This window comes from Rhipicephalus microplus, chromosome 2 (assembly GCF_043290135.1).
Source record: "Rhipicephalus microplus isolate Deutch F79 chromosome 2, USDA_Rmic, whole genome shotgun sequence".
In the NCBI taxonomy this organism is placed as follows: domain Eukaryota; kingdom Metazoa; phylum Arthropoda; class Arachnida; order Ixodida; family Ixodidae; genus Rhipicephalus; species Rhipicephalus microplus.
Genome location: NC_134701.1, coordinates 87,962,002 through 88,034,090, shown reverse-complemented (window position 1 = coordinate 88,034,090; position 72,089 = coordinate 87,962,002). Strand labels below are relative to the sequence as shown.

At 46.7% G+C, this 72,089-nt stretch overlaps 1 protein-coding gene across 1 annotated transcript; it reads left to right on the top strand.

Moving 5' to 3' along the window:
- Positions 1-27,376: 27,376 nt before the first annotated feature.
- LOC119169450 (uncharacterized) lies at positions 27,377-69,514 on the top strand. The gene is made up of 4 exons (XM_075883646.1): positions 27,377-27,915; positions 46,973-47,110; positions 54,177-54,398; positions 68,895-69,514. Exons 1-4 carry the CDS (start codon positions 27,532-27,534, stop codon positions 69,033-69,035), a joined length of 885 nt encoding a protein of 294 aa, XP_075739761.1. The 5' UTR covers positions 27,377-27,531; the 3' UTR covers positions 69,036-69,514.
- The last annotated feature ends 2,575 nt before the right edge of the window (positions 69,515-72,089 follow it).

Here is a 72,089-nt window from a genome sequence, read left to right as displayed (position 1 = left end):
GTGTAGACTAAGCCATGAAACTTGCATTCGAACTCTAATATGCACAGATGCTTGTAAACGTAAATGTGAATGGTGGTAAATATGAAGTGGGGAAGCTAGAGCTTTTTATTAGAGGATACATCACAATGAGGTTCTGATTGTTCCCAGTATTTTTAATGCTTAGTTGAATGTTGTGCATGTCTTACATGCAGAATGTTGAAAGGACAGCACACTACGTCTTCTATGATGGACTGGGCGCTCATCATCACATCCTGAAAGCAGCAGTTCTGGCCTCACGACCTCACTCGAAGGATTGCAGCAGTGGTGGACGCTACTCATAGGGTGCACCAAATATCTTGTACATTTTACGAACATTCCTCTAATGAGAGAGCCTTCATCTTGAGCTATGTGACCTATATACCTATTTATTTTTCCAATATGAGTATACGTTTTCCATAACATTAACAGTAGTGCGTGCAGAAAACTGTGTACAGGTGCAAAATGTTTACAGAATTGTATGATAAAGTGGAGATGGCCTTGATGTATCTTACATAAAAGGTTGATTCACCGATGGGTCATTTCACACCAAACATCCCAACTATTTTAGTGACCATCTCAATTGTATTTGAAAAATTTTTGCTGATTTACTGCATTGAAAACCGTGAAATGGTACAATTTTTCTGAGAGAAAACATTTTTTGGTCACGGAGTTATTTTCTGTACTTACCGGAGTGTCGTTTCAGTGTTGTTTCTGGAAAATTATTTTAATAGTACTGCTCCTTCTTTCTACACCAAATTTTGTGTACTTGTTATGTAAAGGTTCTTGTGTAAAGTGTATGAAGCTCAGTACTATTAGTGCGATTTCCCTGGCACATATGCCTCAAAGACTTTAACAGAGTGCTTGATTGGGCCGGTTGGTGTTTCATTGTAGACGAACAAAGTGCTTCACGGTGCAAACGACAAGAGGAGATAGAAGAGACAAGAACAGAGCGCTGAACTAACAACCAAAGTTTATTGCAAACCAACTGCAATATATACGAAACAGAATCTGCACATAACAACCCAACATAAGCAGAACTGCACATACATGCACATCACGGCACACCTTATCAAGAACCGCTCATATCAGTGGACCCCAAATAACTAATTTCACAGCCGTGAAGAAGAATTGAGGGTGCGCTAACACAGGAAGCTTCGAGTTGTTGAATGTGGAAGGCTTCACTAATCTCTTGCTCACGCCAATTTTTATATTGCCCCAAGATCAAACACTTGTCAAGAATTAAGTGACAACCACACTTTTTACAATGGTTCGCCAAGTGGTTGGGAAGGGAGCCTTTTAGAGAGTTGACGGGCTCCCTCAACAGATCATTCATGCATCGCCCTGTTTGGCCAATGTAACCGAGCCCACACGTAAACAATATCTTGCAGAGAATTTCTAAAACACACTCAACATGGCACGTAGTGTGTTTCTTAGTGCATGCTTTTTTCTTAGGCCATTCGCTGTTGACTCTGCGACATAGCTCAGCGAGCTTGTCGCGTGCGCAGAACACAACACTTACACCTATTTTATCGGTGACCTTCTTCAGGCTATGGCAAACCCTGTGTACGTAGGAAATAACAACCGAGTTAGAATGAGGATTCTTTTGTTTGCTGTTGCTTTGTCTCTTATGAGGCACTCTTAATGACTTTAGGAGAGTCTTGGTAATAGAAGTTAGCATGTGATTAAGAAAGCCTGCTTGTTAAGGCGGTGAACTTAGAGCGAAAAACTGCATTCTATCTGGTGGTGACAAGAGCGAGTTAGAGCTGCCTTTAGGCAGGAAAAGGTCATGATTCACTTGATTAGCTTAGAATGGGCAGACGTAAAAAGAAAGAAGGGGCTTTCTTGAACGTGGCTCGTACCGCCAACATACATGGTCAACAAAAAAAACATTTCTAAATCTAGACCTTGTAGCGTGTCTTGAAAAATGAACTTCGACGTTAATTCTAGTTGCTTCATTTCACACCGAAAAACATAAATATCTCACCGTTGAAGGAGTGAGCATTAGCTAATGTTTAGCTCCAGGTCCGATTCTTAGTGACCACCTGGGGTTCTTGTGCACCCAAATCTGAGCAAACAGACTTACAGCATTTTCGCATCCATCAAAAATGCAGACGAGTACCTTATCCACTAGGCCAGCGCAGCGGGGTCAGCATCATCAATCCAACACAGATGCGTCAATCGTAATTCTAACTTTCAATTGACTATACCCTAACTTCACGGCGAAAGAAAAGAAAAAATAGAGTGGTGTAAAAAAAATCCGCACCCCTTTCTAAGACGTGCATAGCACTTAAGTCACTTTTGCTCTGCAGAAAAATGCTTAATGATTTCAAAGTGGCTACTAATACTCGCTGTCAAAGGACACAAATTATTTTTTTCTATATTATTCATGCATGCAGATGTCATACACTAACGAGTACTAGTATGAGTGCTGGCCGTCTTTCGGAGTGATTTATGAGGTTTTTGCGGCCTTAAGAAACGATAAAGAAAATCGTGTGCCACTTTTTTTTTTCTTTTCGTCACCCTCTTATACTTCTCTTTTACGAATCTCTCGAATTTATGGGTCTCCTGTCAAACAGCTCAACTACCTCGGCAAATGGTTTTGTGAGTTTTAGCATTGTTTGCACTGTGGGACAGTTCAAGAGATTGCTGTTATTGAAATTGCGCTCTCATGTATTTGGAATGAAGTAGCAGATTTTGAATAATTTCTACACATATTTTTTTCTTTTGTGTTTCTCAGTTTATTTTGTTGTATTACTGTAAATTTAGAGCCCCGCCATGGTGGTCTAGTGGGTATGGTACTCGGCTGCTTACCCGCAGGTCGCGGATTGAATCCCGGCTGCTGCAGCTGCATTCCCGATGGAGGCGGAATTGCTCTAGGCACGTGTGCTCAGATTTGGGTGCACGTTAAAGAACCCCAGGAGGTCGGAATTTTCGAAGCCCTTGACCACGGCGTCTCTCATTATTATATGGTGATTTTGGGACGGTAAACCCCACACATCAATCAATCTCCGAAGTCATCTTCAACCCAGGTGATGAAGTGCGGGTGTGGACCCCCATTTAACAACGTGGCCAGTCAGAAAAGTTGCTGAGTCACTATTTCGGCCCTTACAATGTTGTAAGGCAACTCAGAGAAGTAACCATTGAGGTTCTCCCAGAGGGCACCTTGAGAAGCTTCCATCAAAAGTAACTGTATGTGGTCCCGTAGGGACCATATACAGTTACTTTACTCTCATCGGCTTCTATAATATGAAGTCGTTCATATTTCTAGGCTGAAACCGTACTTTGCTCACTGATATTCGACTGATGAGTTACTTTTAACTACACTGACAACTTGTATACCTTGTTTTCTTTTCTTTTATTCTTTCTATAACTAGTTTTATAGTGACCGAATGATTGATTTTGTGCCACGATACATGTGTTTCTATTGTATAGTGTCTTCTTCCTTTTTTTCTTTCATAGTAATGTGCGGCATGGAGGCGATGCTTCTTTGGGAGAGGGGGTCATGACACATATAAATTATGTGTCATAAATTACTCGCTCTGGCACACATACGCTTGTAATAAGAAGACGAAGAAGAACGTTTTTGCTGTTCTAATTGCAGAGCGGACGTCTACTCCTGGCTTACTCTCTCGTTTCGCCCGCTGCAATATACTTATATCGCAATAAATTAAATTGCGATCCAGACAATGAGAGGCTGCAACACTGATTGTTGAGAGGCCAGTTGGTACATAGTGGTTGTGGAACAGCGCTAAGACGAGACAGAAAGTGGAAAGAAGAACACGCACACGGCGTTCACTATTACTGAGATTGTTATCACTATACAGGCAATAAATAGAAAAAGTTACATGTGGGAAATCACTACACCTGAAAGCGAAACGCCCTCTCTACAGCAGCGTACAGAACTGGGTGAGTTGGTTAAAGGAGCGCTGCAATCAAATTTACTAATGTCAAGAGTTTTGCGTCGAGTAGCTATCGACACCCCTAGTAGTGATTCGCGACCTAAAATGCATCTGAGAGACGAGTAATATCAATTAATATATTCGCTATCAGTTTTTGTTCAAAGAGGGTGGAAAGCCCACCAAATTTTAGTGCTGGCAGCGCTACTTCGCGGTCACGTCGAGGCCGCTTCACAGTTGATGCCGCTTTCCCAAAAAATGATGACGTCACACTGGCATTTCGTCTGCTAGGAGCGCACGTACAGTCAGTCCAGCTATGTCTATGAAGGCGTACACATGCCTCTGTCGCCAACATCGTCGTCCACGCTGTCCCGGTCAACATCGGCAAGTGATGATGACAGCGACCTTGAATGCGGTATCGCCGTGATTCGCGATGATTCTTGCTTAACAAGCTCCGCTTTAAATGCAAAGTATTTATAAGTCCCGGCCGTACTGTCGGAGCTTAGGAATACCAACTACGTACCTCATGTCGCAGGCGTTTGGCGAGTGAATCGATGCGTTCAGCTGCAGAAGAAACATGCTAGGAATAACCCCGGCCTCGAGAAGAGACCTCATACTACCAGTGAAACGCAACTGGTTCACCAACACAGGATTTACCCTGTAGCAGCTAGCCGCAAAGTGAAAGGAGCAAATGCAGCTGTTCTTCACAGGCGTCCAGTTCCTCTGTCCAACAGCGGGCACGAAGTCAACCCACTGGCTGCGTTAAGGTTCGTGGCTTGGAAAGGCATGAAACACCATGCACTTTCCACTTTTTCCGCGCCTCTACGTGCAGGTTCTCACTACGCAGTGGTTCCCCGACATTCTGGCACGTATTGTCGCTCTGAATGATCGTACTGACACGCAGTGGAGCACAATGCAAGTCAGTCGATGTGACACGATGAATCGCACGCACACTTCAACACAGCAAGGAGAGCCACTAGTGAGAGCATTGTGGAGAGTCGGCTCCAAACACACTCAGAGGTCGTCGATGTCATCGTTACTAGCGTATTGTCACTCAGGATGGTATTTGTGGATTGTATCCCACCGAACACATAGCACTAGTGTTGATGTCGCAGGGCAGTCTATTTTTTTCTCCTTAGCTTTTCTACGCTGTTTGATGTCGAAATAAAGTAACTTCGAGAGCAACGGACGCCATTAAAATTTTGCCATGACGGCCTATGCATACCAAGTGATCGAATGACGGGCACATCTCTGTCTTGAAATTTGATAACAGTGCTCTTTTAAACTTCATGATGCAAAAATCCAGCGCCAACAGACAACACACAAAAGAAGAAACACACAGGACAAGCTCTTAACTATAGCAGCAGGCGTCTTTATTACAAAAGAGGAAAATAAATAAAATCAGTACCATTGCCTGCGCATCCTCCAAACCACACGTAACTGTAACGCATTTTGAAGTAAACTGACTTCAGTCATGTAGAAAGATGGATGAGTTCAAGATGCAATTATAATAATAAGAATATTATTAAGTTTATTTGCTATCTTTGTGTGATGCAGATGGGGGGATTGTAGAAAAAAGGCCGTCGCCGGACAGCATGACTAGCCTACGACCTTATGTATTTGGCAGTGCGGCTATAGTACATACAAACATATTACATAATAATCAAAATACATAGGTACTCCTGAACGTTTACAAAATTATACAAACACAAAGCCTCACACACACGTATATATACATACATACAGGGGCATGCTAGTGCTTTAACATATTTCAACACACACTTTCCTCTTAAAAGGCAACAAAATCAAAAATGTGTTAGTATTGCATATGAATCTATGCAGAAACCACATGCATCCTTTTAAGATCTTTGAAAGAGGCCGTAAGAAGACCAAACTGCATGATTGTTTTTTTATGTGGAATACTTCGATGATTTCAGGTTATGTTTGATCCATGTGTGTGAAGACGACATGCGTGTTACGTAACAAAGGTTTACAACCACAAGTGCGACAATGTGTAGACAAATGTAAAGTACATGGGCGTGCCCTTCAATGTATTGCAGTGTTGCCTGAGCCTCTCGTTAAGGCACGCGCCAGTGTGACCTATATACAATTTCTCACATGACAAGGGTACAATGTATACCACATCAATTACGTATGCAACAAGCTGAGTACGATGCTACACGAAACGCACTTTTTTACGCCATAGACCTATCAACTTTCTATATACAGCAGTGCATGCTCTTACGACCATGCTGCGGTCAGAGGACACTACATCAACGTCGAAGCCTTTTGCGAGTATTTTTAAGCCTGTGTGATAATACATGAACATAAGGAATGACTGTGAGATTCTTTGGCATATTACTGGGGTTTATGCACTACCCAGGTTGTACAGCAGATAAATATAAAGATTTCAGCACCCTGAGGGAAATGTATGACAAGGTTGAACCTGGGAAGCCCGCTTTTCTTGAGCAACCTGTCTCTGAAAACACTTCGATCCTGTAGTGGCAAAAGTTGTTAGCAGCATTGAACGAATTGAAGGCAATGCCGTTGTTCACAATCTTAGAATGTCCTCACGAATAGCTCAAAAGTGATTGTTTTTTTTTGCTGGTGGTGAAAAACAGGCGCAAAAATAGTTAGGTTCAGTACAAAAACACAGATCTCAACATATATTGCCACCATTCACCGGCTCTTCAGTCATGAACAGCAACCCACAGGCATTGTCTTTGAAAACGTTCAGTACATTATGAAATGGGGAGGTACAAGCGTCGCTTGGTGGGATCATTAAAAAGAAATATAACTAGACCATGCGCCTCCTTTTGTATTGCACAGTGAACTACGGGCAAAAAGATATTACCAAGTACAGAAGCAAATTTAGAACCAACCCAAGTAAACGTTTTTCGATCATATGGTACACCTTCCCATATCACAACAGTCGCGTTTAAATAGAAACTGAGCAGTTCCAAGGAGGCCTCTGTCAATATATCACATCTATTTTGAATTGAATTGAATTGAATTGAATTGAATCTTTATTTTCATGTCTGGTACAACATGAAGGATGGCGGGAGTAAAAGCTGCACAAAAACAGCTTGACTAGCTCCCGCTACCTAAAAATAAATGGGTCACAAGCAGTGGCATACAAATGAGAACAAAAGCATAATGTACAGAAATTCCCATGCTATTGGGAATAAAATAATTACATAATCTGAACGTAAACAGGATACAACAGTTCCTACGAATAGAAGAACAAAACATCAGTAGCTTGAAGAGGCTGTGTATACATGTGTTGAAAAATACATAAGAGGTCAAACGGATACAAAAGGGTAGATTTCATCATAATACAATTTATAAGAACAGAGATCATCGCTGTCATAAGCAGAGATCATAAGCAGAGATCATCGCTAAAAGAAAGTTCATCGCTGTCATCAGCCATGCATTCTATTACTGAAGCCATAAGCTTGGCGTAAGGCGTAATATACGAGAGGTCTTCCACATCAAAACAAGCAACTGTGCAGGAGCTAGGATTATGGGCAGACAGATACACAGTAAGATGGCTAGAACTTGGGATGACGAAGGGATCTTCTAAACGTAAGGATGAAAGATGCTTTTGAAGATAACCAGAAACAACTTCTTGGCAGGTGTGGCACTCAGCGGCACTTGATCAGAATGGACTGGCACCTGCCTTAACGAGAGGCTCCGGAAACACTGCAATACATAGAAGGGCGCAACCATTTCAAATTTGTCTTGCCATTGTCGCACCTGTGGTTGTGAAGCATTGTTGCTTAACACGCATGTCATCTTCAAACATATGGATCAAAGATAGCGTGAAATCATCGAAAGATTCTACATCAAGGACATAAAGAAAAACGCCAAGCCTGCACGGAAGGCGCAGCACAGCCACAGCAAAAGGTAAAAGAGCGGCTTTTTAGAGCCTTTGAAAACACTTATTGGGTAACTACTGCAAGCGCACGTGCTTGATACCCACTAGTGCAATAATGAATGAACAAACTTTATTTAAAGTACGAAGGTTTTCTATGGGCGAGGCGGGGGAAGAGGGAATTAACCTGTGTCCTTTCCCACACTTCGTCGATAATGATAGCGGTGCCTCAAGTTAGCGCTTGAAGTCCTTGGCCCTGGGCGGCATCTTCAGCTTGCCGGACGGCCCGAAGTTGGTCGGCCAGCTTGTCTAATAACTCAGAAAAAAATGCGCTACGATTGCAGCGGAAAATGACGTTGGGGAGGAGGCAAAAAAAGTAGACAGTACAAGCGCAAACTATCAACTAAAGCTTATTGAAAGAACTTGGAACAATGAAGTCTTCCCGGAAAGATAGTAGTTGATTTACGAAAAGAGTGGGGCTCGGCAATTCTGCTCCACACTCTTTAGATGCAAACACGTGGGGTGATTACGATTACCAGAGGTGATGTTGCTTCAAAGTGGTTATCTGGGTATGCTGAATAAAGTTCTATTTCTGGTTTTTGATGAATTCAATTTCCGTAGGGGTCGGTGCGATGAAGCAGGAGCTGACGCATGCGCTTTCTTTGTCTGATATGTGAAACGCTTCCCGAATTTCGCGTGAGTTCTTATTTCTTGATTTGGCCAATTTTTTTTCAAACACTGGGCGGCACCCACATTCTCTACAGTGCGCAGAGACGCTACCTGTGATGGCTGTCCGCTGACATGCATTGCGATGTTCTTTGAGCCACTCGTTGGTGCACCCTACCTATCGCCCAATGTATTCCTTGCCACATGTCAGTGGAGCAGAGTGTACGATGCCTACTTCACATTCAACATATTTTTTAGCATGACGTGTTGGGCATTCTTCTTTATTCGCCTCGGGGTTGTTCACTTTTTAGCACATTCCTCTCAATTTGACTGGAGCTGAGAACACGTCATTCAGCTCATGCCTGGTTCCTATCTTTTTCAATTTATGTGATGCCTTGGGAACTCATGGTATCACTACAGGCGTTTTGTCATGCTTGTTGGGTTCTTTACTTTCTTTTCGTTTCATCTCCTTTAGAATGTTTTCCCCAAGTGATACCAGCGCACCACCTGGGTAGCCGCTTTCTCTTAAACGCTGTATCTGCAGGTTGAAACTATCATCGCATCTTTGTACGCAGGACCTTCTTACTGATTGTGCCATGCTAACGTGAGCAATCGCCATCTTTACTAGTTTTGTGTGTGCAGAATTGAAGCAAAGTATGCCCTTTTCTCCTCTCGTTCGGTACATGTAGCACATGTGGCTGCTTTCCTGTTTTATGTTGAGGTCTAAATATTGCAGAGCCTTTGCGGCGGGGACTTCATACGCGAACTGCAACCCTTCGGGTGCGTCCTCAAGCATCTTGACTATTGTTGTCGCGCTGATTTTCTTTTGTGGCTGGTCTAGGCATACGAGATAGTCGTCTACGTATCTGAAGTACTTGACCTCGTTGGATCCTTGAAACTGCTCGTGTAGTGTCCTGCTTCCCACCGCCACGAACAATTCTGAAAGTATGGGGGCCAAACGTGATCTTATGCTTATGCCGTCAATTTGCTTGTATACCTGTGTAAAGATATGTCTGTTCCACTACTTGAGTATCGCCTCATGACTCCATCTGAACCATTCCCCCATGGTTGTGAAACATTCTCGACTGCGACACGTGATTTAGGGAAATCACTAAGCAAGCTCCAGACGCCCATATTCACACGCATTTCCTTGAGCGGCAGTCGAAATACTTCTGTCCTGAGTATTACACAGATGCGTCCAAATCTAACACCGGCATGTCTTTCGCAGCCGTCAGACCATCCTTCTCTGAATCAGATGTTCTACATTCCAATACAAGTATATTTACAGCAGAGGCATAAGCCATACTTTCTGCTGTCTAACACATTAAACAACAGGCCAAGGCAGTTATATACACAGACTCACTGAGCGTGTTTCAAGCCATAATGTCATGCCGAAAACTCGGAAACCCAGTATTCGCGGACTTGTATTCACTACTGTGCTCTGTCTACACTTCTGGCCTACATATAACAGTGTGCTGGGTGCCTGGGCACACAGGTATCGAAGGAAACGTACTGGTGAACGGAATCGCATGTTCACTCCACGCAAATGCAAATATAACATCTATCGCTGTCCCTGCACAAGATCTAAAGCCGTATCTCCGAAAAAAACTATGAACTCACTGCGACATGACTGGGACTCTCAATCTTTAAACAAACTCCGCATAGTTAAGCCACAGTTAGGACATTGGCCATCATTAACCAAGTCAAAACGAAGTGATGTCCTATTCTGTAGCCTCAGAATTGGACACAAGTACGGTACGCACAGTTTTTTATTGACTGGTGAAGAGCATCCTCTTTGTGGTAGATGTGGCGAAAGGCTTACTGTTCAGCATGTTCTGTTGAAATGTCATGAAGCAGAAATTGAAAAGAGGAGACACTTCCCTTTAGCATATGAACAATGCATACTGCTTCACTTCTCTCTCTTCCTAGGCAGAGAACCACTATTTAGCGCGAAATTCAGTTTAGCTTTCCTAGCAATACGTATGCAAACCACACCGCCATATGTTACCTTATTAAAATCCCCAATAAAAAAGTAACTATAATCAACATGGTCGAGCACAACCGGTCCATTCGCTGAGAATCGCTGACATGCAGGATTCACGTGGCTAATATGTAATTGTTATCGCAATGCAATCGGCAAAGTAATGCTGTCAACAGTAGCAGAAGCAAGAATGAGTAGCCGCGATGCAGCTTTGAAGCTCGAGTACAAGGCTGGTTTGTCTGTGCTTGCATTCACACGGTGCAAAAAGTGCTTCAATCTGGCATGGCATGAAAGAGCGTCTTGTGATGAATGCCTATGCTGTCCCACGTTTGCATAGAACGGCAAACATAAACAAGCATTTAATTTTAAGCAGCAAATTGAGCAACACATCTGGCCCTTTGCGTCAGCCACGAGGAAGTAAAATAACACAGAGGTTAATTTCCTGCAAATATTTTTTTAGCATCCCAGTTTTCTCAGTTTGAGCAACATGGCACACGAAAATTTGTTGGCACTGCCACCGCTATCTGCCACGACACCTTAATATGGACACTCCGTGCCTGCACAGATGGAGCGCGCCCAGCCTTTAACATGACATAAATGCGCTCGGCGTCTGCTAGATGGCAGCAGACTCTACACAAGGTCCGTGCAGCGCTGTTGCGTGTTTCGCAAGCACATCAGTTTTCCAACTGTTTTTTCAAGCCTAGCAAGTGTTGTTGTCCTGCCATGACAACAAGGACTTCCTTTTTCCTCGTGAAGTTGATCGGTGGTTTGCATTCCAACGCTTGTTTTGGGCAGTGTGTCGCCTATCGCTTGGACACCAGTGCTAGTATAGAGTGACTGGCTTCAAAATGTCTCTTTAGTGCTCTCTATTCATAGAAACCAGAAAAACTGAAGTCTTGAAGTGACGCTTCCCTTAAAGGCTGCACTCCTGGTCGTCACTTGCTCTTTGAAGCAGACCATTTTTTAGCGAACTAAAAGCACGTTAACCATAACTGTCTGTCAGTCGGTCAGTGTACGTACATGAAACGAACAAGTACACAATAAATTACATTTAGTCAAGCCTTACCTTGATGACTGGCCACCAACATCACAAACACGCCGTACCGAAGTAGCACTCTGTCAGTTACGTATCGGACACACGTATAGTACACACTCACACCTTCTGACCGGTAGTGATCCGCCAATGTGTGTCCTACATATTTTGATACAGCGCAGTGAATTGGATTTTGTTCGAAAAAATCATTCTGCAACATCCTAGAGGGAACAAATGCCTCTTCATCCAGCGATGTTCATCGGTAGGGATCCACTTTTCAAGCATCATTCATTATTTGCATTTTTAAAGATGTTCACCACTTCCACGTGATCTACCCTGGCAATCTTTAGAACAAGCTATCACAAGAGGTTGCCGCTTCTGTACGTAGATTACAAAGCACATGTTTCGTGGCCCTTGGAGACAAGGACGCCGGAGCGACATTCGTGCTCTGTAATCTCTTCATAAATTTATCATCAGAACCATTGAACACTAGTTTTCACTCTAAACATTTCATGTCACACTCATAATTTTATTCCCTATATGCTTACCCGCCTATAGAGTGGGGAATATAAGGCCCTTTTACAGCCACTCATCATACCCATAGCCCAAACCCTTTGTCGCATGTACTGGCACTCTTTGGCCATAATGGGGCCCTTGCACCAGGAAACACTATATATCATCATCATCGGTCGGTGTAGTATCTATTCTCATCGATCGATTTATTCTAGCCTCTTATGTTTGGGAGCTCTGCGATTGTCTCCTTAACTTGACACCTCAGGTCAGCAACTCACTTATGAGTCGACTTAGTCGAGACTCGCTCATACTAAAATTAAGCCATGTGCTTGAGTGAGTAAGGTTGAGTAAGGTTTTAGCGAGCTTGAGGCCGAGCATGTATGGTTTAAGAAAATTTTGGTGGGCCAGAATGAGCCGCAGGCGCGAAGTATGTATGAATGAGTTTGAGTGAGCTCTAATTTTTGCCAACTAATGTTTGACACGAACCAAAACTTGCATGACAGGACAGAGTAAGATATAAAAGGGTTTGATTCTGCTGTTCACTTTTGGTTTCTATATAATACAAAATGTTTATTTACACTACTTACAACTGCGTTAGAGAGCCAAGAATATATGATTGACTGTTTACAAAAGTATCTTGTCACTATCTTTTCGACCACTGATTCACCCCGCACCAACCACTCTTGTCTTTCTGTATTGCTTGCTGCACCGGCTAGTATACCAAGGGTCAGTCATCCAGTTTCACTAACATATTGGGCACGAGGCCCACCACTGGAGGTGCGAGTGCTGCAAACGCTGTGGTGTGCAGGGTTGGATCACGTGATCTCGCCTCACCCTGCCAAAAGAAAGCTGGCAGTTGCGTGTGTGCTTTTACCCTGACTTCTCGGTGTCTTCATTTTCGAACAGCATTGTTTTGCTCTGGCTTCATGTGCGTGGACTTCTGCAGACTACACAGTCCGAAAAGACAGCGAAAGTTACCGGCGGCATGCCCAGCGTGCTGTGTACGTGAGGGCACTCTCACAGCTGCTTGCAGTGCCGCTGTCACCTCTCTCTTTTTGTGATGTGGTTGTTATTCAACCGTGGGGTTAACATAAGCACCGACCATGAATGCCTCGCATAAAAGCAGAACGTTTAAGTTTCGCACGGGAGCCACGCTCACAACTAAAAATGAATCTGTGAACAGTCCAACAATGTATATTTCAAAATAGGATGTAGGTGTGTATATCTGGGGGAAGTTACTGTCAATGTCATTACACTCAAGAATCTGCCCCGTTGTTATCTGAATTGTCAGAGAGTCTAGATATAGCCCGGGAGTCCAATTATTTTCCCTTTATTTTGGTAGTTTCACTTAATTCCAGTCTATTTTGTTGTCAGTTGCTTCTGATGATGATGATGTGTGGTGCTTTGTGGCGCGAGGGCCAATTTATGGCCAAAGAGCGCCATTTCGATGAGTAGAGATGCGGACAATGATATGTTGCGTGGCTGTATAGGGGCCTTAAAATTCCTCGCGATAATGCGGGTAAAAACATAAGTATTAAGATCATGGCAGTGGCGTGATATGCATAGTAAAAAGGATGACAAAGGTTTTGATAATAAAAGCATGTAAAAATATTTGGCGCTAGCACAAGTGCCTCATCAGCGCCCTTGTGTCCAAGAGCTGCGAGGCAAGTGCTTTTAAATATAGTCGCTGCAGCAGACACCTCTCTTGAGAGGTCACGCTACACAATTCCTGGGTATATTACATGATAAAAACCGACATCTCTTAAAAAAGCTAGCAATGATTTATGGGTGAAAAGTGGTTCCCTACCGACAAACATTGCGGGGTGTAATGGTATATGTTGTCGGTAGGGTAATGGAAAGTGTTGTCTTCTTAGAGTGTCTAATTGTTTACATTAGATTAAAACGTGAAGAACTGTTAATGCCTCACCACATTTATCACACAATGGTGGATCGCCACCGGACAAAAGATGTGTGTGTGTCGTGTATGTGTTTCCTATCCTGAGTCTTGTTAGTGTTACCTCTGTTAGACGCGATTTTGATACTGGTGGCCAATGGCCGAGGTGTGGCTTGATAACGCGTAGCTTGTTTTGTGTGTGTGTATCCCACTTGCTCTGCCAGTAGTCCCTGAGGTTTCGTTTGAGAGACGGCTTAAGATCAAGGGCCGGGATTAATATAGGTGTAGGGGCAGTGCTTTCGTGGACGGATGCAGCGAGCTGATCCGCCCTCACGTTGCCTTGAATCTCACGGTGCCCTGGCACCCAGCACACTACAACTTGTTGGTTCAGTGTGTAGAGTGTGCATAAAATGGAGTAAAGTGAAACGAGGACAGGGTTTTTTTGTTTTTTAAGACTGTGCAGAGCCGTTACCACACTGAGGGAGTCTGTAAAAATTACTGCTTTTTGTATTTGTAATTTTTTATGTGTTTAGCTGCCACAAGTATCGCGTAAGCTTCCGCTGTGAAAATACTTGTGCCTGGATGTAGAGGGCCAGCATCCGAAAAGGAAGGGCCAACGACAGCGTAGGACACAGAGGAGTTGGACTTAGAGGCATCTGTGAAGAACTCAGGACGTGTGTATTTGTGTTGAAGTGTCAGGAAGTAAGTTCGAATATGGGAAATAGGCGCATGTTTAGTAACTTCTAGGAAAGACACATCGAAATCAATAGTCTGCCACTGCCACGGTGACGGGTATGCTACAGGAGCCATTACATTGTGTTCAAGTGACACTCCAGTGTCCTCAGCTAGACCCTTCAGGCGAAGTGAGAAGGGCCACCTCATTGAAGGCCTGTCTTGAAACAGAATGGAGCTCGACAAATCAATAATGGTAGAGTATGAGGGGTGATTCTTGTCTGCTTTCACCTTAAGAAAATAAACAAAGGACATGTAAGTTCTCTGCATATGAAGCGACCACTCATTTGACTCAACGTAAAGGCTTTCTACGGGGCTGGTACGAAAAGCACCCGTAGAAAGGCGGATGCCCAAATGGTGCACGGGGTCCAGCATCTTCAACGCACTTTGAGTCGCAGAGTGATAAACAATGGCCCCATAATCTAAGCGGGTGCGAATGGGGCTTCTATACAGGTTCATGAGACATTGCCTGTCACTACCCCACGTAGTACGTGACAACACTTTTATAACATTCATGGCTTTTAAACATTTTGTTTTTAAATACTTGATGTGCGGTACGAAGGTCCACTTGTTGTCCAAGATTAAGCCTAAGAATTTATGCTCCGCATTGACAGACAGACGTTGACCGTTCAGTTCAATGTCAGGTTCTGAGTGCACGCCTCTCTTTCGGGAGAACAAGACACAGGTGCTTTTTTCTGGGTTCAGCCGGAATCCGTTTTCCTCTGCCCATTTGGACACCTTGTTTAAACCTAACTGAACCTGCCGCTCACACATTGCTAGGTTGCATGACTTCAAGCCAATCTGGACGTCATCTACATATGTGGAATAAAACATGTTGCGGGGGATGGACAGGTGCAAGGAATTCATTTTATAATAAAAAGTGTACAACTAAGTGCACCACCTTGCGGTGCTCCCGTTTCTTGCACAAATGTTTGGGAAAGAATACTGCCCACACGGACACGGAATTTCCGATTGGACAAGTAACTCTCGATTATAGAAAGCATTCTACCGCATACACCCAGGTGAGACAAGTCTCTTAATATGCCGAAACGCCATGTTGTGTCGTAGGCCTTCTCGATATCGAGAAACACAGAGAGGAAGTATTGTTTGTGGGCGAAAGCGTCTCGGATCTGTGCCTCGATACGCACCAGATGGTTGGTGGTGGATCTACCCTCTCGAAACCCACATTGGTATGGGTCAAGCAATTTGTTTGTTTCTAAGTAGTGGAGTAAGCGGCAATTAATCATTTTTTCAAATAGCTTGCAGAGGCAGCTTGTTAACGCTATAGGTCTGTAACTTGATACAATAGAGGGATCTTTTCCCTGCTTCAAAATCGGAATTATAACAGCCTCCTTCCAGGAGGAGGGGATCGCACCCGAAAACCATATGCGATTATAAAGAGAGAGGAGGGTTTCTTTAGTTTCTTCAGCATCGAAGGTAGTTCCTTCAGCATCGCGTACATTACGTTGTCAGAACCTGGGGTAGATGTATTACAGCAGCTGAGTGCTGTTCGCAGTTCTGCTAAGCAGAATGGTGCATTATATGCCTCATTTCTTGGGGATTTTCTTTCTAACTTTTGTTTTTCTATTCGTGCCTTGTAATTCTGGAAGGATTCGGAGTAGCGTGAGGAGCTCGATATGTGTTCGAAATGTGTGCCAAGAAAGTTGGCTTGATCCTCCAAGCTTTCCCCAAGGCTATTAACTAGTGGAAGAGAATACGTTTGTTGGCCCTTAATTTTCTTTATCTTATTCCACACTTTTCCCTCGTCTGTGTACGAGTTGATACTCAATATAAACTTTGTCCAGCTCTCTCGTCTAGCTTGTCGGCGCGTTCTCCGTGCCTGCGATTTGACCCGCTTGATAATTTCCAGGTTTTCTGCTGTAGGGGAATCGCGAAGCAACGCCCATGCTTTGTTCTGAGTGGTCCGTGCTTTCCTGCATGCGTCGTTCCACCATGGGACTCGCCGTTTACAACACATGCCACTCGTTTTGGCAATACATTTAGATGCGGCATCAAGTATAAAAGCTGTAAAATACGTGACAGCGTCATCTATGGTCAGGGCAGACAGCTCAGTCCATGTCATGTGTGTAAGAGTTCTATACCCTTCCCAATCAGCCGAGTCAATCTTCCATCGAGGAACCTGCGGGGGTAGTTGATCTTTGTTCGGCGCACTCAAGATGATTGGGAAGTGATCACTTCCATAAGGGTTTTTAAAAACGTTCCACCTAAAAACAAGTAAAAGGGACGGTGATGAAATGCTAAGATCTATGGAGGAGTATGTGTTGTTTGCAAGGCTAAAATACGTAGGCTCCTTCATATCTAAAAGACATAAACTAGAAGAGAAAAGGAGCTGCTCAATGAGACGTCCTCGCGCATCACAGTGAGCATCGCCCCACAGGACATTGTGTGCATTAAAATCACCTAGAACCAGAAATGGCTCTGGGAGTTCATCTATTAATGATTCCAGATCACGTCTGTGTAGCTGTTGATGCGGTGGTATGTAAACAGAATATATGGTAATGAGTTTGTTAAAAAGTACAGCTCGAATGGCCACTGCCTCCAGGGCCGTTTGGAGCTTCAAATGCTGGCATGCTATACTACGATCGACTATAATGGCTACACCGCCAGATGGTACGACAGGATCCTCCTGGTCTTTTCGGAAAATAATATATTGTCGTAGGAAGTCCTTGTGCTTAGGAGTTAAGTGCGTTTCTTGCACACATAGCACTTTCGCGTTAAACTTACACAGAAGTTCTTGGACGTCATCTAAATTTCTAAGTATTCCCCTTACGTTCCACTGTATGATTTTGTCCATAGTGGGAAAAAAATGGAAAAAAGTGCTGTGTGCAAAGAAGACGGGGATTAACTCATTTTACAGGGCCTTTGTCAGGCCCTGTAATCGGGGTCCTGTCCTTTTTGGGGTGGTCGAGCGAAGCTCGCCCCTCCTTCGGCGCTTCCTGCGCCGTTTGGCTTGAACTGGTGTCTATAACCTCTGGCGAGGCACTGGGCACCCGCTCTAAAGAGCGATCTCTGCGTCGCTTAGACTTCGCCTCGATCGACGAAGTCTTTGTTCCCACCGAGCTGAGGGTTGATGGAGCCCCCTTGGCCTCGTGATTGCCCTGGCTGCTGCCAGAGCTTGTAGAGGTCACTGGTGTGGACAGGCTGTATGTGGGCAGGGCAGCGCTGGCTGCTCCCGCCGCAGGGGCTTGTGGCATTGGCCTCGGCACGCTAGGCGCGGTCCGGGCAACTGCCAAGGGCCTTTGTGGTGCCGCCCCTCGTTGCACCACTTCGGCAAAAGGTGTTTTTAGTGCTAATGATAACGAGACTCGTTGTCTTGCTTCCCTGACTGTGATATTTTCCTTAACTTTTATAGTTATTATTTCTTTTTCTCTTTTCCAGGCTGGGCACGCTCTGGAGTATGCGGGGTGGCTACCTTCACAGTTTGCACAGAGGATCTCGTCATGACTACATTCATCAGCACTGTGGCCGGTTGTGCCACACTTAGCACAGATCAGCTGTCCTCGGCAGCTCTGGGATGCATGACCAAATCACTGGCATTTGAAACAACGCTTCGGGTTTGGAATGAAAGGTCGGACATGGAGTTTTACATAGCCAGTTTCGAGAGTCTCAGGTAAAATGGTTGAATTGAAGGTGAGTGTCAAATGCTTTGTTGCTATTTCATTGTTGTTACGTCTGATTTTGATGCGCTGGACATGTATCACACCTTGGTCCTTCCATCCATCAAGAAGCTCTTCTTCACTCAGTGTCATCAAATCTTCGTCCGATACCACGCCCTTCACTGTATTCATGGTACGATGTGCGCTCACAGAGACGGGGATGTTACCAAAGGCTACAAGGTGCGAGAGTTTATTGTACTGTTCTTTGTCTTTTAATTCGAGAAGCAGATCACCACTTGCCATCTTCGTGGCCTTATAACCGGTTCCAATGGTCTCTCTCAAGCACTTGGCTACAAGGAAGGGTGAGATTGCTCTAGCTTTGGTAGATGATTGTTCGCAGTGGAGGACATGGTATTTTGGGAAAGTTTCTCTGTTTTTGGGCCAAAGTAGGAAAGTTGCGTCGGTGCGTACCCTTTTCGAAGCACGATCAGTTATAGAGGGGGTCGGGGATCCCATGAGAAAATGTGTATTTTTCGGTAACGGCGCCTACCGCCCACCACGGAGTCCTACGAGGGGACGTGGCAGAGCATGTGGGCATGTCTGCGCAACGCCAGCAGTACGCAGTTACTATAACCCAATATGGTTTACCCTAGTTTGGATAGCCACACAAGGTTAACCCTTGCCGCCAGGAAAAATTGGAAGTAAAATGAAGTGAGGAGAAGACAGGAAAGATGTAAAGTGAGAACAAAAGACGAAGATATAGGGAAAGAGAGATAGGAAAAGGCGACTGCCAATTTCCCCTGGGTGGGTCAGCCCAGAGGTGCCGTCTGCGTGAAGCCGGGGCCAAAGGGGTGTGTTGCCTCTGCCGGGGGGCCTTAAAGGTCCAATCACCCAGCGTCGGCTCAACCCCCAGGATCCCCTTTTCCCCGGACACGGCAAAGCCACGTACGGCTAGGCGTGGGAAGGAGTAGAAACTCCCCCGTTAGCTCGGGTCCGTGGTGTCGCTACACACCAAACGCCTACTTGCGTAGGCGCCCCTGCGGGGGTCAGTTGCTTCTGTGTGTTTGGCCAGCACGTTGGACGAAATTTTCTTTCTTACATTATACATGTTCCGCTCCAGTTAGAGCTACTTCTCTCACCAAAGTAACCTAACAGCAGCCTGTGCCACTCCACTCTTCTCCCTGTCTCTCCTTCCTTATGTGCGTACTCGTCCACACTGGTTTTCATCCACCAGTAGCGTAGCCAGGGGGTGGCACACCAGGCCCGTGCCCCCCTCTTTCAATTTTTTCTATGGTACATAGCAGCGCAGAAAATAAAGGTCTATTACATCTACTTGCTTAGCTGGGACCCATTTTAATGAAGGTGGCCTCCCCTTCGAAAAAAATTCCTGCAACGCCACTGCCATCTGTGACCTCAGCTCACAGGGTTCTTTCATTATAGATTATGTCTGTGGAATGAGCCCATAGCCACTGTCACTTCCTCTGAATGTTGTTTTGATCTACAGGTGAAAACTTGGTAAGCTTTGAAAAATGATTCATCTTCAAAGAGCTGCCGTAAATTATTACACTACTTATGAATAAAGCAGAGAAAAAAAACTGGACACTCCTTATTTCATTGAAAGCTCTGAGCCCCCACTTTTTTTTGTCTTGAAGTTGCATCGTTCCGGCCACGGTCCTGGCGATAGGCATCTGCGGTACTGTCACCAGGTCAATGGGTGCACGCTGTTGTTACTTTACCTGGTCGAACGGGCCTTCAAGAGAGAGCCGAAGCGATACCAAACACCCCGGTGGAAAAAAAACAACGTGGAAGGTTGGAGAAGGGGAGGTGTAGTGATTGGAAAATTTCTTTGATAAGGATTCTAACCCGTGCAGAGAATCCTGAATAGGCCACACTTGCCATTTCACATCGGTGTTTTGTGGAAAAGCGTATTGAGATTTGGAAGCGGCTGTTATTCCTAGTCACGGGACACTGCACATAATGTTCACTTACTGATGTGTTTGTACACTGCCTAATTCTAGTTATAAGTGTAATCACTCATGTCTAATTATGCTACTGGAAATATTTTGGAGCTAGGTATGACATTTATGCTTCCCTGAAAGAACAAACTAAATTTTGCACCAGTTTTTTTTTGCTTTTTTTCACCACCTGTGCTCTTCGGTTTCAAGAATCCCCCAAATTTTATGGTCGCGAGCTTGGCAGATCCATATTTAAATTCGCAGAATCTGTCAATTGCTTTCACAGGCACAGCGAATGCTAATATGAACTTTATCATTGTTGGCTCAGTGGGGTGGTTCAAAATACCACTTTCATTGAAATAGCAGTGCTCATGTTTACACTGCACTATTTACATGATTTCGAATGGTTTATACATATTTTGTTTCCAAATGTAAAACTTCTTTTTTATACTGCTCAAAATTTGGTATCTAGTGATGAAAATTGCATATTTTTTTCCCTGTGACCTGCTCGAAATTTACATTTTAGTGCTCCAAAAGTAATACTTTGCTGCTCCAAAAATTGCCCCAAGTTGTATTTAGGCTGTTGCACCCCTGATCTTGTTAAACAGTAGCATTCAGTAACGCTGTGTCCAATAAACAAAGAAGTTTGATATTCGGACATTATTTTCAGATTTCTTCTGGTGCCCACGTAATCTAACATGCACCCATCATTCTGACCAATATAACTGTTGGCGCATGACAGAGGAATATTGTACACTACTCCTGTAACACAAGAATTGGAGGAGCTTCAGTGTTTCTTACCATATTCTCTTTTATTTTTGGTTTTGCCTTTGGCCCCTAGTTTAACAAATGTGCAAATGCTGCCCGGCTTCTTGAGAGCCGTACATACCACTGCCGCATCATATCTGGATGCGACACTTTTAATTGTGTGCCATCTTGTTAACAAGTTTAACAAGTGTTGTGTATTTTCATGTACTAATAAGAACTGGTACCAATAAAGAACTTGAACTTCAACCTAGGGCAGCACGCTAAAGCGGCTTTCATGATCTTTCTCTCGGACTTCGCATCAGCTGAAATGTTTGATCCATCTCGCCACCTTTAAGCAGGATCTGGTGACCGCATAATATTGAAACCCTGCTGTTGGGAACCTCTGGATCTGAGCAGGAACACTGCTCAATACCTTGTGCAAACATGACTTGCACACAGCCTCCTGTATCAAAATGCAGCCAATCCATCTTTGATCACTTTGGAATAAGATGATGTGTAAGGCAAAAGAGGCTTTTGCGACCTGGGCCTGTACTGCCAACACACATGCATTGGACAAGGGTGAGACAGCTGCGCACAATGCGCATTTTTGTTACATTTCCGTTTTCTTGCGCCAAGCTGCTCTAAAAGCATAAAAATCATAAAAATTGCAGTGGACTGCTCTAAAATAGCGTCGATAGCTAACATTTTGATGCCAACTCAGCTCCAGTGGGGAAAACCGGGCGAGTTTGATTAATAAGACACACCCCATTGTATTTTTTTTTACTTTGCACCTTTCTCATGACAAAGGCTTCCATGGTGCCACCATAATCTTTAAACTTTGGCAAGTATGCTTGACCCCACAAAAATGTGCTGCCGTGAATTGAGCGTGCATCGATGCAAGTCCCCAAAAGCACGTGAAATTTTGGAGGTTTATTTAATGCAAAAAGAACAACATAGGGAACTACATCAGCACACCTTTCATAGCATTTGGCCATACCATTTTAAAATAATAAAGGAGCCTTGCAATAATCCGCAAGTATCAGAGCTGAAAGTGGCTTTGCATAGGTTCTGTCATCTTGTGTTGTCTATCTGGTGGTCATCCATCATCTTGTGTAGAATTCGTTGACGTGTGCCCAAGAATAATGCAGAATTGAAACTTCGTGGGGTCGTTTGTCTTTTTGTCCTGTTATAAAGCCATACGCCACAGCTGCAGACTAGTTCACCTGGCTTGCGATCCTGTAAATCATGTTTGAAAATGATGCAAGACCTTGTGTTTATTTGAAATTAGTCAAACAAGCTTGTTTTAATCAACTTTCATTGCAACTTATTCATAAACATTTTGGTCTGTGGCAGATTGTTTTTGCACAATGACTGTTGAAGTATTTGTTTATTTCTTTTTAAAATGGCCACAAGACATTTGATCTGGATAGTATAACATAACGTCTGCTGTCATTGTTTTTCATTGTTTTAGCTTGGATATATGTTATACTACAGTGCTTAAAACTTATTTTCAGGTGTTTGTTTCTATTCACGTATGCAGGTGTCTGCAAAAGCTCAGCGTTTCAACAAGACGCGGCTGTCTAAGTTTGTTGTCCTCAATGGAGGTTAGAAAGGCACTTCACAGATGTGTTCATATTATTGCAGCCAGATCCCTTCTGCCCCTCAGAACAGGGATCTGCGACAGCCTGTGATGGTTGGTTTCCTGCCCAATCGCTGCTTTCAGGACCCTGGGTAGCCCACCATCATTGCCTCATCATCTGCTGCAGCCTCTCAATCATCACCCCACCTCTGCTGCCCTGGCCAGCCCTACGCCCATAGAGACTTGCTGAGCTCGCCTCCAAGTTAGGGTTGTATTACTGAACAGCAGTAATTAAAAAAAACTGAACTGATAAGTAAATGGTTTGACTTGATATATTTAGAAATAATGTTATAAAAATTGTGTCGTAGTATTCTTCTTTATAGATTGCTTGTGTGTGGGTTATTTGCACGAATCAGCTATTTTAGTTAATGTTTCTTCAGCTAATAATTGAAAGAACAGCCTAGGTTACAATTTCTCGCAAGACTGAGAAGGAATTTGGGGAGAAAACTAGACAATAACTAGACTTGTGCAGTCTTACTTCCGACAAATGTGGTGAAAATAATAGGCAACGCAAGAAAAAAAGAGGCAAAAATGGACGATTTAGTGGAATCGTGTAGTATTTCTACACTAAGTCATCCATTGGTCTGTCTCCTTGAAGTATACTACCCCGCGAAGCTCGTATGAACTGGTATGAGCTGCTAGGGGAAGTTCTGGGGGCGTAATGTAAAATCTACCGGCTAAGGAATGCTGGTAGTAAAAAGCCCATATTATTAACGGTGAAATCTTTTCCAAGCCAGTGCTATTAAATATTCGGCGTAACGCAAATGTTGGCGAAATACGACATTTCATTGGCAACAACGTTGTCCGAGTATGGTTATATGCTGATTGTATGTCAGAAACTATGTCGGTGAAAGGACGGACCTTCATTGACATGTGTAGAGTGCGCTGACGTCGGCTGATTATTGGTAAATGCAATGGCAGAACTTCAGTCCCTGGCTGGCTTGAACATCGGTCCGACATCGGAAGAAGTTGCACTTGACCGAGCAGCCAACCATGGGCCAATATCGTGGTCGACGTTTGCCGGCACGGATCCAAGATTGGTCCAACGTCGGTGTGCTGCCTGGGAATTCTTCATAGAGTGGCTGACGACGATGAAGAATTGTGGCTTCAGTGTGTATGCGCCATAGTTAACAGGGGAATAAGGACAAGCTTTTGTAATTGGTTGGGGCAGTGGACGACACAGTCATTACGCTGTCTGCACTGTGCGACGACAGGTTGTTCTGCCGTTGTTTTAAAACTCTTTAAAAGTCGTGTTAACGCGATTGCTTTTCTGGCATCAAGCCTGCCTAAGGCAAGTTTGCCAACAAGCACCGATGTGGCTCACTGGTAGAATACTGGGCTGAGACCCGGCGGACACGGTTTTGAGCCCCAGTGTGTCATTCGTGCTAGCTTTTTTTTTTCTAATTTCACGCGATGTGGTTACGGATGGCGGCAGTGGCAGCGGACAACTGCGCGTGACCCTAGTTCTGGTCTCATAACAGCTCTCGCCATAGAAACCATGATAATTGCATCTGCGCCCTGTCCATCTTTCTACATAACTGAAACCACTCTACTTGAAAAAGTGTGACAAGTACGTGCAGTTTGGAGGATGCGCACGCAACGGTACTGATTGTATTTTTTCTCCTTTTTTGTAATAAACATGTCAGTCGCTAGTTCAGCGCTTGTTCTGTGTCGTCCTTCTTTTCCGTGTCGTAAATGCGCTGTTTTTTTACATCATGACGCCCTTACTACCACGCTGTTCATCACCACTGCACTCAGCCCTGCCCTCGAGGAAACATATTTCAGTTTGTTAAAGGGCAACAGAAGCAGCGCTGGCACATTCTAGAAATTTTTTTTATGAATCTTGAAGGCTTCCCGAAGCTACCGTTTCCACCTATTCACATACCGACTTATCCCTGCAATCTTTGAAAGATAGTCGACATGGGCAGTCTAGAATGTGCGCGGCTGATAAAATTTTGGACGTCGCAGGCGTCCTCACGTAGGCGATCATAGAGATATCGCCCCGCGTGTCCGATACGTACGAGAGTGCGGATTTGGGTAAGCCCTTCTAGAACAGGTGCTAGCGTTAAACAAAAACCCTGGTCGGCGTAGGGGAGCACGTGTATCTACGGAGATTTAAGTTAGAGAGAAAAAGAAAGCGATATGTATATGTGGCGAAAGAGAAAATTGAAGCGTTAAAAAGGCAAAGAAAGATGCAGAAAGCGAAAGAAGGAGAACAAAAAAGTGATTAAAAAACGAAAATATGCATAAAGAGAAATATACAGAACTAAAGGACAGGAAAAGACGCAGAGCGAGAGAAAGAGATGAAAACAGCAAAAAAGTAAAATAAATAGGGAAAGATAGAAAGAAAGAAAATATCACAGCATATACACGGAGGGAATGATGATGAGTGGGGTGAAGCGTTAGTCCGCCTGTCTGTAGATATGCTGAGCTGGCTACGACGCCAGAAAGAGGCGGGATCGCCCTAGACCATAAGTAGCTTCGACCTTCATCCTCACTATATTTTGGATACACAGGTGTACGAACAGAATGCAAATAGGAGACGAGAGCAAGCTGCCAACTCCCACCTTGAGAGGCACAACAAAGAAAGAAAGGAAAAAAAAGAAGCAGGGAAGGTCGACCAGCTCGACTCTTCCTTGAGGCTTGGCACCGCTAGCATCCGCTAGTGCAAAGCTGCTACAATATTTTTTTAAGTGTGAATACACTTTATAAGTGACCCCAAACCATCCACCGCCGTCGGCGGCGTCCGCAGTCTTCTCTCTATATTTAAAGGAAAGAGGACTTGGCGGGCCGCAGCGCGACGCTCTACCGAATAGGCCACGGACGCGACGCTGATGTCGGTGTCAGTAACGCGCCTTATACCCCCTTCCCCTTCGCTCGCTCCTCCGCTGTCCTCGCTCGCTGCAGCTGCGCGCGCACCCCTCTCTCTCGCGTGCCCGCCTTCTCTCTCAGTCTCCCGTCGAGAGCGGGTCCTGAGGATGAGTAAAGTTAAAATTCGTTGGCATTCGCCAGTGAGTTAACGTAAAATTCCCTGTGTGATCAAATTGCGATTCCCAGGAACCATTACACCATAAAGGCATCATAGTGTGATTAATAAATACAAGAGTGTGAATTAATAAATACCCCTCATAGCATCACCCCGTGTATTCGCACTTAACCATGTTCACCCTCGGGGAAATGCTTGAGAGTTTTTTTTTTCTGTTAACGCACGCAAATAAAAACTAACTGTAGCGGAATGACGCACGTCTTCTGAGAACATTTGACGCTGGTTGCGCCCTTGCTCTTCACCTTGACGATGGCTCGGCTTTAGGAAGCTATTGGCCGCGAGATCGAGTAGAGTCGCCGCCTGGCGGCAATTGACCGAAGAGGCGAAGTGTGGATTGCTCCGTGCGCCGTCTGCTAGCCACGTCATGTTTCTATGTGCGCGTACGTCATTCACGTACTCAAACTGTGGTTTGTCCCGTCATGTCAGCGCGAGTATAGTTGTTGCTACCTATGCCTGAAACGATGTACGAAAGCATTTAAGCATTTGGTCTTCCTCAGCTGCTAATGTATTGTAATAGGATCAGCGAGGGCAACTTTCCAGAGTGCTGTTTATTGTTATCTTAGCCTCCATTCACCGGAGTAATTTCAGAGCGGTTGACACATTCTGTTTCAAGCATATCGCAAAATGCTCTTGGCATCCTCCCAAACATCCAGACTATAAATAGTGTGTGAATGCAGCGTTTTATAGTGACTCGGTCATAAAAAAAAATGTCTCTAGGCCATGCACTTGGGCGCTTTTGGTAGGTGTACAACTACCGCACCCGCACTGTAGTTTATCGATCACGCGAGGAGCCTTAGATGACTTTATCTGGCCGTCGCAGCACAACATAGATATATTACTATTATATAAACTTTGACTCCTCGGTACATAAACTGCACTTAAAACAAAGTTACTATGCGCAGCCATGTGCTTAGATTTAAGAACGATTTGAACAGCGCAGACGTTGAAAATAATTCAGATGACACGCCTTATATATAATGCCGTATATTTCCTCTGAAAATTTCAACAGTTTTGCATTGTCTTCAGCGTTTGTGTGGAATTAATAGTGACCAACAGGAGGCAGTGGTCATATTTTTTTCATTCAGCAGGCCCTTGTTGTAGAGCCTTCATGCGCGTAGTACATCGATGAAACCTTTCTGATGAACTCAATTATTTTTTATATTCTCATTGGTGCGGAAAAGATGTGCGTACACGCGGTAAACGCAGTATATCGCAAAGTGCCGTAGCCACTAAGCTCTCTTGTCTGGACTTATCGACTGTCCCACATTTCATGGTGAGCAGAAGTAGAGAAAACCATCATATGTATATAAGGTGCGAACGGTGGTACTGAATTTCTGTCGTTTTTTTTTTTAGTATGCAGATGACACAGATGCGATTAAGTAGTTCAGTTATGCTACAGCAGTGCATAGCAGACGAAACACTTGATAACCACGTGCAAACAACTCAGCAAAAGTGTGATTTAGTGCGAAAGCGTGAAGAGAGTCACCAAAAGTGAGCATCTCTATGAAAGGCAGAATGCGCTTTAGTCGCGGGTAATGCTAACTTTGCATAGGCGTCGTGCACTGATTCCGTAGAGAAAAGCGTGGATATTAACGGCAAGTTGCAGTCAACGCGTTTTATCTGCCAACAATCGGCTGAGACCACATGCAACGAAGCGCCGCTGCGTGTATTTGTATCCACATATCCCCACGTCGCGGGAAAGGTGCTGCCACCTATAGCCCAATCCTGCCGCGAATAAATAGCGTGAACGCGCATGCGAGAACACTTCGAATTATATCCTGCTTATCGCGTATAATAGCAATCACCACAGCGTCCAAGAAGTATGAATGCGCGTTAGTTACGGCAGGTAGGGCAGATTGTAGCCAAGTCTACAGCGAGAGTAGCTTGAGAGCGCTCTGAAATAACGCCTCAAGCACTGTCATGGAAGAGGCCACCCTTTCAAGCAGTGTCACAGCCGTGTACCCTGAACGGCAATTCGATTTCATGGGGCGGCTCTTCGCTGTGCCCTTGGTGGCTAGCCTTCTCATTCGAGCCTCTCGGTTATACGAGAAGGCCAAGAATCATTCGGTGTTTATTTCCCTACCTATGACAGCCGTCGAAACGACCGTTAGGAAGACCGTGTTGGTTTGCAGAGCTCTGCTCATGCCGTTGCTGTCGCGGCAGCTATTGTACGTAGAAGCACTGGCGTCTCGCGTCTTTCATCAAGTGCAGGAACGCTTGACCGAAGCCTTTTTCCAACCTGACGAGATCGTCGCCTACGTCATCCTGATGGTCGCCCAACTGATGCTCTGTACCATAACAAAGGTTAGTGCAATGTTTTCGCTAACATACGTATTATATTGCGACGTAATGACCCAAATATAGGTAACGCCAACGCTACTGGGATAAATTTAGACGACTTGCGGTTGTCCGCACACCACTTTAGCTACAGTGATTCCTTCTGAAAGGGTACTTGTAGTGAAGTAATTTTATAGGTGCCAGCCTCTGTTTACTGTGTCGCTTAGTTCGGTGCCTCCCACTGTTCATGAGCGTGGTTCTTCGAAACAATGAGCCATGCAACGATGGTAACTTGATTGCATTTGCAATGTGCTAACATCCAATTCTGTGGGTAGAGGCTTTGTCGACTGGCCACAATATCGTAGGGCCCATAAGACATAATCATTTCTTTTAGATTTTGGATGACGATGAAAACTTCTGACCATCTTTAATACGGTGGTGGGTTGATAACGAGTAAGGGAGTGGCCGTCATTCAGACCTTTAAAGCTGCATACGGTGGCGCCTTCAGAACAGTGGATGTACGCGCCACAAAGCTACATGCGTATACTTCATACCTAGTGACAACTTTCTGGGCCACTGCATGTCCGCCGCAGCAGGGCGGGGCATCTGTCGTGGTGCTCGGCTGCTAAATGGAAGGTCGCGGGTTCAATCCTACCTACAGTGGTCACATTTTGACGGAGGCGAAATGGTAGAGGCCCGAGTAATTTGCGATGTCAGTGCACGTTAAAGAACGCCAGATGGTCGAAATTTTAGGCGCCCTTAAGGTGAGTCATATACATATTGTAGTTTCAGGATGTGAAACTCCGGGTAACTTCATACTGCTCTGACTTAAAGCTACCACGTGGCTAGATGTACAGGCTGTTTCACAAGGTCTCTTCGATTTATTTGCACCGGCAGCGCCAGTTCAATGGTTCAACACCTTTGTCCCCGATTCACTGCTGCCAGGCACGCGCTCTGCACTCCGTGGCTTCCTCGTTTTGTCGCGGTACAAACGCAGTGCTGCACGAGTTCCCTGCCGGCCTGCACTTGCTCAAAAAGAGGTGCAGCATGGCATGCTCCCCTTCCTCCTCCCAACCTTGGAGCAGACGACGCTGTGTTGTTCAGGGCGTGCGTGCAAACAAACGAGTCAAGCTCTTGCCACCGATGGTTAATCTGAGCTCTCTTATCGGCAGCTATTATAACTGATTCTTTTACACGTGTGTCTCATGAGCAGACAAATCCACCGTTGTTGTGCAGTAATTAAGAATCACAGGGAAAAAAGGTTAACGTATTAAAGATGCTGCTTGAGACGCAAGCTCACTTCGTCTTTACGAAAGCGTAAAACCGATGTCGTAGGAAGCCTTCAAAAAGACTGCTTTAAAACATGTATTCAAGGAAGCTTACCTACGTGCCTTATGTTGATATAGTGGTAAGAAAATTGGCTCTGTTGGTTAAAGCATTCCCGGAATTTTTTTTTCTTGCTCTACGGCCTCGCACGCACTTGAAGACTAACAATGCAGGGCCAAACGCTAAATTGTCTTTCTAGACAGTATGAACAGTCACTTGAAATCATGCTGATGAAACCGTCTGACAGCGTTCCTGCACCAGAGAGCATGACTGACATTGTCACGTACATCGAGCAAAGGAAGAGCACAAACCCCATCAACACCTCCTCTGTTACTGTACAGATGATCGCCTTTGTCAGAATCATGAACGCTGTCAAGCAGTTTTTTTAATACGGAATGAATACAGCCATCGCGATAGTGTTTTAGTAAACAACACCATCGATACACGCCGCGTTGTCTATTCGACGAACTCCTCCTGCACTTTCATATTCGTTTTGGCAGTAGCTGCCGCACTGTACTGTCGCTGGAGCACCTGCACTTGCTGAAACGGTGCTGCGCGCCCACAGCACCGCTGCGACACTTTTCAGAACAAGCGCAGACAGTGCAAGCCAAATCGAAGAGACCAACATTTAGGGAAAATCTCGAAGCGCGCGGCATCGTCATGCGGTCAGCTCTGCTACCACGCGCCGCCAGCCGCTTGTGCGTGCGCGCATAATTCAGGAGCGTAGTTTCAACCGCGTCGTCTGCTACGGCTGCTCTTGCATGCCGCGTTGCTGGGCAGCACACGGCATGCTATAGTGCAGGAACTGAGCCAATAATCTGCATCAAACGTTGTGAGACGCCAAACTCTCGGCCTTTGTGATAATGAGGTGCTACAAGCGGAATTTCACAGCTTGCATTGTTTGCTCTCTCGAAACGCCATAATTCTGCGTGCGTTCATGAAGTTTTCTTCACTCTGTGTACAGTGTCATTCTTTATGAAAAGGAATGCGAGGCCTGCGTTCTGTGGCGGCTGCCTACAGCCCCATCAAACAACAAGGGGAGCAAGCACGTTCGCTTTCAGCGTCATCTATGGCCAAGCGAAATAACGAGTCATGGCCGGTAGACAAGCATTGCTAGATTTTTGTTCCCGCGGCGTGCGATATCGGGCGATTACTGCAGCTTGCGCCGTTGTCGCGCACAACGTTTGAAATGTTGGTTGCGGACTATGCACTGCAGGCGTGAGTAGAGATGGAGTGCAATTTAGCAGGGCTTGTCTGCCGGCCATAGCTTGTTATTTATTTTTGGCAACAGATGACGCTGAAAGCAAACGTGTTTTCTTTCGGTGTCGGTTGATGGTGCGCTAGGCAGCTGCCGCCCAAAGCGTAGGCCACACGTTAGCATGCTCCCTTTCATAAAGCACGATAGTGTACACCGCAGTACAATTGGACGAGGAAAGACACGACATTCAGCACGCAATGTGCGCGACGGCTGCGCTGGCTCAACACGATAAAGCAAATTGGAAAGTTCAACAATGTTTAAGGTGAGGCCAATGCCTGAACGTGTCTCTTCGTGACGACGTTTCATTTTTCTAATACTCGCTAGCCGACGCCGAAACGTAGTGAAGTCTTTACAACAGCGTTCATTACTTTTAAGGCGCACTTTTTCAGGTATACAAAACGCGGCAAACAAGGGCGAACAATACAGTACTGCTTTTTTTCAGACAAGAAAAAAAAATAGGATAAAACGTACGGCAGACGAGCTCTTGTTTTTTTCAGCTCAATCTGCATCTTGTGATGACACGTCCCTATCGTCAACGAATGGGACATTTTGCGGAGGAACACGTCACTGACAACATGCATTCACTGCAGTCAAGAATTAGCGCCGTCATTGCCACCGCTGGGGACATGAACTTGGAAGCGTCACGAGTGCATTTAGGCGCAGGGAGCAAGTCCTTCCTGCTTTGATCCAATATTGTCAGGTGGTTGTTCTGGCCTAAATCTTTGCTGAATTTATTGCCACTTGTTTTGTTGTGACCGACACAGCTGCTTAGCGTTGACCACTGAGTGCTTTGATTTAGTTAGTCAAATAGGGATTACGCACGGTGCATGCTCATTATCGTGTCTTCCGTATCTAAGCTTATCGTGGCAGCCACACAATGAAGAAACATTCGGGAATGCGCATAGTGCCACGATGTTTCGATAGAGCGAGCAAGGTATGCTGTCAAATACTGGTTCTTGTGCCCCCTTATGACAAACAAAGGCTGAGCGGGTGGTATTGCGCAACGTTTAGTGGAGAGAAGCATTGAAAGTTTGGAAACTTGGTACGAGAACATTTGAAAAAAAAACTGCGCATCAAGACGGGATACGAAGAAAGAAAGCATACGCTAGTTTGTTGTTCCTTGTTACTTCGTATCCAATATTGCGGCGCCGATCTTTCTGCAAATGATTAGTGCAGAGTATCGGCTCAGTTCTCACATTAACAATGATATCCATGCGCTGGCCCGCAATGCAGCCCGCGCCCTGTCGTAGCAGACGACGTAGTTCAACCCTTGAAGCGTTTGCGCACACGTGAGCTGCTGCCGGCACTCGATTGGAGCGCAAGTCACAGCGCTATGCCAGCGCTAAATATGAAGACATTACTGCACATAACGGCATTATGAAATAACCGTCCATTTGCTATGATGCTTACTCGTAAACTTGTTTATTTAGTTTTGGTTTGCGAAAATGACATCTCGTGTTCGAAATAGTGAATAGCCATAGAGTAAACCGTTTCTTACTCAACAAATATAAATACGCTCCTTGTAGTTTTCTGGCTTTTTAGGGGCGAAGCTCCTTAAGGCGTGGCTCTGTCCATCCTCGGCGTGTGTAAGTAGCCACCCCTAGTTTAGTTCTTGCATTGTTTACTAGATGGCGGGCGTGGCTACCTCTAGTTTAGGTCTTCGATTGTTTACTAGATGACGGAGAACGTTGTAATAGAATTCGTTCGCTGTTGGCGCGCACTCGGAGTTGCCCGATGGATAAGGCCGCAGAGCGGCGGCAGCGCGTGCTGGCAGATATAATCCCGATGTGCGAGACCGCGAGGCAAAAGCGCTCCGTGAAGCTGCGCGACGCCGCCGCCAAGATCCTGCCCTACGAGAGCGGGAGGCCGAAGCGTGTCGTCTGGCTGCGCGTCGCCGCCGCCATGATCACAGCGTTCGAAAACGAGAGGCCCAAGCGTCACAGCAACGGCGCGAGGGCCCTGCCGTACGTACACAGTGTTTCTCACGTCTTTCTTGATGATGTAGTGAGCGAACGTTCACTGAATAGTCACGTTTTTACCGATGATTTTCCCTCAGGAGCTTCGACCACTCATCATCATTCACCCCGTGGATATGCTGTGAATTTTTTTACGCATTTGAATCCCCTTCTACGCCAGATGTCCTTGCCTCACGCACTCAGACATTGTTTCAATGTGAGATTCTGAGCACTCACCATATATTTGTGTAACACATAGCGTTTAAGGCTATGAGTCTAAACATAACATAGCCTATTGACCCTTCACGCTTCAAAAGAGACTTCAATCGTGTTACGTGCCACGATACCATTATTTGAGTGGCCATTCTCCCCGTTGGCCTTTTACTCGCTCAGCTGTTTTGATACATTTGTCAGATATTTCGCAATGCAGAATATGCCATATGAATAACATATCGGCCTACTTGATCGGGCAGAGCACGCGTACGTTTATGCTGTCATCGTACGTATGTTGACATTTGGCATCGTTTGCTCATATGTGGGAGGGATCTCGAAGTGGGGACCGTTTATATGCTAGAAAATACTACCCCGAGGCGATTCTGCAGCCGATTACTGGGTATTTCAAAGGGCAACTGCTTGCTGCGCTCAAAGCACACCCTTCACCGTTGCTCGTGTTTGCCCATTTCTTCTCGCTTAGTTATCCGAAATGCGCAAAATATCGCACACTCATTCGCAAATTACTTCAAGAACGCAATCACTAGGGCTGGACAAGAGAATTATCTGGGTGTTCCTTATAGAAACCCCGCACGCGTGAGCAGTCCAGCCACGGCAATTACAAACAGGTTAAACGTGCACCTTTGCTTCCGTGGTCAACAACGCAATTTTTACACTGTGAAACGGATGGTGAGCATATGTCTTACTCCGACGAAGCAGTGACGATCATTTTGTCGTGATAAATCACTCTTGTCGGGAAGTGCCGAAAAATCCTCCCGCCGTAGGCGCCTGTTTTTACAGTGAGTTTCAGCACAATCGTATCGGCGATAGTAGGCAACGAAAGCACCGACAATTAACGCAAAAAAATTATAAAATAGGTCATTCCCTTTATATGCTCTTTCCCGGTCAGTTTCGCTTTTAAGCAAGTTAACTTGCTGAAGACTCCCGAGTCGCCGGCATCAAGGCGGCTATCGCAATGAGAGCCCAATAGCGCTTGTAGCATCGCTTCACCGCGACTTATTCTTTCTTTGCTGTACGCGGACAACAAAATTTCACAATGAGGCGCTGTCTCCTGGGTTTTCTTTTCTTTTCTAGGAACATTGATCACATCACGAGCACGCACTGACGCTTGCTCACACTTTTTGATGTGCGCATTCCGAATCGCGTCATCGTTCTTCACAAGGGCAGAAACCCGCGAAACCGACACCAAAAGACTAGACTGTGAAAAACACGCGACAAGCTTCCTTACATATAGTCAATTAAAATACAAATCTGCTTATCCGCCACACTATTCTAGTGGCTCAGACACTCGGCTGCTGATGCGTAAGTTTGGGGATTGAATTCCGGCCGCGGTGGTCGCGGTTTCATCGGAGGCAAAAATGCTTCAGGTTAGTGTGCCTATACATAAGGGTGCACGTTCAAGAACCCCTTGTAGTAAAAAATTTTTTGCTGATAATAGTATCGTGATTTTTGGTGATAAGTTCAAAGAAATATTAATCCTAATTGAAACAACCTTGAGTGCCATACCTCTTTCTCTTTGTTTTCTTTTATACCATCTAGACTACAAGCGATGGGGTTCGTGAGCTATACGCAGCAGCATAAGTGCATTCTGCGCGGCACCGTATATAGTTTTGGCTGTGCGGCCAGAGAAAGTTCTCGCCAGGAAGAACTCGCGTTTTTGCACATGCCTACAAAAAGTTTCATCTGTGTCGCATGATACGCGGGCGGACGATAGGTGTCAAAAGCTGTAAGTGCGCGACCCTAGCCTTAAAGGAAGATGACGAAATGATATGGTATTGTCAAAATTCCAACGCTTGAAGATTCTCTCATCAGCAGCACACTGGCGACAGGCATTCGGGTCAGGGGCTGATAACGCTGACCTTCCGAGGTGCGGTCCTCGGGCCGAAAAACTCACTTGGGCTGCTCGGTGACAGTGGCATAGCCAGGGTTTGGCACACCGGTCACGTACTCTTGCCGAATTGTTGTGCCGTGGGATACAGGGCTGAAAACGACGCTCGACCACAATTGCCTATCTAGCCCCTATATCAGAAACGGGGTGGGCTTCCATCGAAATAAATTGCTAAGTACGCCACTGCTTGGCGATGCTGCAACGTGAGGTCGCCCATTGGAAGCAAGCCGATAACAGCCCGCAAGACAGTACCAGGGTCACCTTGTGAGCATTTGAATGTCACCGGGGCTTAGATGTTGAGTAATAGGATAGGTCTGATGTGCCTACACGCCAGCATGCGATCTCGGCGCTCGACTGCGTACACCCCTCGCCCATTCATGGCAAGGGTTTGTTCTTCAAGCTACAGCGAGGACAAGACCTTCTAGGTCGTTGTGAGCTGCAGCTTCGGAAGCGAATCATTGGCATCGAATCAACACGACGGAAGTGCTTGTGACCAATTCTACCTCTCGGCGGCTGCAAGACCAGGGTTACAAAACGAGGCATAGACGTGAGCTTCTACAGTTTTGCAGACACGTGGCACCACCTGTCGACACAGTTTTGGGTAGTGCAAAGCCCGACTCTCTTGTGCAGTTCGCTGCGCAACCAGGTGCAACTAGCGCATTCGAAATAACGATTAGCTAAACATTACGTTTTTGTGCTTTGAACAATTATAAAAACAGCAACGAATTCCTGTCCGCTAGTCGACAGCGTCGCCGAACTGCCATGAAGTGGTTGCTACTTCACTCGCCAGAACGGCGGTCAAAACAAGAGCAGACGCAGCAGCTTCATGCTCTCCGAAGAAAGACCTTATTCCCTTAGCCGCGCTAATGTTTGGCTGTGCATTGCGGCACACGCAAAGAACTTCAGTTTTACCAATTTCAATTGCTGCCGCTAAGCAGAAGGCGAGAGCGCCAGACACGAGCCGTTGCGAACGTGTTGGGTAAGCGAATTACTCAAGTTTTTCGCGGTAAGTCGCATTACAAAGTGTGATAATGTAGATATCCTGTTGTTGCTTTTAGCAGACCTGGCGGTAACTTTGAATATAAAGCTCAACAAAGCCTTTGACCGTGGTGCGCGCCGTGTTCAATGCAGACTGGGGACGCGTGCGGTAACCATTGTACAAGCCGCGACTGCCGATTATCTGAAATGGTCGCCACCACACACCACTGACCACGTGGGCTGTGAAGACTCCAAGTTTCGGCATTAACTAGCAAATGCTAATATGTACTTGCCTAATACAGGTAAATTGCTAAATGGTGCTCATGACCAAGTAACGTTTTTGTGGCCGTTTTGTCTCCGCCGGCATTATATCGGAGGCCTAGCTTTTGCCTTTCGTTTTACACCAAGAAAACAGACATGCATGTATTTCTATTTGCAGTGTATAAAAATGGAAGGCAACCGTCAATAAAACTTTCCAATGTGCGTAGTTAAACGATTCAACGCACAATGACCGAAAGGTGGATGGAGAATGCAACTGCGCAGGCGAAAAATGGCCGGGATCCGTCGTGCCAGATAGAGAGATTTGTACCACTGATTGTAAGATACATTGCTGGCGTACTTCATCGCGTTGGCATTGTACGCACGCCCAAATTTAACACATTTAGGCATTACAGAACGCATGTCGGAGCTTGCTTCGAACTCGCAGTCTTGTGACTATTGCTCGCATTTAAATTGCGAGTTGCAGCATGCAGAAATAAACTCTGGCGTTGTGCCTGTAGTTCGCTTTGATGAGCTTTTTTTTTTACTTTTCTGAGGTGACGTTGTATCGACAATACAAGCTTGGAAGGAGCTCAATTTTCAGGAAATGTCGCCTCAACAGCAACGAAGGAGGAAGGCCGGTGAACGCGCGCTTAAGGACGACTGTCTTTGCACTACCGAGTTATGGCCAGCGGGGCGATGGGGGTGCTGGGGGCGGCATTTTTCGCTGTGCCGCCTGGACAGAGTCTGACGTCTTTAGGGCTTACAATTAAAGGACGACTGAATGAGAGCGTTTAGTTGAAATGAAGGTTTTGTAGCCGACTGCCTTAAGATTGGATTTAAATTTTTTTCCAGGCTGCATGCGCTTTCTGTGTACATGTATTTATGTTCACGGCTGTGGCTTTGGTTTAGGTGGTTGGCGCTGTAACATCTGGCATTTTTCATGTCCATTCTGTCTTTTCTATTTAGAGAAAATGACACAGCATGCATATAAGCTCTTGTTTTTGAAGAAAAAGTCCACCGATACTTTTCACATTATTTCCGGATCCCCCGGTGGAGGTGAATATATTTCAGACCCGTGTACTTAGATTTAGCTTTACCTTAAAGCATCGCAGCTGGTCGAAATTTACGGAGCCCTTCGCTATGGAGCCCCTCAAAATTATGTTGTGCTTTTGGGACGTTAAACTCCAACTATCATTTTATAATAATTTCCACACCAATTTTTAACAAAAGTCGACAGCCTTTTTTTTTCTGTTGGTTTTAAGGAGGTGGGAGTGGAAGCGTTCCTGCGGTCCACGTGTGCAGTCTGTCTTCTTTTACATCGACCACCAAAAACATACGTAGTTTGCTGGGTTCACAGGAGAGCGATTGCTTTTATGTGGCAAAAAGTAAATGGGAGTGTTTGGTGGCGGTGACATCACGCACGAGCACGTGTCGTTTTTTGTTACTTCCGAATACGTTGGGGCTGACGTGGCGAGCAATGAATAATCGCCACTCCCCATCATCACGTAATGTGAGCGCATGCGGAAGCACCTTTTGTTCAGGGCTATGCCTCATGCTAGTGGTGTACCTATACTATCTTTATTTGTGGGTGTTAATTCAAAGCCATATTTTGTTTGAACCGCTATTACAGTAGTGAAGTCACAAGAAAAGAACTTTTGCTAGATGTCGACACGTCGATGGCAGGCTGTCTTCGGTATGAGCGGCGCAGTGGGCGAGGTGAGTCTCGTTGATTGTTATGCCCACTACTGCAGCCAGTCCCAACAAACTGGTGAGACCTTCACTAGCTACATCGAGAACATCCTCGACGTCTGCTCGCATGTCAACCCGGCGATGGCAGAAACTGACAAGGTACGACGACACATAAGAGGCATTTACGATGACGTCTTTCAAATTCTGCTCTCGAACAACCCCGCCACTGTCTATGAACTCATCGATCTTTGTCAGTTTCGACGAGCACCGACGACAGGTTCTTCTCACGCCACACCCAGACGTTTCGGACGACACCCTTTTGAGCCCGACCTCAACTCACTGTTATCGCATATCAAAGAGTTTGTTTGAGCTCAGATCACTCGTCAACAGTCGCCGCTATAAACAGCCGACCAACCACCGCCACCTATGCCGGCAAACATTCGGCAGGTCATCCAGGAGTATATTGCCTGGCCACATAGCTCGATACTGACATCGGCGCGTCTTTGTCTAACACCAGAGCTTCAAACCTGCCCCTTATGTGCCACCGCGCCTTTCGTTCGCTGGCTCTCAGCACACCACCAGATATATTCGTACGCTGGCGACCGCCCTTCTGTTAACCGCCACTCGCCAACGCTGATGCATCGTCGTCCTTTATTGCCGGAGTGGAAAAAGTAATTGCCGCAGTTCCAGAAACAGTAACGGCGTCACCCGCGACAAGACCAAGGCCTGTCCACCAATTATTGTTCTTTGCGTATATGTGGACGGCGTCGCTGCACTCGCTCTTGTCGATACTGGTTCCGCAGTTTCAGTGATCAGTGCCAGACTCTGCCGCTTGCTCAAGAAGCAAGAAGTTACGATGCCACAAGTATATTGCTTCGTACAGGCAGCGCAGAGCACGTCGAGTCGGCCGCCGCCTGTACTGCTTACGTTTCGGTTGATGGCATCATCTACGTCGTCTAATTGCTAGTGTAGGATCCCTGCTCCCATGACCTCGTTTCGGGTTGGGACTTTCACTCCGCTAATAATGCCGTCATCGACTGCTCTCGCGCTGAGGTGGCATTTGAAGTGTTTCGTGACGCTCTGTAATTTGACGCTCTTGAAACCACGGACAAATTATTTGTGGCTGAAGACGTTACCATTCCGCCGCACTCTTTTGCCCTTGACAAGGTGCCGCAACACGCTCGCCGAGTCGAGTGCGCTTGTCACGCTATCTGCCGTTTTTGTACGTCGCAAGCGTTCGCCGCTACCTTATGCCCTTGTAGAACTTAATGACGCCATCAGCAGACTGCTCATCTCAAACCTGTTGTCATGTCCTGTAAGGGCCGGTTCACTCTAGCGGCAAGCATGCCTCGCGGTTTGACGTTCTCAAGCGGCCGTTCAAAGCTTTTTCCTTCGCGCACGTCTGCCGCTCGTTGACGTTTGAGGGAGAGTGATGTAGCCAATCAGCGACGAAGGAACAACATGGTTGAGCCGCGTCGTCTGCTTTCGGCTCTGCGCACAATCTGCGTCTGCCGCGGGACACTTAGAGCATCTTGCTTCTTGCTCCGCGGTTTTCACGCTGTAAATAATGAATGCTTGGTTCTCGCAAAGGGGAAAAATGGCACCTAATTTCTATCTGCCTATAGGTGACACGGCGCAGGACCTTGTAGGTGATAGGAGAGGGGGAACAAGATAAAAAAGAGAGAGTACTCGCTGCACAGAAGCGATAGAAATAGAGACCAAAGGGGAGATATGGGGCACCCAGCAAACATTGTTGAAGGAATCCGAGGATGGGGCACGACTCGGGGATAGTTAGAGGGCGTCAGGAGATGGAGTACGGTGGGCCGATTGGCGAGGGGTACTCTGGCGTCGGAGATTGAGGGTGACACAACCGTTCAGCTCAGAATCCAGCTGGCAAGTCCCCTTCAAGCAATAAAGGTGGACGTCGTACGTGTTGTTCAGAGGCTAGGTTCGTAAATAGTGTTTTAGCATCTCCGGTATTCACAATAGCACGACGTAATACGAAACGTACGTGCCCCAAAACTGGCACCCGGACAAGTGGCGCCAGCTGTCCAAAGTTAGAAACAACTGAGAAACGTGTAACATATGCCCTCAAATATTTAGGAAGGTTCATAGGCCTAGAACATCGACCATTTGAGTACGGCTCTCAAAAGTGGCGCCGAATTTTCTCGAGTACTGTGTTGTTAAAGCTTGAGGACGTGAGTACAAAGCGAATGAAAGGGTCCGCTTGGAGCTTAGAAGCTACAGGGCGCACGGCGGCTGCTTGATGTGTTCAAGGTGATCGACAACTGCATTCGGAAGAACGGCCATGTTTGTCGGAGGCAGAAAGCCTCGCCGCGTTAGTCTAGTGGCTAAGGTACTCGGCTGCTGATCCAGCAGGTCACAGGATCGAAACCCGGCTGCGGCAGCTGCACTTTCGATGGAGGCGAAAATGCTCTAGGTCCGTGTGCTCCGATTTGTGTGCACGTACAGAACCCGGTTGTCAAAATTTCCGGAGCCCTCCACTACGGGTGTCTCTCATAATAATTTGGTGGTTTTGGGACGTTACACCTCACATATCAATCAATCAGTCGGAAGGCAGAAACACCTCGCCAGCGAAGCTTGCCGTGCACTTTGAACAGCTCTCCCATGGACGGTGCCGGCAGATGGTCGACGGCAACGCACCGTCAGGGCATACTTGACGCTATCGTGAACCAGCCCTAGCATTTCTTCGGGGCTAGTGTGTCGGGCATGTTTAGTCTCGATCCCTCTGTACCTATAGACATGCCGGCTGGTCCTTCCGCCGAACACGAAGTCGCTGGAGTGACCTGTGCCTCTTCGACGCAGGCTATCTTTGCCTGACGAACTGAGCAGCTCCATCGCCGACACGTTAATCATTTCGCAACGTGCTCAGCTTCTACGACTCCTGGACAACTTCTGTTCTTCTTTTGACTGCCTGCATACTTTTCTCGGCTGCACGTCAGCATTGTGTCCCCGAATCGACACAGGTACTAATGCGCCACTGCGTCAAAGACCCTATCGCGTGTCCGTGACGGAGCGCCAGGTTAACGATACCCAAAAAAGCTGACATGCCCAAGCGTGGCGTCATCCAGCCTTTTAAGAGCGCCTGGACATCTCGAGTCGTTCTTGCTAAGAAGGACGGATCAATTTGCTTCTGTGTAGATGACCGTCGTCTTAACAAAATAAATCGAAAGGACGTTTACTCTTTACCGAGTATCGATGTCATTGACTGACTTTAATTGATTGATTGATTTGTGGGGTTTAACGTCCCAAAACTACCATGAGATTATGAGAGACGCCGTAGTGGAGGGCTCCGGAAATTTCGACCACCTGGGGTTCTTTAACGTGCACTCAAATCTGAGTACACGGGCCTACAACATTTCCGCCTCCATCGGAAATGCAGCCGCCACAGCCGGGATTCGATCCCACGACGACCTGCGGGTCAGCAGTCGAGTACCTTAGCCACCACCGTGACGGGGCTTGACCTACTCCAAGGTGCGGAGCTCATCTCTTCTGTAGACTTACGGAGCGGCTACTGGCAAGTCCCTATGGCACGTTAAATTCAACTTAGGACGGTCTCTGTCACACTTGAAGGCCTTTACAAATGCCTTGCCATGCTTTTTGGTCTTTGCAACGCGCTCTCAACAATCAAGCGGAGGATGAACAATCTTTTGCACGGCATGAAGTGGATAACACGCCTGTGCTACTTCGATGACGTGCTTTCATTTTCACCAGATTTTCCTACGCATCTCCGCGAGCTTGACGAAGTACCACAGTGTTTAACTGACGCCGGCCTTCAGCTCAATTTGAAGAAATCGCGCTTCGGCGCAAGTCAGCTCATTATCCTAGGCCATGTTGTCTCTAATGACAGTATTCTTCCTGACACGACCAAGCTTCGGGCAATTTTAGAGTTTTGTGAACCTTCATTTCCGAAGGCACTACAGCTTCTTTGGCCTCTGCTCGGGTTTCTGCCGCTTTATTTGGAAGTTTGTGATGATCGATGCCCCCTTGACTGAACTTCTGCGGAGTGAATTGAAAAAGTTATGCTTAGTCACCCGCCTGTGACGATGCCTTCGAAAAGTTGCACTGCCTGCTCACCTCACATCCACTCTTGCGTCTTATCGACCCGACTGCTCCGACTGAGGTACACACCGATGCCAGCGGTGTTGGTGTGTATTCAAGGCGCCAAAGATGCTCGTCGAAACTTGAGGAAAAGACGACGTCGTCCCAGTAAACGAGACAAGTCTACCACATCAATCCTGCCAGCACTATGTCCATAACGCATTGAAAAGTCGCAGGAGCCGAGCAAAGACCTCGAAGGGCATGGTCTTGAACACGAAAAGGTCGTCTCGTGTTATAAACGCATTTTTTTCTCGGTCTCTCTCGTCTACATCAATCTGCCAATAGCCTGTCTTGAGGTCCATCGATGAAAAGTAATTGGCACTGTGGAGTCAATCAAGGGTGCCGTCTATTGCCCCTTCAGTGGTTCCTGCCCTTAGTTTCCCGAATAAGGGCTAGGAGACCGGCCCCAGGTGGGGCCAGTGTACAGCTGGCGCTGAGGCGGCATGTAGCGGCCAGGTGACGGCGAACGAGAACAGCCTCGGGGTGTCCTCTGCGCTGCTGCAATGTAGTCGGCGATGCCACGCAGCGTTTCCCACCGCTGTGGATGTGGCGCATCTACGGCTAAACCACGCAGTCACATCTGACGGTACTGGCAGCGGCGTTAGGTATGGCCAGCTTCTCCACAGTGGTAGCAGAGAGGTTGGTGGTCGGGGACACGCCACATCTCGGTTTTCCTCGGAGCATTGCGCTGACCGGCGGATAGACGGTAAGCCGTCGGCGGTGGCGGTGGCTGGTGGCGAAACTGCGACGGTGCGGCCTGTTGACGTGGGCGTGAAGCGGGAGCGTAGCGTCGGGTTGCAGCAGCGTAGCTGATCGTTTGCGGCTGAGGCTGCGGAGCTTCGGACATTCCAAGATTGCCGAACTTCATTTCGCAGAACGTCAGCGATCGAATCAACTTGAGGCTGCGGTGAAGGTATTAGCTTGCGCCACTCGTCCCACACAATTGCTCGCATTGTCTCGTGCAGGTCGTCTTTCCTGAAGGCATGAGCCTGGGAGTAGTGAACAGCTGTGGAGCGGTGGTCACACTGCCTTGTGCGCATTTGAATTGCCTTCTCGATTTTTTTGGCCTCGGTGAGAAATTCTTCGACGGTCTTCGGCGGGTTACGCACAAGCCCCGCAAACAACTCTTCTTTAACACCTCGCTAAAGAAATAGGACCTTCTTGTCCTCGGTCATGGCGAAGGCAGCTTGGCGGAACAACCGGGTTATCTCCTCGACGAAACTTCTGACGTTCTCGTTGGGGAGTCGCGCACGCGTACCCAAGATAGTCGCTGCACGTTCCTTGCGGACGACGCTCATGAACGTGCAAAGGAACGTCGTCCGAAAGACATCGCAGTTTCGCAGCGTGGACTCTCGGCTCTCAAACCACGTATTTGTGGCGTCTTCTAGGCCGAAGTATACACGGGGTAGTTTTTATTTGGTGTCCCAGTTTTCAAGGAGGTGACTCGGTCGTGTGTGTCGAGCTAGGTTTCCGGGTCTTCATTAAGCGCTCCGTGGAAGCTGGGTGGTTCTCTGGGTGGGTGCATCTAGATAGTCACAGGCAGTGGTGCAGTGGCAGCCATCGTTGCAGCCGTGGTCATCATGGTGGACGTGCAAGTCTGGTTGGGTAACAGCCCGTACTCTAGTGGTAGACCTTGTTGCCTGCGGTAGACCCACTGATCGATGTCGGCGTCGCTGTCTTCGCTACGACGTAGACTTGGTTCACAGCTGGGAGGGGGCGTGCGGTACATGGGTCGGGAAGCACCTCCACTAGATGTGACGGGGTCGTGACGTGGCTTAAGGCAGCAGAACAGATGGTCAGATCAAACTGTTTATTTGGGCGAACCTGTGTCCGATAAAAGGAAAGTCGGGTTACAGTAGCACACTTGCATTGATAGCAGTGAATGCAGCGTCGGCCGTGAATGAACTGACAAGCGGCGAAGCGTGTCGGCATATGTACTTACGCCATCGAATATTCCAGCGTTATCGCTGGCGGCGACGTAGATTCCAGAATAACCTGAAATGCTCACGACGTGGGCGCAACCTCAACAAAACTGTCTACGGAAGCCCTGAAGCTTCTAGAACACTGTAGGCGCAGTTCGCGCCGATAATCGCGAACAGCGTAACGGGGTGATAAGAAAACTTAAGGAAGGAACGTGGCAATATGTATACAATAAATGAATCAGTGATCAGACATGGTAATGAGTGAACACGCTAGTTTGCCTGCGCGAATGCTCGCTGTGTGAATACCGCGCGCATATTTGTTTAGCAGTCATTCAGCGTACCCTCGACGCGTGCACTTACCCACCTAGAGTCCCAGAGGCAACTTTCAAACGCCGCAGAGGCTGTCTTCGCCATGAATACTTAAGTGCTTTCTGATGTCCAAAGCGTTTTGTTTCGCCCATACATTCTGCAGTCGCTTCCGCCAGCGGCTCGCTAATTATCCTGAATATGACTATTCTCTTGCGAGACGTGCCCCGCCGCGGTGGTCTAGTGGCTAAGGTACTCGGCTGCTAACACGCAGGGCGCGGGTTCGAATCCCGGCTGCGGCGGCTACATTTCTGATGGAGGCGGAAATGTCGTAGGCCCGTGTGCTCAGATTTGGGTGCACGTTAAAGAACCCCAGGTGGTCTAAATTTCAGGAGCCCTCCACTACGGCGTCTCTCATAATCATATAGTGGTTTTGGGACGTTAAACCCCAGATATCAATCAATCTCTTGCGAGACGAGTTAGCGAATGTCAAACTGAGAGGTGAAAGATTGACGTTTCCAACGTACCTGTAAGGAACCCAGACAGCAATCACCACCGAGGGGTGCCCTGCATCGACATTTGTGATGATATACCGGCAACTGGTGGAGACAGTAACCTGATCTATCGGCGAACGCGAAAATCCACACATGTGTGCAAGCACACAATTTGATGAAAGGTTGGTCAACGGAAATGACGGCCATAATAGCATGATCTCTGTATATTGAGGTCGACTGGAATGTGTTAAAATTTACCGCACATGTTCAAGAAGCGTGTGTTATCGTTCAAGGTGTCTCAAGATTGCCAACAAGTCTTTTTTGGGTAGGGAACGTACAAGTGCCCGTTTACTTAGACAGCTGTGCGCTGAAATTAATTTTATGTGATCTTTTAACCTTTTTGCCTAACCACAGTAGAGATACATATTCGATCACTGCTAGTGAAAAGGAAAATTCGCGTTTGGGCTAGAGATACTACGCTCATGTCTAACAAGCGAGAAAGACCTGTCTGGCAACCAGCGTTTTGCATTCTGGCATGTGTGCGATGGCGAGGAGTGCGATGCCGGGGCTCGGATTAGTGGCGTTATCTAATAAGTTTCGCGTGTTTTGTGTCGACCTGCAATTTTTTTTCTTTTATATTGCCTTGTCCGCCAGTGAAAAGTCATCGCAAAACCATTGTGCCACTTTTGGTTGTTCCAACAACTACAGAAAAAAGGAAATCGTTGTCTAAATAGCCATTTGACGTGCATCGCCAGACGCGGAGTGGTCGCGGTTTGTGGTCTCTTGATGATGCGTCGTTTCTGCGACGCTACAGGTTTTAAATTGCCAAACGTCACAGTATATCCAGAATGCCTTGCGTCCCACGTGGTCAAACAATTGTATGGCCGTGTAGATTGGCGAACAAACATAAATGGACAAGTGCGACCACACCCGGTGAAGTGAGAAACATTTATGCACCGTCCGCTTCTGTCGGTCAGTGCGTAGAGCTCTCGGCTGCTGACCCGGAAGGTACGACTTTGATCCCGGCCACGGCGGTCGCATTTCAATGGAAGCCCATGTACTGTGCGATGTCAGTGAACGATAAATAACACCAAATAGTCAGTTTCCGGAGGCCTCCGGGTTCTCATGTCAGTACCAAAACTCCGCACTCTTGACATTTAAGCATAACACGTGAACTAACAATGCTGGGCAGCCACTTGTTTTGTTTACGCTTTCTTTTGATATTAAACTTTGACATGCACTCGCCCTATTAATTAATCTGTAGCTCGGCCCAACAGGGTGATCGTCGCAGTTTATGTAGCTTTATTAGTACGAGCGACAAAGCCCTTTCTTGCTGCGAGGTCATCGGTCTCGCAAATCTAACTTGTGCTCTCCACCGGCTCTGTAAAACTGAAATTAATGAACATAGATGAACAGGACGTGAAGGCATCTTTGCCGTGAAGTTACTAGGCTAGAACAAGGTGAATTGTAGAGAAAGTGGTTTTTGTCGCTTTTTGTGTAGAACAATCATTCGTCACTACTTCACGAAGACATTTTTTGTGTTGAAAAACTGTGCCGCACAAGTTGCGCGTTGATACTTTATTCTCTTAGCAATGAATGAAAAACCCGCGTTGTTAGGATTGTCTAGTGTTTCCTGAATTGCTAATTTTTCGGCTTAGCTTTGCGAACGGCAGCAAGAATTTCACCGAAACAGTACTACACGTATTATGTGCGAAGTTGTGTATAACAATATCAAGCAGCAGTTACCTCCGATGCGGGTCATAGGACTAATCCCAGGCAGGCTTCATGGCTCACCGGGAGAATAAATTTTCACCAAGTTCATCTTATAGCCGTCGAAAGCCAATGCAATATAGCGACTCTCCTAGCAAAATGTCAACATCAGCATTGTTTGATATACCGGCACCTTCCCATAGACAGCTGTATTGTCCAAACGTGGCGGAATAAACGAGCGAGCAATAATCGGTAATTTAAAAATTTAGAAACATAAATTGTTTCCCGACAACAAATAGCTGTAGCCCCTGCCACAAAATAGAGACTGCGTGTTTAAGAAAGACTGCACGTACGTGCCATGGTTGGTACAACAGCGTGAGCGAACCGTGAAAGAAAAAACACACACACGCAATCATCATTTTTGCAATGCACAAAAAATTTATTGCATCCCCAAATAGTTGCAGAATTTCCTTTTTCTGCTAGAACGCGCCGAAATATCGGCGTTTTTTGGGGGGGGGACAGAAAGAGAATGCCGAAAATTGATGACGTCAACCCACCCCTTGGGACAAGTCCGCGCATTCGTATAATAACATGTGAACATCAATGGATCAAACCTTTCCAGAAAGTCTCGTACTCATTTGCTACCTAGACTGCGTTACCTTATAGGACCTTCATTGTGCCATAACGAAAAAAAAAGACTAAAACTGCAGCCCCGTGAATACCAACCAGACAAACGCGCTGCCAGACCGGAGACCGTGGTGGTCACTAGGCATTATGGCGGCACTCACGAAAAAAAGGGTGTATATAGTTCTGGAATGCAAAACAGCGGCATGTACAACCACACGGGACACTTATTACGGGGTATAGCCTCACCTATGTCTTGCATAAGTTTCTTTACGGTGGTGTTCAACTAGAGCTCACCACCTGTGCACGCGTCTGTGCAGATGGCTGTACTTTGTAGGTGGGTCATGACTGCCACGGATCTTCTCAACCGTCTGATGGAAAATGTTGCAGCCATTGTTCTTCTGTTAAAGACTGGTGTTCACAGTGCCGTGGATGCAGCCGACCACCATTTCGACACGGTACGTACCCATAGTGTGGTTCGTCGTTGTCTCTTATTTTAGTTAACGAGCACCTTGCACCAAGAGTGAAATAGGTTGGAGTCTCCTCACCGCACATATCTCTGGCGTAAAAAAAGTCACGCAAACCTGTGTCAGTGCTATGGAGTTTCTTCATAACACATGCATCCATGCTACGTCTGATATATTTGGATTCCATAAACGGAAACAGTGGTCGTTGTCATTTCATGTGCATAGCATTCGAGCCCTATTTTGTACAGATTTTCCTTGGGACACAAATGAAAAATTCCAAATTATCCAAAGTAGTGCTGTATACTGCAACTAACTGAAACCAGCTGTTCAAACAAATGAGATCGCGGCAAGCTGAACGATGGAACCTCGTCTGTTGTCTTTGTACCCGTGCTCTCAGTTCTTTGACCGCTATGATGAAATGTGATGTAGCCCACCTATCTACAATTTTACGGGAACTATCGTCATAGATAGCTGATTCCAAAGTAATAGTTCACACAGAAGGAGTTTTTTTCAGATTCTTAGCTAATTGATTCAAAACGAACTTGGTCAAGCTTGCGGTATCCTACTCAGCTTTAACAAGTTCAACGTAGTTGCTTCGCTATGTTTAGACAACCAGCTAACATTATGATGATCACAGTGTATTTGCTAACTTAAACGCTGACTGTTGGGATTTCGAGGCGTCATAAAAGAAACATTTCTCGTTTTACTGTTAACGCTTTTCACACACCGGAGCTGCACTGTATCGTACCTCACTTATAATGCCAGATATAGTAAGGAAACCCGACATCATTCTTCTGCTTTCCTAGATATAGCCAAAATTTTACCACGACCTGATTACTAGTGTGAAAAAACTGTATAAAATATTTGTTTGTAACGTTTTTATCGCACTGATGCAGGCCAACCTCACCGCGATGAATGCCATCGTTGCCAGTAAAGAGAGTTCGGTGGGTTTGTGAACTCTGCATCCAGCATACCACGAAATTGTTGCTGCTGAACGACAATTAACTCATCGTTATTCAAGTTAACAACAAGCAGCTGACAGAGCTGATGCTACTAAGTCACGAGTTTCAGTACCCTTATGACTTACTGTGTTGACATATCACTGTGAACCCCCCCTCCTTGGGTACTGAAACCACGAGTGTTTTTGAAGGCTATGATGATAAGTACATACGCCACGTGTTCTGAATCACGGCATTGTTTTTAGGGTTATCGATACTGGCGTTTGTATTTAGGGCTATAATATTATTACAGAAAAGAAGAGACGCCGTATCGACGAGGCTGGGGATTACGTGTACTTAAAACCAGTGGTAATGGCATGACCGGTTCACCAGCAATCCAGCGCAGACAACCCTTTGTCTTTCTCGTCAGGCACGCACGCGCGTCGCCGCCTAGAATATCAATATGGATGCCTGTAGCATAACCCTCGGTGCACAAGCGCCGTCTCGGCGCATCTAAATGTCAACGTCACTACGAAAGTAGTAGGGCTTGAAGTGCACAACATGTATAATATCGGTAGACTGTTGGGCGCACGAAGGCGACGGGGTGGCAGGACCAATATCGTATGTTACGGGAGTAACCACACGAAGAATTCGGTATGCACCTCTGTAGCGAGTAAGCAGTTTTTCAGACAAGCCAACTTCATGAGTCGGAGACCAGAGCAGGACGAAAGAACCGGGCGGAAAGTGTACGTCGCGGTGTTGTTGGTCATAGAAAGGCGGTTGCTTCTCTTGAGAGGTCAGAAGGCGAGTATGGGTGTTTTCGCGTGATGAGCGGCCCGGGTGATGGCGTCCATGGCATATTCACTAATCGGACTGTAGGGGATGGTATGACGTTGTCTGGAGGCAATGTTGTTTCTCGGCCAAACAGCAGCAAAAATGGGGAGTAACCGGCAGTATCATGGCGTGAAGAATTGTAGGCAAATGTGACGTACGGCAACGTGTGATCCCAGTCGGTGTGGTTGGTAGAAATAAACATAGAGAGCATGTCAATTTAGACGCTCCGTCAGCCCATTGATTCGTGGGTGGTATGAAGTAGTCAGCTTATGTGCCGTTTGACAGCACTGCAAGATGTCGGCTATGACCTTCGACAACAAGGTGCGGCCACGGTCTGTAAGCAGCTGCCATGGGGCTGCGTGTTGCCAAATCACGTCCTTGAGGAGGAAGTCGGCCACATCTGTGGCGCAGCTGTTTGAAAGAGCTCGTGTGATAGCATAACGTGTGGCGTAGTCGGTGGCCACGGCTATCCACTCGTTACCCGAGGGAGACAAAGGTAAAGGGCCAAGTATGTCCAAGCCAACGCGGAAGAACGGTTCTGACGGAATGTCAGGTGGTTGAAAGAATCCGGAGGAAAGTGTCGATGGTGTTTTGCGGCGCTGCCATTTCTCACAAGCCGCAACGTATCTTCTGACTGAGCGTGCAAGCCCTGGCCAAAACAAGCGTCGGCGTATTCGGTCGTAAGTGCGTGACACACCAAGATGACCAGCAGTCGGAAGGTCATGAAGTTCATGTAGAACATCGGAGCGAAGGTGTTTCGGAATAACAAGCAGCAAGGCCGGTCTATCCGGCTCAAAAATTTCGCGCTTTAATACACCATCGTGGAGCACGAATGAGAGCGATGGGACTGATTGGAAGATGGTGATTCGAGGCGCTCAGTTATAGCACGCAAAGACGCATCGTGGTGCTGCTCGTAACTGATGCATGTCATTAGCGAAAGGGAAAAGACGCAAGGCTCGGTGTTGGTGTCAGGCATTGTGCTCGACTCAGCAACCGGGTAGCGGGACAGGCAGTCTGCGTCCTGATGTAGGCATCCAGACTTGTACGTCACCGTGTAGGTATACTCTTGAAGTTGCAGAGCCGAGCGCTCGAGCCGGTCAGTACGATCCTTCAGTGACGTAGACCAACATAGCGCATGATGGTCAGTTACTGCAGATAAATTTGTGCCATATAAATATGGGCGGAACTTTGACATTGTCCAAACAAGAGCAAGATATTCACGCTTTGTTATTTAATAGTTGCGCTCGGCAGCTGTGAGTAGGCGGCTAGCGTAGCCGATAACTCGGTCGTGTCCCCGCTGGCGTTGGGCTAGGACGGCTCCAATCCCGTGACCACTCGCATTGATTCGGACTTCGGTTGGAGCGGACAGGTCAGAGTGGGCCAAAATAGGTGGAGTCGTAAGAAGGGTGATGAGGTGAGAAGAAAACGCAGCTTGGGCGGAACCCCACGTAAAAGTCGCTTCTTTCTTCAGAAAGTCGATGAGTGGTCGAGCGATCGTTGCAAAATCTTTAACGAACCTTCTAAAATAGTAACAAAGTCCCACAAAGCTCCACAAGTCCTTGACAGATCGGGGCACAGGAAAGCTCGTGATGGCTCAAATTTTCTCCGGGTCAGGCTGCGAAGGTTATGCGTCGACAAAGTGGCGCAACACCGTAATCAGCTGGTGGCCTAACTGACAATTCGACGAGTTTAGTTGAAGGCCAGCAGTGCGGACTATGTCGAGAATAGCTGACAAACGCTGAAGGCGGGTCTCAAATGTTGGGGAATACAGAACGACATCGTCAAGACAACAAAGACATGTTGACCATTTGAACCCTTGTAGCAGAGAGTCCATCATGCGCTCGAAAGTGGCTGGGGCGTTGCATAGCCCTAACGGCAAAACCTTGAACTGATGTAGCCCGTCGAAGTTACAAACGCAGTCTTCTCTTGGTCTTTTTCGACGACAGCAATCTGCCAGTAGCCGGAACGTAGGTCTATTGAAGAAAAATTTCGGGCGCCGTGAAGACAATCGAGAGCGTAATCGATGCGGGCGAGGTAAAGATAAACGTCCTTTTTCATAATTCTATTGAGATGGCGGTAATTCACACAGGAGCGCCACGCGCCATCTTTGTTTTCAACGAGCATAACGGGGGACGCCCAAGGGCTCGAAGAGGGTTCAATAATTCCCTTGGTTAGCATCTTGGTGACTTCTTGTCGAATTACTTTACGCTCGATGGCAGACACCCGGCATGGTCGCCGATGAATGGGATGAAAATCACCTGTGTTAATGCGTTGCTTGACGAGTTAAGTCTGGCCGAGTGGACGGCTGTGGATGTCGAATATGTCGCTGTATGCATCCAGAAGGCGGCATAGCGCGGCTGTTTTCTGAGGTTTGAGGTCCGCGGCGATCATGGAGAGTAAGGTCGCATCGAGGCACGTGGCATCCTGCGAGTGACGTGGGTGATCGGGACATACATCTGCCGTAAAACAGGTGACGTGTTCGTCAATTAAGGGTCTTAGAGTGGCGACCGAAATTCTTTCGGGTAGCACTTGTTTTATGAAACCGAAATTGATAACAGGCAAATATGTTCGGTTAGAGGCCATGGTTACGATGGAGTTTGGGACAGTAAAGTCATGCGCCAGGAGAACATCACCAATCGGCGTCACGATATAGTACCCGTCCAGCATAGGAGGGGGTGTTGCCAATTCAACGAATCTGATAGCTTTAGGTGTTATCCGGATAAAGTCAGTGGCGCACAGGCTGTTCGGGTGTTCAGGATGGGGATCCGTGAGAAGAGCAAGTTCTAGGCAGAGAGTACCTGCGTCAGAATCGATCAGGGTAGAATTGCGTCGATAGAAAGTCCATGCCGAAGATTAGGTTGTGAGGGCAATTTTCAAGTACCGTAAGGAAAACGGGGACATGGCGGCCGTCAATGCTAACACGAGTGGTACACATTCCAGTGATGGCCACAGTTCCACCATCAGCGACACGGAGGGCATTAGTCAATGCTGGCGTGAGGACTGTTCTGAGTAGGTGACACAGATTGGCACTCATTATGGGCACTTGAGCTCCAATATCAACTAACGCCGTCGAAGAAATACCGTCTACATACACCTCAATCAAGTTAGTATTAGTGGGGAGCGTCAATGGAGGATTTGGATGAGTCGCGATCGATGCGGCACTACCTCCCGGAGCTGCATGGTCTAGTTTTTCATCCGAGTTGATCTATAGTTGACCGGTGACGAATAGCGGCGTGGTGGGGGTGATGGGGAACGGTGGCGTTGAGGTGACGGCCAACGAGCGGTGGAGCGGCTGTTAGGGAGGTCGGAAAAAAGTACACACGACTGAATACTGACGGGAGTCCTCGTATAGGCGAGAAGAGGAAAATGGGCTTCAGTCTGAGGGCGTTGATGTGCTGCGGCAATAACGGGAGATATGATCAACTCAGTGGTGGCGGAAGCAGGTCGGTTTGCCGTCTGCTGTTCTCCATTCCGTCGGATTGTGGGATCGCGGAAGAAACTGTGAGTCATAGGGTGGTGCATTAATTGTCATTGGTCTGGAGGTGGGTCGGGAAACAGAGCAGGCCTCAGGAAAACCAAGTTTTGCGATTTCCTGCCTCCCGACGGCTTGAATAACGGAGACCGCTGGAGGCGTTTGTGCGGCGCCATGGTCGAGTGCAAGTGGAGTAAATGGTGCCGGACTTGGCGCCCCAAGCTCCCGTTGAACTACACCTGTCACATTGTTCTGCATGGGTGGTGCGGCACCGAGATCGGTGCAGGTCGACGTAACAACCGTGTTTGGTAGCTGCGTAAATTGAGGTAAAACATGGCGGCGCTTGGCCACTTTGAAGCGGTGGCATTCCTTGATAATATTTACGGTAGTGACGTTGGTGTACACGAGCAAGTTGAAGGCGTCGTCCTCGAGGCCCTGAGTATGTGGCCCACCTTGTTACTCTTTGTCATTTGCTCGTCCACTTTCCGGCACAATGCGAGCACGTCCTGTATGTACGTGACATACGACTCAGTTGAGGACTGCACACGAGTGGCGAGTTCTTTTCGCGCTTCCATTTGGTGACGGGACAGGTCCCCAAAGATGTCGCGTAGTCGCTCCTTGAAGATATCCCAGCTGGTGAGCTCGGTCTCATGGGCGTCGAACCTGTCACGTGGGGTGCCGTCCAAGCAAAATATTACGTTGGCGAGCATCATGGTAGGGTCCCATTGGTGTGCCTGGCTAACACGCTCGTACATACGGATCCAGTAGTCAACGTCAAGCCCAGGTTGCACGGAGAATGTACCGGGATCACGGGGGTAGGGCATCATCTGGTATGTAGCGGCTGGATCTACAGATGGATACGCTGACGGGTTGTTGTCATTGGTAGCCATGGCCGGAGACTGAACGGTGCGGCCACTGCGAAGGTTCGTGGTGAAGGCGGGGAACATTTCACCTCCACGAAATATGTTACGGAAAATAAGAGACGCCGTATCGACAAGGCTGAGGATTAGGTGTATTTAAAACAAGCGGTAATGGCGTGACTAGTTCGCCAGCGATTCAGCGGAGACAACCCTTCGTCTTCCTCGTCAGGCACCCACGTGCGTTGCCTCCTAGAATATCAATATGCATGCACGTAGCAATATAAAAGTCTGTAAAGTTCACCTCGGTACTTTTTTAAAGGGACGGCCAACGCGCCAGGAGGTGTGGTTAATTCCTGGTCCGTCCACGTCGTGAGTAGGATGAAATGTTTATTCATGTTTAAAAGTGACAAAAACTGGCAGATCAAATATTTGGAATCAAGTGAGTCTCCAACTCAGCTCGGCTTACCTGGGCAGCTTGCTTGTTGAGTAGGCAGCACAATGTTAAAAAAGTGAGTTCAAGTGCTAGCAACACACCGGAAAAAAGGCAAGCAAAAAATGGTTTTGCCAAGCCCTATGTGGATAAGGTGTCCCGCATTTGCTCTAAGACTAGGCGTAAGCACAGAGTAAACGTTGTGGCTCGTTGTCCTTACACTCATGCGACACTTAGGCATTAGTGTGACTTACGTAGGTATTCTTCAAGTTTCGAGGCATGGTCATGAAGCAAAATTTTCTGTCCATAGTTAAGGTCTCTAGCGCACAACTATAAGTATGTACTTTTGCAGCGATTGATTACAGATCGTTTAAAAATGCACAGGCCCTTTCTTGTCTCTTTCGATGCGGCGTGACTCACAGAAATGTTGACTTGACATGGCGCTTTATGGCTGTGCTTCGCCCTCGCGCCAGAACACATCTCTTTATTATCGTGGTAATTACTTGCAAGTTTCTTGTTTCAGCTCATGGTGCCTTATGAAATACGCCATGACCCCTGCTCCAAAAACGGCGGTGCTGTACTGCCGTTGAGCTCCAATATTCGAACTGTCCTTCATAAACTGAAGACTCTCACCAAGTTGGTGTTTTGGGACGAAACCAAACGCCTGCTGGACGGGCACCGTTGGGCGTGGACTGTTGCACTGAACCTCCTGCACTACCAGAATTCTTCAGAAACTCTTCTTCAGGTAGCTCCAGTGGAAAAGATCTGGAACTCTCTTACTCGATTTAATTTAGAGCATGTACACATTATCTTAGCGAGATTTCTGTTTAGTAGGCTTTAGTGAAACAGTGCAGATGTATTTTTAGATGCGAAGGAGGTCTTTCACTAATCTGTGCAACGCTGTCCGTCTGTGTCTCCGTGCCAAGACGCCACACCGTGCAACCCTAGCCGCAGGTGTTAGGGTGGTGCCAAGTAGGTCACGCCTTCCCTCGCAGTGCACGGTGGCCTAACTCCCTCGCCTGCCACGTGCTCGTCTCGTGTCACCTCTATTACTTCACCCTCTTTACCTCAAGCAATGCTCGAGTGCGCATAGAGTGAACACTCAGCTTGTTTATCTGCGATGGAGATGACGCTAGAAAGCGAACCTCCTTCGCCCGTCGTTGCCAGCGTTGCGTGGGTTAGCAGAGCCAATCGCATTTGACAATGGTGGTGTCGCATTCGCCACACCCACGAAGTGCGAGTCAGGGAGGCTGAACGAAAACGTCAGCAGTGGAAGACCAACGACAGCGACAAGGCATGAAAACTTCGACTACGTCCGTGCACAACGCTGCTGCTTCGCATTCCATAAGGGTTCCCTTTAAAAAGTTGTCATTATTCTTTTTTTTGTTTCTGTCTGTGTGTCTTTAAATGTGCTCTATACTTCATGTCAGCAGTAGAACTCATTTTATAGTGCAAAAAATACTTTCCCATAGATAATGTTGAAAGAGTGTGCACACCATGAGTTGCAGCATAGACTTCAAGAGCTCCTTTCTACACTTGTTCGTCACTGGAGCTCTGTAATGGCGTTGTACTAACATTTAAAAAAAAGAAAAGTAAGCATACATGGTGCATGTTATTGTGGAGCTACTACACCCAGTGGTCGTTTCAGAATGCCTACATTTGCGGACGTATATGTTTGATTATATACCGTGCCTACCTGATAGCTTTTTAAAGAAATATATAAAATGATATCTGCAATCAACTACATTGATTATTTGTAACATCGGATATTTGTAATCAACTACATATGGAAGAATACTACAGCATCAGTGAGAGGGTAGGAGTTATCATAATTAGGTTAAGAAGTGTATAGTATGAAGTTAGTACAGACCTACGTGTCTACATCGACCATGATGATAATTTGGTTGAAAGCTTTGAGGAAGACGTAGAGTCAGCCATTAATAAGTATACTACTCTGGTGGTCGACTTTGATGCCAAAGTAGACAAGAAACAGGCCGGGGACCATGCAGTTCGGGAATATGGCATCGGCTATAGAAATGCCAGAGGGGAAACGTTAGTAGAGTTTACAACACGTATAATTTGCCGATCTTGATTACCTTCATCAGAAAACGGGCTAACCGTAAATGGACGTGGCGAAGTCCTAATGGCGAAACTAAATATGACCATGAAATCATTCTGTGTGCACACCCAGGCATTGTACAGGATGTAGAAGTAGTTGGCAAGCTTCGATGCAGCGGCGATGAAGTGGTAAGTGCTCGTATTCACCTAGATTTAAAAAAATCGCGGCATATCCGTAGAGTGAATGATGACGAGTGAGACGAAGCGTCCGCCCGACCATGCGTCCATCCGTCTCTGCGTTAATCCGTCCGTCCGTCCACATAGTGAACAATGCGAGAACTGCCATCTCGCCTCTTTTCTTTGTGATAGTAGTCACGAGATAATCTCTCCCCTTCCGTTGTGGCACATACCCGTCTATCCCCTGTGGCACATACCCGCTCTCTCGGGTATGTGCCACTGGTGGTTACGCACAACGACAACGGGGGGCGCACAAGCTACGCTACAAGGAGGTCTGGCCCTAAAGGAAAGAACATAAACTGATACGCAAGAAGCCTGTTAATGAGCTAGTGTTTAGAGGGAATGTACATGAATCCATAGGTTCGCTTCAGAATAGATTCGAGGCTCTAAATGAGGTCCCCGACGTTAGCGTTGACATAATGAACTGGAATCTTACTGGTATCATCAAAGAGTGTGCCATAAGACACTGGCAAATTATTTCAGGAGAAGAAAAATCTCATTGAGAGATGACAAACAATAAAATTTCTAAATGCAACCAACAAAATAGAGCTTTTAGAGTTTTGGGGGTAAATCAATAGGCGCAAGACAACCAAAATCCGAAAGTATAACACGGAGGGAATTCAGCAGGCTGCAAAAAGCTGCAGACGCCTAAAGCTGTGAAGGCAAACTTGTGCACATGCAAAAATTCCATGTATGCATAAGGTAAAAGGAAGGCAATGTCGTAAGCTATACGGATAGGATAGTCAAGGTGGCGGAAAAGTTCTACAAAGAGCTGTACACAAGTAGGAATAACCAGGATGATAGCATGAGAAGCAATAATAGCCCAGAAGAATTGGAAATCCTACCAGTAACGAAAGGGCGAGCAAGAAAAGCCCCAGAAAGAATGCAAAGAGGCAACGTCGCTGGTGGGGTTATTGTAACAATGGAACGGCTGAAAGATGGCGGATGTTAGAAAAAGTGGCCAACTCGTATACAAAATGTCTCTTGACGGGAAGGGTACAAAAATCTTGGAAGAACGCTAACATAGTTTTCATCCCTAAGGGATACGTCAATGACCTAAAATAATAAAGTTCCGTCAACGAAAGGACCAAGCAGCATTTCGTACAGGCTACTCCACAATAAGCCATATTGATACTATCAATTAGGTAATAAAGCAATTCGTGGAATACAAGCAACCCCAACACTTTCATGATTTACGAAAAGGCGTCTTACTCAGTCGAAACAGCAGTAATGCATGAACTACGGGACCAGTGGATCGACGAACTTTATTAGCCATACTGGAAGAAATCTACAGTGGATCCGCAGTAACCATAAATCTCCATAAAGAAAACGGAGCCCTCTACTTCTGTGTCTCTCGTAATCATATGGTGGTTTTTGTATGTTGAACCCCACATATCAATCAACTCAACCTTCATGACGATGGCCCGATATGCACAAGATCATGAAGAGCGACAGCCCGACAAGTGACGGGTATTCATTGTGCGAACATTCTGTGGTGGATGCCGTGTTGACTCTGACTTCGCCTACTGACACGACTGGCCAGTGAGCTCTCATTTCCGACACTGGACTGGATAATGGAGGCTCTCTACGAAAGGCGGAGTCAAACACACAAGGCCATCCCGCAGGTCATTGCAGATATCGAACACCTTTGACATATGGACCACCCATCAATATGTGAGTTGAAGAAGTTTCACCAAATTTTGATTTAACACTGCAAGCTTCTCAGAGGAATCGATGAGGAGATTGAAAACACAGTTGACATCGATCATTTAGAAGCAGAATTAGAATAAGCTGAAGTTTATGAACGCCAGATTATTCTAGCGAGGGTGAGAGTGGAGTATAATATTGAAGTTGCACAAAGAGCAGGGCAAAGTCATGTGGAATCGATAAAACAACGGATGAGAGCAGAAGAAGAAAGGGAAATACTCTCCATCTGCGTCACCACTATCTAGCTATTACGTGCCGAATGGCAATCTTCTTGCACATAAACTAGATGAGTCGGCCTCGGGACAAAAATTGAAGTAAAACACCAGCCTACAAACCAGGGTTCCAACGACAGCAAACCAAGAGCCCAACACCTAAAAGCAACCTCTACGTCTGGAGACTCCCTCCGCGACTTTAAAAATTAATTACAACGGACTGTACTAACGAAGATAATTACAGAATATTTACAACAACTTAGTTGATCATGGTAGAAGGCATTTCTTTGATAGGAAGCTGGGAAGCTTGTGAATATCGCAAATGTGAACCGCCAGGTCTTAAAGGTGAATTTACGCGTAAGACAGCTCCAGACCAAATAATGTCACCACCAACATGGTTAGAAGTGTCTGGCGGAAGCAAGACAAGACTACTTCTTAAAGCGAGTGAAAATAAAGCACTACCACGAGGACACAGTTGCAAGTCCCTTGTACTGCATGTAGGTTCTCCTCTTCTAGGAAGCTACAAACGTCAACCTTGAGGGGGATATGAATGACCCATTTTATTTCAGCAAAGAATGCCGAAAGACCACGACAGCCGCGTAAAAGAGAGCTGACCAAGACAGAAAGAGACGGCTGGTGCTTCTAAAGTAAACGAAAGCAAGACAAGAAAATCAAGGAAACTGTCCTAAGCAAGCTACAGAAAAACATCGTGGAAGAGACTGCATTATCATTGTTCAAGCGAACTAAAAGTGCTAACTCAAAGGCCACCATGGGGAACACTTTGAAAGCACGCATTGGGAACAAGCATCGGAAATACCGCTGAAAGAGCCGGCACAGGAGAGAACTTAGATTGTTCCATATAGACTGACTTGTAACTCTCATAATTACTGACTAGTATTGTGTACTAAGAACCTGGCTGTGTATTTAGTGTTCTTCATCGTCATGCGCTATTAGGGGGGTTCGGAGGAAGGTAAAGATTTTAAGTAAACGAAGAAGAGGGCAGTATCAACTTGAAGATTATTTCTGTGTTCGGAAACAAGAAGAGGTCGACGGGTGGGCTTCACCATGGGCACGGCGGCTCGTCTTTTTTTCAACGTTTTTCTCAACACGCAAGGCTGTCACGCAGGTCATCGCAGACATCGAGCGTCTTCGGCAATAGGATCGCCCGCCAATCTGCGAGTTACGACGTATTCACCAAGTTTTGATTGAGCAGTATAAGGAACTCAAAAGAATCAAGGAAGTAGAGGATGCAGTTGACATCAATCACTTGGAAGTTGAGATGGAGGAAGCAGACGTTTACGAGCGCAAAATAATTCTAGCAAGGGTCAGAGCAGAATATAGGAAGCCCCGCTGCCAGACCACCGACTTGGACACGTCTCCGGCACCTCGTGTGGATAAACGAGACACCGATGGGCTGCACCTGGCTGATTTGGGCCTTGGGTGCTGAGAGTGAGTGAGGGCCTGCTGTCGCGTCTTTGGGCTGAGCGTGACTTCGAGCACCGGGTGTGTGATTGGGAGCTGTTGTCACTTCGTTTAGCTGAACGAGAGCTTTAGTTTTGCGTTTTTACGCTCCGCTCGACAGCTAAACGGAACAGGAACGCGAGTGCACATGCGCCCTCTACCCCAGCCATAAGCGGCTTAACGCAGCGAGGCCCACACTCCGCTTACGGGTTGGCTGAGCGGAGCGTGGAGCGTCGCTGGCGTTTTCCTAAGCAGAGGAAGACGCAGCACGCGTCCTATCTCGTGCTCTGGATTGCAACCTCGCCGACTATCGCGTGACTATCTTCAAGTTGATGCTTTATTTTTCTTCGATGAAATGATCCACTAACGCACTGTGAGAGCAACTCCGAATAATTCGTGAAAAAATAGGTTATGCATATTTCTTTTACTTTGTAAAAATGGTCTGTAATTTTATTTAACTAGGCTGAACTTGGCCAGAGGGTACAGAAACTGTGAATATTCCGCTCCGGAACGGCAAACGCATTACTGAAACGGGAATATTGCGCGCCGCTCCTTTACAGATTAACGGGACTACTCGGAGCGGAGTGGGCCGTAAGAACGTCCAACAAAATCTCTCTACTACGTGACCAAAACAAGCTTTTGTGATGCGTTCGAATATTGAACGACCCATTCGTTATGCTCTTCGCAATGTGTGACGAGTGCTTGTTTCTTTGCTATTCTAAAGCGCATTAATATTCATACTAACGCAATACCTTTCATGAAATCAAGGCTGCCTGAGGAAATTTGGCACACAATTTCCAAGAACCATCGTGGATCAGTGGTAAAATACTGGGCTGGCACGCAGAGCACCCATGTTTGTGTCCTACTGGTGTGTTTTATTTACTGTGTTTTTTTCTTTCGATATTGGGTAAGGATACCGGCGGCGGTGGTGCACCGCTGCCCTGTCGGTCCACAAAAATATCGGCAGATCCCCTGTATACCTGAGAATCGGTGGTATCCGAAGCAGGCGGAGGGAAGGTGACCGTGTTGCAATTTTTTTATTGAGTTACATGCCATAAAATTACGCTAAATATATGTATCAATGTTGCACGCACAAACATATGCTGAAGAGTTGCCGATGTGTATATATCTAGTTGTTCGCACTTGTGAACGATGTCAACAGGAACATACCTATTAGAAGCACCCGAAGCTAATATGAAGCGCTGACACTCACGAGGATGCTAGCCCTGGACGCTGCTACATAAACAAATTTCAGCGCATGGCAACTAACTACAATCGATGTTAACCCGACGTGACGGCTGTATCAAACGACTACATGTGCAAAATTTATAAAATTTGGTAGGCAGCACAGAAACCACTGTTGACGTTTCACGAAAATTAGCGTCTATTTGAAACGTAGTTCTGAGAGCTTGCGTAGCTCTGGGGTCAAATAATTCTTCACCACGCAGAATGCTTAGGTTTGATTCTACCTGAAACAACGACATTTGTTCTTTGCAGTATCCGGGTTGACGCTACTATTGTCAGGTATTTTTGAACGCTGACGCGTCAAAACTGCCCATATTTTGCTCCTCTTTCCTGGGTAGATACTAAGTGCAAATCACCTGTGGCACATACCCGCATACGAGCGGTGCATACCCGTTCGTGGGTATGTGCCACTGCTGGCGGGAATTGTTGGATGACGTACGCGACGGGATTGTGATAGTATTCATGTCTTGACCAGCCAGCCATATTCGTCAAAAATCTTAGCTTCTCATGCGAACTTTCGTACACGCCAAGTTAAAAGGGCGACCACGAGAGCACCCATACGTAAGCGGCTTGATAGACAGACAGATGTACACGCCAAAAGTCGCCGAAGTTCATCATTAAATGTTTCGCATTTAAAAGACCGACAGGGCTTTTTATATGCGAAGCATTTCTTAGCGAACTTCGGTGACTTTGAATCGATCTATCTATCCACTTACGTTTGGATGCTCTAATGGTCACCTCCTTAACCTGGCGTGAACCAAAATTAGCATGGGAGGGTAAGATGGCTTCACGAATAAGACGCGCTGGTCAAGACATTATTAATGTCACGAGGCCGGCGCGTACGTCGTCAAACACTTCCCGTCAGACAGTGGCACATATCCACGGACGGGTATGTGCCGCTGGTGTGCGGTTATATGCCACAGGTGATTCACACTTTGTATCTACCTACAAACGGCAGCGCACTGCAATTATTGCGCGTTGGTGGCGTGTTATCTCTCCAAACTTCGGCAGCATCGCATACGGCTGAAGCGAAACCGGGGGCGGCGCACAGCTCTACGCTCAGGTGGTCGAAACTTCCGAAACCTTCCACTACAAAGTCTCACATAATCATACCATTGTTTTTGAGACGTAAAATGCCAATAAATAATTTATTCAGTTCATGAAGAACGATTGCAGTTAGAGGTATTTGTCGTACACTTAAGGCGCTTCCTCTTTATTTTCACGGTGAGTGCGCTGGGAGCGCTAGAGGGAAGGGTAGTACAGGGAGAGGAGTTCGCTCCAGCGCGTGCCACAAAATGCTATCGCTCTCTACTGGTTCGCTTTATTGCAACCATTTCATTGATCCGAATGCAAAGCTACTTTACGGCACGCGTCAGAGAACAAAACGGTGATTACACGAAACCTCGCGATCATGATGTCACCTGACGAGAAGTAGACGACCAAAATAATGAAGGAATGGTGGCAGTTCCGTGTAAAGCTTCCGGTCTGCAATATGCTCGTCATATGAAAAGAAAAGCGAATAAAATAGTGAATAAACACAGATGTTAAGAACTTAAACCAACAGGCAGAAACAACATAAAAGCCAACCAAGCCAGAAAGAGAACGAGTTTGTCTTGAAGACATATAGCTCATCATTACGCATCATCGAAATAGCGTGGCTAGAAATGACAGGTCATAGAAAACCCAGTTCTGTTCTCTGAAGATTTTGTAACGAAATACACGAGGCCGTCAATGCCTCTTCGATAACGCGATAGCACTGGAACGCCTTTGGAAACAGCGCGAATTCGCCTCGAGGGCACATGTAACCGCAGTTCCCAATAAAAAATTAGGTATGAAAGTAATGCTGCGCCAAAGTGACTTCCACTTCACCGGAGGTTGTCGTATAAAGACGAATCCACACTTAAGTTAGCCAACTAACTGGCGCGTACAGTTATAGACGTCCCCGCAGGGGCGCCTGCGCAAGTAGGCGTTTGGTGTGTAGCGACACCACGGACCCGAGCTAACGGGGGAGTTTCTACTCCCTCCCACGCCTAGCCGTGCGTGGCTTTGCCGTGGCCGGGGAAAAGGGGATCCTGGGGGTTGAGCCGACGCTGGGTGATTGGACCGTTAAGGCCCCCCGGCAGAGGCAACACACCCCTTTGGCCCCGGCTTCACGTAGACGGCACCCCTGGGCTGACCCACCCAGGGGAAATCGGCCGTCGCCTTTTCCTATCTCTCTCTCCCTACATCTTCGTCTTTTGTTCTCACTTTACATCTTTCCTGTCTTCTCCTCACGTCATTTTACTTCCAATTTTTCCTGGCGGCAAGGGTTAACCTTGTGTATGTGCTCTGTCTTGGGCACAATATATTTGGTTATAGCGGCTGTGTACAGCTGACGTTGACAGTCCTCATATAAATTTAGGACTTGTCACGTCCCCGTGTCCGTGTTGGCTTCATGGTGGGCGGCTGGCATGGCTGCCGAACTCGTATTTAGTTTATGGCTTTTTCTTCTCTCCCTTCATTGCACGATCGTACTCTCTCGAAGAGAGGGTGCACCGAAGACTTTTGCAATTATTTCAACAAACCGAAAGAAACCTTTCCCCGCTACCATGTAATCCATTGTGAAACCGCTGAAAAGAACGCCAGAACTATTTCGCCTTTCGTTGTTTCCAAATGCCTCACCACTACACTTGGACCAGGTTACCAGGCTACAAGAATGGCCAGCGGGGATCTCCTCCTCGAGGTACAAAATCGGAGCCAGTATGAAAACCTATCAAAAATAGAATCGTTTGGAAACATACCTATCTCAATTACAACACACCGCTCACTCAACACTTCCCGAGGCGTTGTATCTGATCAAGACTTGCTTGACCTGACTGAAGATGAGCTCCTCGAGGGCTGGAAGGACCAGCAAGTGACACAAGTACAAAGAACCAAAATTAGGCGTGATAAGAAGGAAATCCCAACAAAACACATAATTGTGACATTTTGCACCAGTACTCTGCCTGAACATCTCGAAACAGGATACTTGAAGTTGAATACCCTACATTCCCAACCCACGACGTTGCTTCGAATTCCAGCGTTTTGGTCTCAGAGTTGCCGCGGCCAACTCACCTGCGGAAAGTGTGCCACCACAGGACATGCTACGGACGAGTGTAAGGTGGAGGATGGGGCCCACTGCGCAAACTGCGATGGTGCCCATCCCGCGTACTCCCGAACCTGTCCAACATGAAAAAAGGAAAAAGAAATTGTTACAATCAAAATCACACAAAACATTACTTTCCGAGAAGCCCGTCAACAAGTATCTGGTCTTTTCACAAACAAACCATCGTTTTCCGATGAAGCGCAACAGGGGGCAGCACTACAACGGCCTGCGGCAACTGCCCATGCCAGGCACAGTGTGCCCAGGCGGTCGCCAATGCCCCCACCCACGGCGGGAACAGCCAAGGCTGCCCTGCCACTCGTCCCCACGGCGACAACCACGGCCGCTGCAAGCTCTTGCAGCGGCCAGGGTATCCCAGCACCAAAGGAGGTTCCTTCGACCTCTAGCCCGAGAGGACCGAAGGTTTTGCCCCCCGAGGTGAAGGAAACCTCAAGGTCGGCCTATATGAAGGCCTCGTCTTATCAGGCGAGGTCCCAAGCCCAAAACATCAGCTCGCAAATGCGGGCACGCAGTGCCGCTGAGGAGGCAATGGACACCACGGTACCCCTGGTGCAGAAAGATCGGCGTAGCTCCCTGGAGCGCGCCAAAAGAAATAAAAATCCAATAACGGGGCCTGGCGACGGCCCTGTTCTTTGAGTCTTAACGCTTAGCTTAAGAAGCAGACACACCCATTTTTCCTTACACACAGCACTACGTTACCTCCAATATGGCAACACAAATAATACATTGGAACGTCAGAAGACTCCTTAGAAACCTCGATGATGTTCAAGAGCTCTTTTGCAAATATTCGCCGAAAGTGCTGTGTGTACAGGAAACTCATTTAAAATCTGAAAACACGTATTTTTTGCGTCGGTATGCTCTCTTCCGAAAGGACAGAGATGATGCTGCGGCATCATCCGGCGGTGTAGCCATTATTGTTAATCAAAAAGTAGCATGCACACATTTACCACTGCAAACAACACTAGAGGCAGTGGCTGTTCGAGCAGTTCTTTTCAACAAGCTCGTCACAATCTGCTCTCTGTACATACCCCCACACCACCGCCTTGGAAAACTAGAATTCGAGTCTCTAATAGATCAACTACCCGAACCTTATTTGGTCCTTGGTGACCTGAATGCTCATAGCAGTCTATGGGGTGATTCTCGCTGCGATGCACGAGGTCGTCTGATTGAACTGTTCCTTTTTTCCTCCGGTGCCTGTCTGTTAAATAGGAAAGAGGCAACATATTATACCCTTGCCAACAAAACCTACTCTTCCATAGATCTCAGCATCGCTTCTCCTTCACTTGTGCCATTACTTCAATGGAAAGTTCTAAATAATCCCTACGGAAGTGACCAATTTCCTGTTGTTTTGAGTACAGAAACATCATACGAATGTCCTCCACGAGTTGCCCAATGGCTCATACACAAAGCCGACTGGGAACAGTTTCATAACAATGCTCAGTTATGTTGGATATAGATGAAGCTGTGCAGTACTACACAGCTCTCCTTATTAACGCAGCAGCCAAATGCATCCCACAAACATCTGGACAGCCCGGCAAGCGACACGTTCCATGGTGGAATACACAGTGTCTTAATGCGCGAAAGGAACCGATTAGGGCATGGAGGTTGCTGCGAAACTCGCCGACAGCGGAAAACCTTGAGAGCTTTAAGAAATAAAAGTCTCAAGGCAGGAGAACGCGTCGGCAGGCCAGAAGAGAAAGCTGGCGGAAGTTTTTGTCAGGGATCAATTCATACACATAGGAGGCTAAAGTCTGGAACATGGTCGGTAGGATAGCAGGAAAACAAGTACACACACTTTCACTCGTAAACACTCAGGGTGATACCTTGGAAGATCAGGCAAACTTCCTCGGTGCACACTTTGAACAGATATCCAGCCCGTCCCACTATACCGACACTTTCCAAAAACACAGAACGAGAATACACAAACACAAATCCACTAGATACGAGGCGTATAACCAAGCTCAGTCTAGCTGAGCTCCAAACATCTCTAAACTCCTGCACTACTTCTGCCCCAGGTTCTGACCGTGTGGTGTATGAAATGTTAAAAAACCTACCAGCCGAAACACGAAAAACCTTACTTTGTTTATACAATGCTATCTGGTTTTCTGGTGTTATCCCTACCTCCTGGAAAGAGGCTATAATTATTCCCATTTTGAAAGAGGGCAAGGACCCTTCTTTAGCTTCAAGCTATAAACCTATTGCACTTACAAGCTGCTTGTGCAAAGTCTACGAAAAAATGATAAACTGCCGACTTGTACATATCCTTGAAACAAACAATTTGCTCGACCCATTTCAGTGCGGGTTTGGAGAAAGTAGATGCACCACAGACCACCTTGTTCGTATCGAGGCTCAGATCAGAGCCGCCTTTCTCCATAAACAATATTTTCTCTCTGTGTTCCTCGATATCGAAAAGGCTTATGATACAACATGGAGTTTTGGAATTCTAAGAGACCTGTCCCACCTTGGCGTGCACGGAAGAATGTTTCACATAATCGAAAGTTACTGTCAAACCGGACATTCCGTGTCCGAGTGGGCACGGTTCTTTCCCAAACATTTGTGCAGGAAACAGGCGTGCCACAAGGTGGTGTACTTAGCTGCACACTTTTTCTCATCAAAATGAATTCCTTGCACTTGTCAATCCCCCGCAATATGTTCTATATTACATATGTCGACGACGTCCAGCTTGGCTTCAAGTCATGCAACTTGGCAATGTGTGAGTGGCAGGTTCAGCTGGGTTTAAACAAGGTCTCCAAATGAGCAGATGAAAACGGATTTCGACTTAACCCACAAAAAATCACGTGTGTCTTCTTCTCTCGAAAGAGAGGCATGCACTCGGAACCTGACATTCGACTGAACGGGCAACGTCTGTCCGTCAAAGCCGAGCATAAATTCTTAGGCTTAATCTTGGACAACAAGTTGACCTTCGTACCCCACATAAAGTATTTAAAAACAAAATGTTTAAAAGCCATGAATGTTATAAAAGTGTTGTCACGTACTACGTAGGGTGGTGACAGGAAATGGCTCATGAACCTGTATAGAAGCCTTTTTCGCACCCGCTTAGATTATGGGGCCATTGTTCATCAGTCTGCGACTCAAAGTGCTTTGAAGATGCTCGATCCCGTGCACCATTTGGGCATCCGCCTTTCTACGGGTGCTTTTTGCACCAGCCCCGTAGAAAGCCTCTACGTTGAATGAAATGAGTGGTCCCTTCATCTGCGAAGAACCTACATGTCCTTTGTATATTTCCTTCAGGTGAAAGCAGACAAGAGGCACCCCTCATACTCCACTATTAATGATTTGTCGAGCTCCATTCTTTTCCAAAACAGGCCTTCAATGAGGCAGCCCTTCTCAGTTCGCCTGAAAGGTCTAGCTGAGGACATTGGAGTGTCACTCGAACACAGTTTAATGGCTCCTGTAGCATACCCGCCACCGTGGCAGTGGCAGACTATAGATTGCGATGTGTCTTTCCTAGAAGTTACTAAATTTGCGCCTATTGCCCATATTCGAACATACTTCTTGCAACTTCAACACAAATACACACGTCCTGAGTTTTTTACAGATGCCTCTAAGTCTAACTCCTCTGTGTTCTACGCTGCTGTTGGCCCTTCCTTTTCGGATGCTGGCTCTCTACATCCAGGCACAAGTATCTTCACAGCGGAAGCTTACGCGATACTTGTGGCAGCTAAACACATCAAACAATCTCAAATACAAAAAACAGTAATTTATACAGACTCCCTCAGTGTGGTAACGGCTCTGCACAGTCTTAAAAAACAAAAAAACCCTGTCCTCGTTTCACTTTACTCCATTTTATGCACACTCTACACACTCAACCGACATGTTGTTGTGTGCTGGGTGCCAGGGCACCGTGAGATTCAAGGCAACGTGATGGCGGATCAGCTTGCTGCATCCGTCCACGAAAGCACCGCCATTACACCCACATCAATCCCGGCCCTTGTTCTTGAGCCGTCTCTCAAACGAAAGCTCAGGGACTACTGGCAGAGCAAGTGGGATACACACACACAAAACAAACTACACGTTATCAAGCCACACCTTGGCCATTGGCCACCAGTATCAAAATCGCGTCACACAGAGGTAACATTAACGAGGATCAGGATAGGACACACATACACGACACACTCATATCTTTTCTCCGGTGGCGATCCACCATTGTGTGACAGATGTGGTGAAGCACTAACAGTTCTTCACATTTTAATTCAGTGCAAACAATTGGACACTCTAAGAAAACAACACTTTCCTTCACCCTACCGACAACATATACCTTTACACCCTGCAATGTTCGTCGGTAGGGAACCGCTTTTCAGTCAAAAATCATTGTTAGCGTTTTTGAAAAAAATTCATAGCTTTCATGTCATATACCCGGGCATACTGTAGCATGACCTCTCCAGAGGTTTTTGCTGCGGTGGCTACACAATAAAGCACTTGCCTCACGGCCCTTGGACGCAAGGATATGAACCAGTGGGGCACTTGTGCTATTGCCATACATGTCCACCATCGTTTTTATTGTCATTAATTTTTGCCATCTATTCGCACCACACACACCTTTCACGGCATGGTCATGATTTTATTAATTGTATGTTTTTACCCGCCTTACCGCGAAGAATTTTATGGCCCTTATACAGCCGCTTATCACAATCATTGTCCACATTCCTGTCTTATGAACTGGCGCTCTTTGGCCATCAAATGGCCCTTGCGCCAAAAAACACCATATATCATCATCAACAGTTATAGACAATGAGAATTCTTGGGATACGTTCTCGCAAATTTTCGTGCTTCTGCAAAACCGAAACAGATGGCAATCTGTACGATGCTTATGGAGTTATATTTAGCATGTGTAATCTGTATTTCCTGATTTGCCCACGACTTCATGTTTGTTTTTTAAAAGGCGCTTCGCTTCCTCTAATGTCATTGTGATGGGTAAAGAGAAACGTTAGAAACAGTTGAAGTGTAGCGCTTCAGGTCAAAATGGCGGTATTCTGTTTGTATGGAGTGCGAGAACGGTGGTTACCCACATTCAAATGCAATGGGTTAAAAACTCCAGGTTGTTAAGATAAATTCAACTACACTGTTGCAGTTTTTGTTGTTGTGCCGCACAAAGCGCTAATATTTTTTAGACTTGTTTGTGATTCTGAATTTTCGCGTCTGCTTCCCTGTCTTCCAGGAGCCTGAAGGTGATATGAACCAGTCTCTGACAGCGTTAGTCTCGGCTGCCTCTGCCCAAGAATTTGAACTTCAAGGCGTGGACGACTACGCCATCATCGATGAACGCGAAATCAACGAAGCGCTGAATGCCAAGAACTAATAGCGTCTTTCTTGAAATCTGCATGCGAAGCTTACAAAGGAAGGCGAATTTTTATACCGAATTTCACAGCTCCCATTGAGTTGGAATGCGCGGTTTCAGAGCGTTACACAAAGGTTTCAAATGAAAATGTCAAGTGCGATTACTCCATGTGATAGAGCAGGTAGGAGAGCACTGAACAAGGGACACCAATTGTGTTCTTTCTATATCAGTGACACGACAACGTTCCATTCCGCTAGAAGATTCGTGTAATTGTTTGCACCAGCGTGTGCACCAGCAGCTTTTGCCTTAAGCTGTCTTTCGTGTTTATTTGGTACGGAAAATGGAGACTTTACTGATTGCTTCTGAGAATCCACCTGTGGACATACAGTTTCGTGTAAGGATTCGTGTTGCATGCACGTTGCGCTGCCAACGCGTACAGGCAGCTTCAGCAAATAAATCTTATTTTCCGGCCTCAATAAAGATACAGTGAAAATGCTAAATGGAAGTAATTCGACCTACACCAAAAGCTACGCGTACAGCCGCGGAAGCAAGAGTGTGTGCGCTGTGTTGTCACTTTCGCTTGTCTTGTCTACGCGTCTCACCATATTGTACCATACTGTACCAGATCACCTACTGTACCATATTACTATCATCAGCAGCAGCAGCCTGATTACGGCCACTGCAGAAAAATACCTCAACGATGTTCCACCAGTCAACTCAGTCATGTGCTTGCTGCTGCCACTTTATACTCGCAAACATACTATTATCATCTGCCCACCTAACTTTGTCTCCCCTACGCACGCTTGCCTTCTCAAAAAATCCAGTCTGTGATCCTTGCTGACCAGCGGTTATCTTCCCGTCTCGCTGCGGGCCCTGTCCATCACCATTTCTTCTTCTTGATTTCAATTATGATGTCCTTAACGGCCACTTTTTCACTGATAAACTCTGCACTCTTCTCGTCCCTAAGTGTTGCACCTCTCATTTTCCTTTCCATGGCACGCTGCGTCGTCCTCAACGTAACTTGCACCCTCTTTGCAATCCTTCAAGTTTCTGCTCCGTAGGTGAGTACCGGTAAGATTTAGCTGTTATATACCTTCCTCATAAAACAGTGGCATTCTAGCATTCAAAACTTGGTAATTCCTGCCTAATGTGTTTCGCCTCATTCTTATTAACTGCAAAACATATTTAGCGAACTTCGGCGACTTTGAACGTATGTATTGTAATGAAGAGCGGCACGGCAGCTGTGGGCCATGAACTGGACAGCGAGGAAGAAGAGGCAGAATTGAAGAGCTTGCCCCCAGGAACACACAAACTCTTCTGTTTTAAATGGCACACATTTTCAGCAACTTAAGTTTCAGCATAGAGCGCTTGGTGTCCAACAAGACAATTCGAAGGGACATTCACTAAATTGCGATGCAGGATTCTAGCTTTAAACATTTATTTATAGAGACATGCTTTTGTTCCTTCCCTTCATTGTCACTATTGCACACGAATAGAAACTATAGAGGACTTTTTGACAAAATGCCGCAGGTATGAAAATTTAAGGAAAAAATTTCTATTGCCAGCTTTCCAAAAACACGGGCTTGAGCTGTCTGAAACGGTACTACTCTCCCTAGAGGCTTCGAAACTAGGTCATTAAAACAGAGACATATATGTAGCCATATATAACTATATAAAAGAATCAAACCGGCTACCATGCTAATCTCATAAGTACATACTCATTACTTATTTTCATCTTTAGTCTATTTCGCATATTTTACTGTATCTTATTTATATTGTATCGCAGTCCCGCGCGATTCATGGCCGATCCTCCGTAGTGGGTTGAGCCCTTCCTCTTGGGACCAACTAACCAACCCGACGAACGGGTGTTGTCTGCCTCGCCCATTACAATGTCGCAGCCGTCAACGAACCTGTGCGCGACGACCTGCGTGAAGAAACCGTCCTACGGAGCGGACGCACTCTCCAGCAGCCCGCAGCTCCTGCTTCCGTGGCCATGGCATCCGACCTGGCCACAGCGGGTACCGAAGCCAGCGCGCTGCCTGCAGGCGTCCTTGCCAAATCACAAGGTGACTACACTGACATGGCTTCGAAAACCGCCTCCTTGCCCAGGGACGCCGCACATGCTCCCTTGGAGTTCGCCTCAGGTACCATCCCTGGAGCAACGTCAGTACCGTCGCCAGAAGACAGGCGTAATTCCCCGCCTGTAGCCGCCAGCGAACTCTGCATGGTTCCGCAGGCCATCGCTACTTCGAGCTAGCTTATTGCAGACGCCATCGTCACCTTCTCAGCAGCCTGTGCACGCACCACGTTGCCTTCTCCGTCCAAGGCTGAAATTCCCGACTTTACTGGCATTGATCAAGACCCAACCGTCTGGCTCGATGAAATCCATTCATCGGCCCGTCGACATGCATGGACAGACGACGTGACGCTATCGCTAGCCGTAAGCCGACTGCGCGAGTCCGCCAAAGCGTGGCATCAATACAAAGCTGCAAGTACAAATCCTAGAGTGACTGGACTTCCATCCGCATACAATGACCATTTTATGCGCATGCGATCGCGTCGGCAGGCTCCATCGGAAGACGCCCGTAAATACGTTTACGATAAGCTCCGGCTTCGCGACAAATGTGGCATTACATGGATCTCTCCGCCTGCCCGCCAGTATGTCGTTGATGACTTGGCTGACACTACCCACGCTGCCATCTTATCTTGCCAGTCACTTGAAGCGTCACCCCAGCTTTTCGCTCAAAAGGCAGCCGAACTTCAGCGGTACTCTCGTCGTCGGCATAGCTTGGGCACATTAACGACTGTCCGTTTGACTTACGCCTCCACACGACAGGGATGCTTCAAGTGCGGTCGCATTTGCCACAACGCCAAGGAGTGTAGTCAACCGTTTCAGAACCGAATCCGCTACCAAGCTTGTCAAATTCCTCGGATGTCCATTCATGTTGAGGGAAAAGGTCACCTATCTGCCCTGGTGGATACCAGTGCGAAACGAATGGCGCTACACCGACGTCATGCTCCAGACACTATCTGACAGTGGACGCAACCTCCCCTCTGTGGACTTGGAGAAAATGC

What these genes read in the sequence shown, in the direction of transcription:
- LOC119169450 (XM_075883646.1), top strand. Translation starts at nt 27,532, where the DNA reads ATGGAAGAGGCCACCCTTTCAAGCAGTGTCACAGCCGTGTACCCTGAA. An exon ending in CCGACCACCATTTCGACACG is followed by an intron (nt 47,111 to 54,176) that starts GTACGTACCCAT and finishes TTCTTGTTTCAG; the next exon opens with CTCATGGTGCCTTATGAAAT. An exon ending in CTTCAGAAACTCTTCTTCAG is followed by an intron (nt 54,399 to 68,894) that starts GTAGCTCCAGTG and finishes CCTGTCTTCCAG; the next exon opens with GAGCCTGAAGGTGATATGAA.